We start from the raw sequence: 72,089 nt of genomic DNA, 5'->3' as shown, positions 1-72,089 counted from the left end.
TGTCTGAATATCGATGGCTTACTTCTAAAACCTCGTGTCTCCCAATGCACTTCCAATCCATTTTTTCTTCCTTAAGAACGGTCACGCCTCCCAGCCACATATGAATGTACAGTCCATCAGAACAAGTATCGTTGTGTTCATTTTCCTATGCTGTCGTGTAAAGAAAAATGAACCTTAAATACATTAAACTGCAGGAGTCCTTAAATTCGCCATGAAAACAACATCCCTACTGTACCGGGAGGTACACCCCTATCCCACGCATTCTAATTCTGCGCCTAATAGTACTCTCCTACTAATAAAAATGTGCAACTGATAATGTAAACAGTGGTGCGAAGTGAAAGAACTTTTCTGAAGAAGTTTTGTATCTCTAGGTTGTTGGTAACTAAGTGATGTTCATTTATTTCTGGGTTGGCAATATTTCCCTCCTTGTCACCAGTTTTGAATTTAGCCAATCCCGAATTTTTGTTATTAATTTCTAACCTATCCTGTGTTTCTTCTCCATTTTTGTATCAGCCAATAAAATTTATGTGGGTGTGTCTTAATGATTCATGAAAGATCTCGAATCTTCCCTGAGGGTTTAAATACCGTGGCTTTTCACGCCTCTTGGCCACTTCATCGTCATATTTCTGAGAGTGCGGGTGTAAAGCAGGAGGCGGGTAGGCGCCTCTTTCATCAGGCAGCAGTTCTCCGTCAAGGTAATGGCCACATAACATCTTTCTTTATTGCTTTCTTCGCCAGTTTAGCCCGAGGGGAAGGTCCGAATCTTTAAACATGTAACTTTAGTTTCTAAATGTAACCTTCTTCTGTCTAATGTAAAAACTTCAAAAGTCTTTAACTGTAAATCGGGGATAGAGAGTGCTCTACCCTCTCGAGTTCCCCTTCACTTTTTGATTGGAGGTGACTACGTTTTCATAACCGATTTTCTATTCTTAATGTATTAAAATTTTCTTATACGAGTCACCTCCCTAGTGTGGGAATAGCCCCTGTTTAATCGGCCTAGTGCCTCTTAGGTTTTAACAAGTGTTCATGTAGGAGTGCAAGTACTCGCCTCCAGACATCTTATTATTTTGGGCCATTTTATTAACCTGTTCCTTTTTATAAAGGCCCTTGTAGGTTTGGTACGAGATACCCCTGTTTCAAATTGTAAAATTGGGTCATAGAAGGCCATAGTGTTGTAAATTTTTTATGTTGAGAATTTGAGAGCCTGAGAGCTCTTTCCTTAAAATTTTGTACTTACAAGGTGTGCCTCTTGGAGGCTAGGTATGTTGTTGGTGGGAGCAAGTGCTCCGTGAACTTCGGGTTTTCTGCCCCTGAACCTTTGTACCTTCTTGTAACTGGGAGCCGTGAGCTCAAGAAATGCTAAGCGAGGGGCTGGAAGCCCGGATTACTAAATTTTGGATGTACTGACCTTGTAAAAACTTTGTCATGGTACCTGATATGTTATTGCAATCGCACCTAGTGAAAGATTGTTAATGTTTTGGTATTGTTAATTGTTAAATCTTGCTATGTTCGAAAATATAACATTTATTGAAATTTTAATTCATCTTTCGAACTTGTAGTTAGACCCATTCCAGCCCGCACCTTCTTTCACCTCTGCTGGTCCACGGGTAACCCCGTAAACCTACAATACGGTATGGTAAGGTCCATTTTCCTTTACAGGCTAGCACAGGAAAATGAACACTACGAAAAATGTTCTGATGGTTTACATATAAATATGTGGCTGGGAGGCGTGACCAGTCTTAAGGAATATAATGGGTAGGCAGAACATTGCAACATACGAGGTTTTAGAAGTAAGCCGACGATATGAAGAGGAAAGTGTTGGGACAAACACAAACACCCAGTCCTTGGGCTATAAGAATTAATCAAAGGCGGGAATTGAACCCGGGACCCTCTGCACCGAAAACCTCAACGCTGACCATTCAGCCAATGAGTCGAACATTAACTATCTAGCTAACATTATCAGCTAACCCTTAGGGTTTGGCGTCCCTCTAACTACTGTAATGGTTTTCTGAAACGCTATTTTGTATCTCTCAGTCATATTGTAAGCCAGGAATTACCATGAATGCATTAAGTTAATATTTCATCTCATCCAGCGTAACTGTACAGACAATCAATTTTGTGATTATGATGAATTATTCAGCCATGAATTAATTAATCATTGCTTGACAACAGAAGTAGCAAAGATAGAAAATGGAAACGAGGCCCTCCAGTTTTGAATTACCTACTCTAACCATCTCAGCCGGCCAAAGCACTTCCGTATAGCTCAGAACACAGGGATCGTAGGCGCATCTTACGGTGTAAGCAGTAAGAATAATTTAACAAATATTTCATAATCTTTAAGAAGAGAAAGCGGTGGTTTAGCTCAGTTGATTAGAGTAACGAAACTGAAGAACTGGGATCTATTCTAGTTTTTTTTTTTTTTTTTTTTGCTTTACGTCGCACCGACACAGACAGGTCTTATGGCGACGATGGGATAGGAAAGGCCTAGGAGTGGGAAGGAAGCGGCCGTGGCCTTAATTAAGGTACAGCCCCAGCATTTGTCTGGTGTGAAAATGGGAAACCACGGAAAACCATCTTCAGGCTGCCGACAGTGGGGCTCGAACCCACTATCTCCCGATTACTGGATACTGGCCGCACTTAAGCGACTGCAGCTATCGAGCTCGGTTTATTCTAGTTCAATTTATCAGATATTATTTTACTATTTTCATCATCATTCGATTACTAATGAATGACCCAGCATCATTCCTCATGAAAGTTATGAAACAAACTTTCAAGTAGTCTTGATCTTATCCCACTTATCGATATTGACTTTAAAAACACCCATCGCTGTCCATATATATAACAGATTCTTTCACTATCGACTGTTCGGTACCTCCATGGTTGTAGATCGGATGTCCCTGTTCAATCATTCCATACTCCGAAGAAAAATCTGGTGTAACACAACGCGTGGCATCTGTCACAAGAGGACTGACAGCAGTGAACTCAAACAGCATCACCGGTCACTGAAGAGGCACGGACAAATAGCCGCTAGAAAAATAATGAGAAGATATCAAAGAACGTAAGAAAACACGGAAGAAGAGCTGGCATATAAATAAACATTCCATTACGAATCGCGAATTCCCGTATCTTGAATCATTCCGCGTGTGACGTGCCGGCGGGCCACAAACAGAAAACCCAAGCCTTCCCCGCACGTGTTAGCTCTCACGCCGCGTGCTGAAATCTACTCTCCTAAACCATTCTACACGCTTATAATCAAATGATAAATGGGATATTACACAGACACTATCCAGTAGACTGTGCGGTTACCACAGAACAGGAAGAGACAGCAGGAAACGACGTCACCTCGTACGCTAAGCATGCGCTGGTGTTGTCAGGTCCAAAAATAACATTTTACAAGGTAGGACTCGAAAGGAATTACAGAAGATGTTTATAAATATGTCATAGTGCTGAAGAACGTACTGCAAATTAAATAGTCATACATTTAACATTGAGAGATATATCTTCATAACTTTCACTTATTAATACCGGCGTGTTCCTCCTCCTCCCCTCCCTTGCAGATGTTGTTCATCTATATATATAAAGTAGCTTGTCCTGACTGACTGACTGACTGACTGACTGATTCATCATCGCCGAGCCAAAACTACTGGACATAAAGAAATGAAATTTTGGGGATATATTCATATTATAACGTAGGTGCTCGCTAAGAGAGGATTTTTTGATATTCCGTCCCTAAGGGGGTGAAAAGGGGGGTGAAATTTTAAAATGAGTGTGTCTATATCTCAAAACTTTAAAAGTTTACAGATGTGAAAATTGGTATTTAGAATCTTCTTTAAAAATAAGGAAACACGTATTTTTTTGTTTTCAGACAATCCCAATAAGAGGGGTGAAAAAGGGTGAAAAAGGGGTTGAATGGCTTTAATCAGGATACCGCTACTTATATCTCAGAAACTGAAGATATCACAGACCTCAATTTTGGTACTTTCGATCGCTGTCAAAAATAAAGAAACACATATTTTTTTGTTTTTGGAAAATCCAATTAATGCGAGGGTGAAAGGGGGGTGAATTTTTAAAATGAGTGCATCTATATCTCAAAAGTTTTAAAGTTTAGAGATGTAAAAATTTGTATTTAGAATCTTCATTAAAAATAAAGGAACACGTATTTTTTTGTTTTCGGAAAATCCCAATAGGAGGGTTAAAAAGGGGTGAAAAAAGGGTTGAATGCCTTTAAAGAGATTACTTATATCTCAGAAACTGAAGATATTACAGACCTCAAAATTGGTACTTTTGATCGCTTTCAAAAATAAAGTAACACATATTTTTTTGTTTTTTGAAAATCCAATTAATGCAAGGGTGAAAAGGGGGGTGAATTTTTAGAATGAGTGCATCTATATCTCAAAAGTTTTAATGTTTAGAGATGTAAAAATTGGTATTTAGAATCTTCATTATAAATCAAGGAACACGTAGTTTTTTGTTTTCGGAAAATCCCAATAGGAGTGGTGAAAAGGGGGTGAAAATTGGGTTGAATGCCTTTAAAGAGAATACATATATCTTAGAAACTGAATATATCACAGACCTGAAAATTGGTATTTGGGATCTACTTTAAATATAAAGAAACAGGTATTTTTTCGTTTTGGGAAAATCCAAATAATGGGGGGTGAAAAGGGGGATGAAATTTTTGAAATGAGTGTATCTATATCTCAAAACTTTTAAAGTTTATAGAGGTAAAATTTGGTATTTAGAATCTCCTTTAAAAATAAAGAAACACGTATCTTTTGTTTTCGGAAAATCCCAATAGGAAGGGTGGAAAAGGGTGAAAAAGAGGTTGAATGCCTTTAATGAGGCTACTTATATTTCAGAACCGGAAGATATTACAGACCTGAAAATTGGTATTTAGGATCTACTTTAAAAATAAAGAAGCAGGTATTTTTTCGTTTTCGGAAAATCCAAATAAAGGGGGGTGAAAAGGGGGGTGAATTTTTGAAATGAGTGTGTCTACATCTTAAAACTTTAAACGTTTACGGATGTAAAAATTGGTGTTTAGAATCTCCCTTAAAAATAAAGGAACACGTATATCTTTGTTTTCTCTAAATCCCAATAGGAGGGGTGTAAAAGGGTGAATAATGGGTTGAATGCCTTTAATGAGGATACATATATCTCAAAAACTGAAGATATTACAGAACTGAAAATTTGTAAATGGGATCTCCTTTAAAAATAAAGAAACACGTATATTTTTGCTTTTGGAAAATTCAATTAATGGCGGTTAAACAGGAGTGGCAAATTGGGGTGAATTTTTTGAAAGACTATATCTACAGAATATCTGAGAAGCGTAAAATGTTACAGACGTAAAAAGTGGGTATTTGGAATCTCCTCTAAGTGTAAAGAAACATAGGTGATTTGTCTTTGGAAACTCCACTTAAGGGGAACTAAAAAGGGGTGAAATTTTAAAATGAGAATTTATACAGTATATCTCAAAATATTAACATGTTACAGAAGTGAAAAATGGTAATTTTTTAATTCTATTAAAAATAAAGAAACGTGTATTTTTAGTTTTCGGAAATACCACTTGGGAAGTAGGGGGGGGGGTAAAAGTGACTGAAAATGGTGTTGAATTCTTTTAATTAGGCTACTGATATCTCAAAAATGAAGATGTTACACACGTGAAATTTGATTTTTGGAATCTGCTTTAAACGTAAACAAACACGTATTCTCGGAAAATCCAATGAAGGGGGTTTGGGGGGTTAAAGGATTGAAAAAATTAATTGACTTAATTGTATGAGAATACATTCATCTAATAAAAATTAAAGTTGTTACAGACGTGAAAATTAGTATTTTGATCTCTTTTAAAAACAAAGCAAAGCGCGTTTTGGGGGGGAAACAATCTTGGGGGGGGGGGGACCGGGAGTGAAAAGGAGCTGAATTCCTTTCATGAGAACACATAAATAAAAAACTAAAGAGGTTAGAGTGGTGATAATTGGTGTTTAGAAGATCCTTTACTATTAAAGGAACAAGTATTTTTTGCCTTAATATCACTTTGTGAGGGGGGGGGGGGAGTGTGAAAGGAAGTTAAAAAAAGTGAATTATTTTTAAGGGGATACTTATATCTCAAAACTGAAGGTAATAAACGTGAACATTGGTATTTGGAATCTCCTTTAAACATAAAGAAACACACCTTCTTTTAATTTTTGGGGGACTGGGGTAAATAAACTTAACGGCGGTGGGGTGTAAAAGGCGGTGAGACCAATTGATTTTACTGTTCATAATGTACTTATAAGGAGCCTCCGTTGCTCAGGCGGCAGAGTGCCGGCCTCTCACAGCTGGGTTCCGTGTTTCAAATCCCGGTCACTCCATGTGACATTCGTGCTGGACAAAATGGCGGCGGGACAGGTTTTTCTCCGGATACTCCGGCTTTCCCTGTCATCATTAATTCCAGCAACACTGTCCAATATTTCATTTCATTTGTCACTCATCGATCATTGCACCAGAGGGGAGCTTTGGCAGCCGGCACAATTCATATTGTCGCCGCTAGATGGGGCTTTATTCATTCCATCCCTGATCCTGTCGAATGATAGGAAACAGGCTGTTGACTTTCGATGTACTTATTGTGATCATAAACCGATCATTTTTAATCTTTCCTGGGTTCTTTTTCAACAGCCATCTTTTCCTTCGGAGAACGTTCTTAGATTAGAGTAGATTCTCCTGGCATATAAATTAAAATTTAAACACATTTGAAATAAACGATAGGAATGATATTGACCGTCAAATTGTTCACCTCTATAATAAGGTCACTAATACACGGATGTATGTCATTCGTATCGCCAGAAATCCCGCACACTTGCCTACGCGCGACAATGGTGCTGGCCACATTGTCAACAATGACAATGGCAGCAGATGTAATTTACCGCCAAGTAGCGGTCTTGCATATTGCTGTGGGGTTCAGAACATATAATAATAATAATAATAATAATAATAATAATAATAATAATAATAATAATAATAATAATAATAATAATAATAATAATAATAATAATAATGTTCTGGACCGTCGTCACATGTGCGGACCACGCTGGAAACGGGTCCTGGACGGCTAATGACTAAGAATACAGTCCGGCCGCTGGTTCAGTAGGCTACCGCCAAGGCACCCAAGACGACACCACGACAGATCCCCTGAAGGATTTGATTCATATTAAAAATGCTTATAGGAAAAGATGGCAAAGATTTAGGGATCCAACTAACTGGGTGGGAATACCTGGACCTAGCCCGGGAAGTACGAAATCGTTTGCTGGAAAGAAAGATTGAAAAATGGGAGGAAACTTGCCGTAATCTATTAGAAAACGAGTCAGATCGCGAATTTTGGCGGATTCTCGCAGAAAACTGGTCAGATCGCGAATTTCGGCGGATTATATATCTAAAACAATAAGCATTCAATTATAAATTTCAGTATAATACCGTAGCGAAGCACGGGTATCTTGCTAGTATTATAATAATTTGTAATGCTCCCATGTATTTTATTTTCTTATTTTCGCGTAATTTCATGCAATTTGTGTTATATAATTCTTCATTCCATGCAATTTTTGTTATGTACTTGCTATGCTATATAATAAGTTATGCTTTGTGTTAGCAGGAGGGTATCGCATTATGTTATATTTAAAAGACGTTGTTCTACTGCTATAAGCAGACTTTGCCCCCGAGATATTTTCCAATTGCAATGTATTTGTTAATAATAATAATCATCATCATCATCATCATCATAATCATAATCATAATTTGACATCGCTGAACTGAGTGGCTCACATGGTACTGCAATGGCTCCCCGAGTCCAAGTTGACGGGTTTGATCCCACGAAGCCGGGCTGAGTGGCTCAGACGATTAAGGCGCTGGCCTTCTAACCCCAACTTGGCAGGTTCGATCCTGGCTCAGTCCGGTGGTATTTGAAGGTGCTCAAATACGACAGCCCCGTGTCGGTAGATTTACTGGCACGTAAAAGAACTCCTTCGGGACTAAATTCCGGCACCTCGGCGTCTCCGAAGAACTTAAAAAGTAGTTAGTGGGACGTAAAGCAAATAACATTATTATTATTGATCCCACTAAGATCTGTGGTAGATGAAGGTGTTCGCATACGTCAACCTCGGCTCGTAAAATATTTCCGGTGGGATATTTCCGGCACCTCAGCGACTCAGAAATCCGTAAAATTAGTTAGAGGAATGTAAATCCAATATTATCATTATAATTTGGCATTTAGGAGTGCCTAGGTAGCGAGAGACCTGTGCCACTGTGTCCCTCTAAGAGGCGATATATCTGCAACCCAACTTCTCTTAAAACTGCGAGCAGGTGAAGGAAACACGGATGATGTTTCCGCCAAGCCAATGCATCTACGAAGACAGGAGGGAAAAATTTAGGAAGATTTCCACCCAGTTTCATGTTTTTTGTGGTATGTTTTTAAAAATCGTAAGGGCTTCTGAAATTTCGGGGCACTTCGCAACACAAACAATGACTTTCGGCAAGAGCTTGGTTTTCTTCTGATCTTTCCACTATCATCCCTGGAGAAGGCAGGGAGAATATCTCACTTGAATTCCTGAGGCACTTCTTCCATTTCTGAAACATTCCAGCTGTACACTATTCAACAGACAATGATTGAACAGGTTATAAATTCCCCACTATCGGCAGTGGTACCGACAGGTAAGCACCAAACTACCTATGCTAAAGATCGCAGACTCATTGTCAGCTGAAGTCAGTAGAATTTTGTTAACAAAAATCTACAGCTCTCCCTTTGGAAATACTGGACAGTTAAAGTACATCTATAGTTATCTATTCAGTACTATAGACATTGACATTCGTAATATGTAAGGCAGTTACGGGAGAAAAGTCCGACTCGTTGGTTGAATGGTCAGCGTACTGGCCTTCATTTCAGAGGGTCCCGGGTTCGGTTCCAGGCCGGGTCGGGGATTTTAACCTTAATTGGTTAATTCCAATGGCTCGGGGGCTGGGTTTGTGTGACGTATTCAACATTAGAAATCATCCTAGGTCGGGCCCTCATCTTCACAGACATGCAGGTCGCCTAATAGACTGTCTACTAGAAAAAACCTGCACCAGGCCTCTCCGGAGGCCATACGCCATTTATTTATTTTACGGGTGAAAAATCAAGAGATGTGAATTTAGCAGCTACGTCCGTACGATAGAGGCAGTGGAGTTGCTAGTGTCTTTTAACATCACAATAACACTGATAGATTATTATCGGTACGCTGGGATAGGAAAAATATAAGACTAGGAAGACGATTCCTTCCAACTCCTAGGCCTTTCCTATCCCACCGTCGCCATAAGACCTATCTGTGTCGGTGCGACGTAAAGCCCCTAGGAAAAAATTGAGGTACAGTAGCAGTATTTGCCTGGCGTGAAAATAGCAAGAAGCAGAAAACGACCTCCAGGGTGTCAAAGGTGGAGTTCGAGCCCACATTCTCTCGAATGCAAGCTTACAGTTGTATGGACTTCTTCACCTTCAGCCGCTTTTCCCACACCTTGGTATTTGTTCTGACCTCAAACATTTCTGCAACTTACACATCACTAACCTGAACCACACTAACGCGCAGTTAACTATACTATGCACGATTTACGCCGTCCACCCACGCCAGAGGATCTGCATTTGAAGGGCTGCACCAGGCTAACAGTACAAATATAATTTAAACATGGTGTTACAATCATGCTGGTCGTTGGCCTACAAAGCAGCCGCTGCTGAGCCCGAATCCTTGCAGATAATGAGGTGACGCACAGACAGTGCGACAAAACCTTTCAGCCGTTATTCTTGACTATCTAGACCGCGGCCGCTATCTAGTAATGTTCTTGCTTTTACGCCACACTAACTACCTTCTTGACAATTTTCGTAGACGCCGAGGTGCCGGAAATTTGTCGCGCAGAAGTTCTTTTACGTGCCAGTAAATCTATCGACACGAGGCTGACGTATTTTGGCACCTTCAAATACCACAGGACTAAGCCAGGATCGAACCTGCCAAGTTGGATTCAGAAGGCCAGCGCCTCAACCGTCTGAGCCGCGCAGCCCGGCTGGCCGCTATCTGGCCGCTAGACAGCGCTTCACTCGTTCTCGTGTAGGCTGAGTAGGCCTCGAACCAAGCCCTCATATCAAGGTAAAACTCCCTGACGCGGCAAGGAATCGAACCCGGGGACATTGGGTAATAGGGTTAGGGCATAAGCCATGGCATCTATTTTTCCCCTCACATTTTCACGGTGCTACCACACAATGGTCATATGTTCTAGAAAGCATGACATCCTTAGTTTATGGATACAGCACGAGATGGTGGTGCATTGGACAGGTACCACGAACAGGGCGATGGGACTGCAGTAATGAGTCAGGCTCCGTGCAGAATGGATGTGACGAGGCAAGAACAGCACGCGTACATCAAACTGGCCGTTCACTGGCGTAAAAAAAGAAAAGAATGTCAAAGTTTTTATGGAAGCTGCGCGGAATATTACCCTTCCTTGCGGAAACGTTGCGAGATGGACAGCAGTATTTCAGCGCGGACGTGAAACAAGCAGCGACGTGCAACGGTCCGGAAGACCAGTTAGTATACGGACTGACGTGTTACGTGCAGTAATTACGCAGTGCATGGACGTGGACAGCAGGTGGATGATGGATGCGTTACAAGCAAAAACAATGTCATCCTTCTCCGTGACAACGCCAGACCACATACAGCAGAGGTTGTACGGAGGCAACTCAGCGCTGGGGGTGGGAAGTTCTGGAACACTTGTCGTACTTACCGAACCTGTCTCCGTGAGATTTTGACCTCATTCTCGAAGTCAAAGGACAATTGCGTGAGATGTGGTTTGGCACAAAAGAAGACATTGCCAACGCTGGGAAACAAGACTGCAAAATTGAAGAGCCCGGCGCAACAACCAGACAGCTCCACATTCTGGTCAATATAGCTTTTTTTGCTATAAGCTATCATTTAAAAAAACTCAATCTGCCGCTGCAAGAACTGTGCTGCTCCACTGATTTGGCGCATAGTGAGAGTGTAAAAGGAGCTGCCGGGGTTGTTTTAACTGTTCCTGCCGGCGCTAGAACCCAGACTTCTTGCAGCGGCTACAGTTCAATGTTCGACCACTGCAACCGGACCTTTGAAGTAATCGAGAAGGAAAAATGAAAAACGAAAGCTAGAGAGAATATATCTGCCACAAAATTATCGTGCCCTGGTACAGAATTCGAGTCGCAAGTTCATTGTTTATGATGTAACACGAATAATGTTTTTGGACTACGTAGCTCACTTCAAAACCTTCTTCAAAAAAAGTCAGTCCTCGTAAAGTTGGCAGTATCAAAGTATAGACACGTTGAATATAACAGCAATGGACTGTCGTGCAGTGTCAATGCGAGTACCATACGCATCAAGTGTTCTGCATCGTCCACCTGACTTTGTGGTTCTACAATCAGATAGTTTCAACTGGGAGTGACGATGCACCCGATGATGATGTTGGTGCTGGATAATGAACCTCATTTTCTTGGTGAAAATAAATCTTGTTGCATTGTAACAGTATTTACTCTCACAGTAAGTCTGCTGTATAATAAAGTATCTTACATTGATTACTCAGGTAAATAGTACTGGTTATTGCATTCTTCATAGTAAACATAGTTCACCGGGACATGAAACAAGACACCTCCAGTGGTATCATTTCTAGTATGTTACTACTGCTTCTAGTTAGTCTACATAGATAACCTTACTTTTCAACATTTTATGAAGTTTGTTGTGCCTCCTGAAAAGTTTTACATTTTGGAGCTGTCTGATCCTTGCGCCGGGCTCTTCAATTTACACACGGTCAGTTTTCTGGTATCCGGCCTCTCCCGCAACGTTGGCAGCGTGTTTTGTACAATCTACGGGACTACTTTGAGGGTTTACTGTATTGTATGAAAAGATGAACATTATGTAGCACAAAGATTTGATGATGATGATGATGATGATGATGCTTGTTTAAAGGGGCCTAACATCTAGGTCATCGGCCCCTAATTGTACGAAATGAAACGAAATATTATGACAATTTAAAAAAATCCATGATCCTCCAAATGCAAATACGTGAGGACTAAGAATGAATAGATGGATATGAAGTTAAAACAATCAGTGGATCCGACCCGCAATGCCCCACATTCCCAGAAACTAGCGTTAAACAATAGTATTACTGACCAAGAGACTGCTTCTAAAGCACAATACTGAATCAATTATGCTCGTAGTCGAAATAGGTCCAAAATCCAGGTCATCTGCCCCTCATAATGGTACTTATCGCTAGGAAAATAGAACCATGCTATTTGTCATGTTGCGGTACTAATCAAAAGTAGCGTAGACTCGCGGTATTCCACACATTATGGTACTACTCACAGGTAAGGAAATTCGCACATGTAACACAGACCTATGGTGTTTCGCACATTGCGGCGCTATTTACAGGCAACGCAAACCTATGGCGTTCCTCACATAAGTGGACTAACCACAGGGACCCACACAATCCCGTGGTGTTCCTCACATCGTGGGTACTAAGCATAGGCAAGGCAAAACCATGGTGTCGCTCATATAGGGGTACGAATCACAGGTACTGTAAAATGCATCCTGAGCCACACACTGTCGCTACTAATCACAAACCTATTTTGTACCTAACATAGTGGTACTACGCGCAAGTAAAAGCGACCCATGGTGTTCCCCGCGTGGTGGTACTAATCACAAGTAGTCTCATGGTTCTAATTTGATCATCCCTTGGTCGCCCCTTTTAGTCGCCTCTTACGACAGGCAAGGGGTACCGTCTGCGTCCCCCACCCACAGCGGGTCACAAGGATTTCATGGTTGACAATTTTCTCGCCTTATATCCCACACCTGGTAAACATATTCTGCATTATTCACAGGGCCTTTCGCCCTCACTCCCATTTGCCCGGGGAGCCCGCATTCCTACGAAGAAAGAAAAGACTAGTTGCTATGACGTATGCCCCGACCCTAGAATCGCACGAAATTATCATCAACATTATCATCCAGTGCAGTGCATTGAACGTCGTTTCGAATATTAACTGGCCTTGAAAGAGACCAGAATGCCGTGATTTTATCGAAAAATCTACTGACATGGTGTCCCTCACTTTTAATCACTCATAAGTGATAATTAACTGCACCAGGAACCAATACCCCAAACTTGAGTATGAACACCGAACATCCAATAGCCTATGCTACTTAGCCTGTAGTTTTAGTAGTAGCACTCCTGCTACTCTTACTGATACACGATAGAGATATTAGAAGCACCTCTTTCACTTTTGACCTTAGACCTTAATCCGCCATTCTTCTGATTACCTATGCATTGTTCCTCTTGGTAGAACTCTTGCTCTTTGGAACCCTATTTATAAATAAAATACAAATGTATCTATCCCCCAAAATGTTCCAACAATGATAACGTCTCTCAACATCTACTGTATATATGGGCTACTACATCCTCTCATTGAATGTCTGTCGGATCATAAATTTGGATGGTTATAATACGCGGCATATTCCTCATGTTACATAGCGATTAAATCATGTTAGTGACTGTAAGGACAGAGAATTTAGTTTATGTCTGCAGGCTGTTTAATAGCACTTAACGGGCGCTATCTTCATCATCGCTCGCTTTATGTGATAGAGCACAAAATTATAGACCAAGCTAATGCGACCCAATTGTCCGTTCAAGAGTTGAAGGCAGTAAGAGCAGCAATTGCTATCGAACTCTCAATATATGTAATCACAGTGCGATGAAATATGTTTTTTACATCGAAATAGTCCATGATGGACTACTATTCCTATTCCCATTTCCCGTTTTTTCTTAAAAATATAATGAGAAATGAAGAAACAATTTTATCCACCCACCTCGATAATGCATGGATAATATTTTCGTGATTCTGTCTTAGATTCTTGACTGAACAGGAGCTGTAAAAGTATTCGTTTCCTTCCACCAAACACTATACACCTTATCATCTCATTTAGATAAATATGTTTATAGGAAATCAACAATGAAAATCTGTTTTGTAGGTGAAATAGTGTCATAAGCGCCTCCTAACTAGGTTTTTTTTAAGTTGTGAACTTCTCTGGCCAGATCAATATCACAGTGAATTAGGTATAAATGTTACAAAAGCGTCTTCATTTTCTCACATCAGGGTAAGGTTTCGGACCTCCCGATGATAATCGTCACCAGTGTTGCCAACTTATATTTTCAAGATCCGCTAAATACTACTAAAAATCCGCTAAAATTCCGCCAAGAAATCCGATCTCAAATAATGGGCAATAATAATAATAATAATAATAATAATAATAATAATAATAATAATAATAATAATAATAATAATAATAATGTGAGGACAATTCCCGGCCCCCGGAAAACAGATGATGGATATGGACTGAGGTCACGCAAAGTGACAGAAGAGCATTCCAACATTGCAGCAGACATCCGCAAAAGACGTCTGAAATTTTATGGGCGCGTCCGCAGACTGCCGGCAAGTAGACTGACACATACGATTTTCACCTACATAGAACATCTAAAAAATATTCCATGGGTACTGGAAGTGAAGAAGGATCTGGAAAAAGCCCAGATGAACTCAAATGACACCGCGGACAGAAACCTCCATAGGAAAAAGTTAATGGATGGAAAGTGCAACCAGAGAACGAAGTGAAAAAGAAGACTGGAGCAAAGTGGACAGAAAAACGAAAAAGGATCCACGGAGAAAGGATGAGAGTCGTTTGGCAACTCAGAAAACAGAATCGTTAGAGCTTTGCGTGATCCATTGGGTCCATACGCACATAATAATAATAATAATAATAATAATAATAATAATAATAATAATAATAATAATAATAATAATAATAATAATAATAATAATAATAATAATAATAATAATAATAATAATAAATGTCTGTACTCACCTGATCTGTGAGTTCCACTGGGATTAACCCCTAACTGCGAGCCGGCGAGCTAAAATTTGTAGGCGTTTTACTGCCGGGTGCAAACTAGGTGAAGCCCTTACCTCAACGGCCACACACACAACAGGCCAGTTCATTAAACGGTCGTCCTTCATAGCATAAATATAAATGCTACTCTCTCACAGTTTCATTATCTGTCGTCATTCGTCAACTAAGAGATAAGTAACCTTTCACCACGCATTACAATTTTATGATACCACGATCACATAACATCAAATCCAAATAACATGTTTTCCTCATGTGACTGCTAGCTCCTGACAAGAAATACGGAATAGCTCAGAGACAGACTGGAGTATAATTTTATTAAAGTAAAATGGATAAAACGTTAAATTCCGCTATAATAAATCTAGAATTCCGCCAAAAAATCCGCTGTCCGCTAAATGGTATATTTCTCCGCCAACAGTCTTCTAATTCCGCCAAATTTAGCGGAAAATCCGCTAAGTTGGCAACACTGATCGTCACTAAACATTCTAGGGTAAATCAAAGTAACTGGTGTGAAGAGCTGCATTTTGCAATAAGCCCCTAAAACAAAGCTTATGAAAGTAGGGCTAGTGATTGCAATGTATGCAGTCATAACGTGCCAAATACACTGTACTTGAGGGCCACGTTGTCATTACTGCATACAGTATACCTGGCAGGTATCCTTCGATGTGTATTTTACTGACTTGGTTCAGCAGTCTGATTCTGGACATGGGTCTGTTCCTACCCCAACGAATATTGTGTGTGGAATATGTGTATACCATTGTGTGTTTAAGGAAATGATTCGTAACCTTCATGCTTTGGCACGGTTAGAAGAATACTAGGCATGACGATGAGAATGCCGTCAACCTGCACGAGAAGATCTTCATTTTCAAGTTTCATTATTTTATCATAGAATCAGCTGAGTGTACCACAGTACGTTACGGCACGGTGAGTTATGGTTGATAGCTGTGTACTCGGGAGACAGGCCGGTTCGAATTGCCCGTCGAGCAGTCACTCCACCGAAATGTCGCACCTCCTACGCTTCCATAAAAACACCGGAGGAATAAGATAAAATTTCGTCGTAGCGACAAATTGCAAATTAGAGAACTATCACCAGCCAGTTGAAACAGGCTACTTACCTGCCCCTTGTCATGAGACATAGGACTAACTGAGGTCGGCGGTCCCACTTTTCTTCACTGCGGGGCACAGTGGGTAATTTCTAGCATCCAGCCGGCCAAAAATAATATTTTCAACCCTTGTCTTTGGTGCGCATTTTCTGTGAATCGTGTTCATAAGACTCTTGGGTACAGTAATTAAGTATTGAAAAGTCGCGCTGTCTGATTATCTTATCTCACCGAAGGCCTAAAGTGGCTCTCCTCCGTTAGGGCATCCTATTCTGGCGAGGCGAGCGCGCAGTTATTATTATGTGAGGGCTCAGTAAAGACGTCAGAACTAAATATTTCTTTAGCTTGCAATGTGGTTATATTAGATGAAGGTATGTATTTTTATACAGTATGTAGCATTTACTGAAAATTACTGTATTGTTGTCCGAAATATGCACTTAAATTTAAGGTACACGGTGTCCAATCGCTATCTAATTTTACAAATTTGAGCTGACTTTCAAAATGGATTGCCTTTGATATCCGCAATGAAAGTCTTTTGGATGAGTTATCTATACTTAGTGAATAGAAATCTGTGACTTTTTGCTGCGACCAGGCGCGACCATGAGAGTAATTAATTTCTTTCAGAAGCCATGTACTTTGTAACCCGGAGGTCGGTTTTCGAGCTGTTGAGGAACAGCAGGGAATATAAGCGAAACGATGATATTGCGAATATTTTAATTGAACATTTAGACTTTGAGAATTGTTCCGAGGATATATCCAAGTCAATAAGGAAATCTGTCAGTATTTTGTGTGCTAAAATTCGATCACGCTAGACAAAATATAGTTGAAAAAGGGACAAATTGCTGAAGTACAATGAAAGTTGGTTCGAGCGGAGAATGAGCCTTGCAGAAGGACGCGAATCACAACAATGTCAGAATGAGCCTGCCATTAGCCTACTATAGCTCATTCCATGTTACGAAAACAGTACTGCTCTTATGACAACAGGGTTGCCATATCGAACGGCTCCACTCAACGCCATAACGGGAAAACGGCGGCACATAAATTTGTGAAATTCAGTATGTAAGTTCAAGACAAAAGGCTGAAGAAACTAAGCTAAATATTACTTTTATGAACTGAAGGGGACGTGGGGTTTACAGGGGCCACTTTTGGTTTGTACAGAATCAGAGGTAAACTACGGCACATAAGAAACCTCAGCACTGAAATATAAGGCAAATTGCGAGAGAAAATAGACAAATAATTTTATGGACTTGAGGGGCGGGTGATGTATTTAATTGCATTTAATAAGTTTATCCAGACAATGAAAGCTAGAAAACAGACGCAGTAAATAAATACTGTAAATGACTACAAAAGATCACAGTATTAATGTTAAAGAAGTAAATCACACACGTAGGCTTATCGCATAACTCTCATTCAACACAATACATTTACGCACTGATTTAAAGCCTAGAATGCACACGCAATAAATAAATATTCTAGATGACTTCACTACAGAAGTTCAGGGAGGAAACGCGTCTATTGGTTGATATCCGAAGCAAAGTGCTGGCAATGCCAATGATGGAAACCGCTAGAAGATTCTTCAGAGAGGCTTCCACTTCTGCGGATATTACTGGGGTAGACATAAATTTAATAAACCATCTACGTGCCATAGTAGAAACTCTTTCGTATGGGTATGTCATTGCTGAAGTTACATTTGGCATGTGCGCAAAGGAAACTATACAATTGTACTTACAAAAATACAAATCGTACTACATGCCTGTAACTTTGCACAAACTCTTGGGTCACGGCACTGCATTATACCTATTGGACACCTCTCCGAGGAAGACAAGGAGACCAGGAATAAGGATAATAGGAAACCTTCCAGAAAGACACAAATACTGACCTTTTCCATAGGCTGCTTTTATCATCAGATCCTTATATTACCAGTTTAGGGAAATCAAGGAGGAGGAAGTTGATTCCGCATTCACGAGAAGTGCTCAGCTTACTGTCTGAGCCTCCTGTATCTGGTTCTGCCGAAGGAGATAATGAAAGTGACGATAGCGATTCTGATGTAACTGCATCTAATGAATAAACTGTTTGGCAAGTACATGTATTCCTGTATCTGTTTTTAAACATTCTAAACAGCATGTCCCACTTTTAACATCTATTTAATTTCTTAAAGCTATAACGAAAAATGATTAAAATTACAATGATTACTAATTCTATTTCTGGCGTAGTAATTTGTTCTTTGTACTTGATTGACCACACACTTAATTATCTCCAATAATAGCAGTTACATACTAAGTTTTATGTAAATCGGTCCATTAGTTTCCGAGATACGATTTTTGGCCGGCTAGATTCCTGAAATTACACACTGTGCGGGGGTCGCAAACGAGCTTGGACCATCCTCGATATGGTTTTCCGTGGTTTTCCACTTCAACTCCAGACAAATGCAGGGATAGCACCTTTCTCAAGGTCCACGCCGCTTCTTTCCCATTCTTAGCCCATTAGCCAGTACAATTGCACCTGCACCCAGAGACAACACCCGCACACAGCGGTACACGTAGGTCATCATCATAAGGTGTTCCGGAAATGCAGCTACATAAATGGCGAACCGAAAATATCCTCGGACACTCCCAGCACTGAAAGCCATGCGCAAAAAACCAATAACACAGTACTAGCCTAGGAGGCATCTGAATACATGTCAGTGCACACGCCACTTCCGTTCCGTAATGTGTTGGACATCAATTTTTCTGTTCTTGACACATGCAGCACTCCTGACTCCGCTGACATTATTTGCTCGTGGTGTGAGATGCGATTTTGTTTGCAGAACTGCCTTCTAAAATCGAATTACCACTATGTAGAATGAGGTGTTTATATGATACTAGCAGTTACCCGCGGCTTCGCTCGCCTGGATTTCGTAATTTGATAAAAGTAGTCGTTCCTCGGTACTGTACTGACATTATCTGAAAATCCCTACTAAAGTATAAAAGCTCACCAAAAAGCTGGGTATCATTTACCCCAGAAACTCTTTGTAAACCACGTTTGTGGTTTTGCCTTTTGGGCCTAAGATGAAATGCAATATAGAAATGTACATGTGAGAAACAGTCTTGTCTCAAGTCGAAAAAATAATACATGTTTCTTTATTTTTAAAGGAGATTTCAAATACCTATTTCCAAGTCTGTAACATCTTCAGATTTTGAGATATAAATACCTCCATACCAAAATGCAACACCTTTATCAGTCCTTTCCCCACCCCACCCCCACCCCCATCACAGTGGATGTTCCGAAAACAAAAAATGCACGTTTCTTTACTTTTAAGGAAGATTCCAAATACCAATGTTAACGTCTGCAAAATTTTCATTTTTTGAGATATAAGTATCTTCATAGAGCCTCCGTGGCTCAGGCGGCAGCGCACCGGCCTCTCACCGCTAGATTCCGTGGTTCAAATCCCGGTCACTCCATGTGAGATTTGTGCTGGATAAAGCGGAGGCGGAACCGGTTCTTCTCCGGGCCCTCCGATTTTCTCCGTCATATTTCATTCCAGCAACACATTCCAGTATCATTTCATTCCATCTCTAATTCATTAATCATTGCCCAGAGGAGTGCAACAGGCTTCGGCAGCCGGATCAATTCCCATCCTCGCCGCTAGACGGGGGCTTCATTCATTCCATTCCTGACCAGGTCGAATGACTGGAAACAGGCTATGCATTTTAAAGTATCTTCATTAAAAATAATTCAACTCATTTTTCACTTCCTTTCACCCCCGTCAAGTGCATTTTTCAAAAACAAAAATGTACATGTTCCTGTATTTTTAAAAGACTTTCCATATGCCGAGTTTCTTGTCTGTAACATGTTCAGTCGCTGACATGTACTATAGATATACTGGTACTTAGTTTAATAATTCACTCGCTTTATCTTAAGTGAATTCTCCGAAAACAAAAAATATGTGATACATTATTTTTAACGGAGATTTCAACTACTAGTTTTCATGTCTGTACGTCTGTAACCCCTTCAGTTTTGAGATATACAGTAAGTATTCTCATAAAAATAATTCAACTTCTCCTTCGCTTCTTTCCACCCATCTCCCCACTTAAATCGATTTTCCGAAAACAAAAAGTACGTGTTTCTTTATTTCTAAAAGAGATTCCAAATACCAATTTTCACGTCTGTAACATCGTTAGATTTTGAGATATAAATATCCTCATAGAAAGAAATGAACTAATTTTTCAATTCATTCACGCCCCCCCCCCCCCCAATAAAGTGAATTTTCCGAAAACGAAAAGTACGTGTTTCTTTACTAAATAATAATAATAATAATAATAATAATAATAATAATAATAATAATAATAATAATAATAATAATAATCTTATGGCCTCAGCTACCGTGGGCAGACATTTCAATTAGACGCCATCTGGCTGTCTGCTCGTCAATTTCGACGTTCCGTTTTACTCTAGGCCCCCACTAGATGGCAGACCGAGTACACCAAAACTCTCTTGGGCGTCTATGGCTGAGATTTAATGAATTTTGTCGGGTAAACACCAAATGAGTCACCAGAGATCTTTTACATGCCGACATCGTACGACATGGAGTATCGAATGGACTTTTTTTCCGCATTCAAAAATCCGACCACCTCTGCCGGGTTTGAACCCGCTATCTTGGGATCCGGAGGCCGACACTCTACCGCTGATGCACTTATAAAAGAGCTTCCAAATACCAATTATCACCACTGTAACATCTTCAATTTTGAGATAACTGTATCTTCATAAAAGGAATTCAACTCCTTCCCCCCTCCCCACCAAGTTGCTTTTCCCCCAATAGTGCGTGTTTATTTTTAAAAGATATTTCAGATAGCAGTTTTCACGTCTGAAAAATCTTAAGATTTTTATATATAAGTACCCTCAAACAAATAATTCAATTAATTTTTCAATTCATTCAACCCCTTAAGTGGATTTTTCGAAAAAACAAGGATACGTGTTTATTTTGAAAGGAGATTCCAAATACCTATTCTCACGTCTGAAACACCTTTAGTTTTTGAGATATAAGCAACCCCATACGAAGAATTCAACTAATTTTTACATTATTACACCCCCACCCTCCCCTTAATAAGATTTTCGGAAAACAAAGAAATACGTATTTATTTAGTTTTAAAGGAGACTCCAAACACCAATTTCCACGTCTGTAACATCATTAGGTTTGAGATATCACTATTCTAACAAAAATAACTCAACCTCATTTTCAGTCCTTTTCACCACCCATTACGTGGTTTCTTCCGAAAATAATACATACATGTTTTTTTATGTTCAAAAGAGCTTGAAAATACCAATTTCCACATCTGTAACATGTTCAGTTTTTGAAATGTTCAAGTGCTGATTTTAAAAATTCACACCCCCCGCCGCTTTTTTTAACTTTCTCTTAAATGAATTTTCCTAAAACAAATTATCTGTGTTTCTTTACTTTTAGAGGAAATTCCAAATACCAGTTTCGAATTCTGTAACATGTTACGTGTGTGATATTTACTGTAGGCCTACATACATTCTTTTTAAGAATTCGCCCCGTTTGTCACTCCCGTTCACCCCCTATTCAATGGATTCTCCAAATTAAAAATGATACGCGTCTCTTTGTTTTTAAAGGAGATTCCAAATACCAATCTTCATGTCTGTAACATCTTCAGTTTTTGAAGATGTAAGTGTCCTCGTATAAGGTATTCAACCACTTTGTCCCTGTTTCTGACCACCCCCAATGGGATTTTCCGAAAACAATAAAATATGTGCTTCTTTATTTTTAAAGGAGAGTCCAAGTACCAATTTTTACATCTGTAAACTTTTAAGTTTTTGAGATAAATATATCCTCATTTAAACATTTCACCACCCTTTTCACCCCCTTAGCGACGGAATACCCGAACACCCTACCTTAGTGATCATGTACACCCTAATATAAATGTATTCCCAAAATTTAATTTCTTTATCTCCAGTAGTTTTGGGTCGGCGGTGATGAATCAGAGATAGAGAGATTTGAACATTCGAGTTATTGTACGTAATCTCAGCATTTACATGTCTCATATTGCACAGGGATAATGTGTTTGGCACCTTACGATTACAGAAGATCGTAAAAGTAGGACTATTAGGCAGTTACCACATGGCTGATAAGACAGGCATGAGGGAGTTTATAAAATGTAATTATGACCGGTGGAAAGCGGTAAATAAAAATGTAAACAGATTTTGCGATGGGTTGAAAAAAATTATTGAGAAATGTGAAAACAGTACGTACCTTTTAAAGGTGGCAAGGAACGGTTAAGACACGCCATATTGTAACAGAAGAAAAATGAAATGGCGTATGGCTCTTAGTGCCGGGAGTGTCCGAAGACAAGTTCAGCTCGCCAGATGCAGGTCTTTTGATTTGACAACTGTAGGCGAAATGCGCGTCGTGAGGAGAATGAAATGATGATGAAGACGACACATACATCCAGCCCCAGTGTCAGCGGAATTAACTAATTATGGTTAAAATTTCCGACCCTGCCGGGAATCGAACCCAGGACCCCTGTGACCAAAGGCCAGCACGCTAACCATTTAGCCACGGAGCCGGACAACCGAGAAGTAAAGGCACTAAGAAGGAGATGTGGGTTGGAAAGAAATAAGTGCCAGGGATGGTTGTGGAAATAATGAGAGAGCGCAGGAACTTACTAGGAAATTGAATCAAGTGAAGAAGTCAGCTAAGAACAACATGACGGCAAGCATAATTGGCAGTCGTACAAATTTTATTGGAAAATGGAAGAGTATGAATAGGTACTTTAAGGCAGAAACAGGTTCCAAGAAGGATATTCCAGGAAAGATTAAGAACACGGGGAGTATGTATGTAAGGATATGCAGAAGGCCGAATTATTCATTTATCAGTATATAAAGATTGTTGTTTCCAAGGTTAATGTCCAGATAAAGGAGGTGACTAATACAAACGAATTATTCAAATTTTCCTAAGATAACAATGGCATTTACAACAAGATACAAAATTTGAAAAATAGAAAAGCGGCTTGAATTGCTAACTGAGGATATACTAAAGGTAATGGGCTGGGATGTATTACCATATCGGAAGTACTTATTTGATTACTCTTTGCAGAAAGAATCTATACCAAATAAATGGAGAGTTGCTATAGTAGCTCCTGGGAACTTCCAGTAGCCGCACCTGGGATACAGTCGTTTACCACACCTTGAGAACATTCGTTGGAAATTTTCAATGCAGCTGTGTTAGACAGAGAAACTTGAGACGTAAATAAAGGAAAGAGGATAGCGGAAATCGTTCTAAATAGACGAGCAGACCCCGTAGAAAAATTGGGCGACCAATCAAATTCCTCCATTCTTAAGCGCCGAAATTCCCGCTGGGAATATTTTAGTCTATCTCGTGAGTTTAAAGTTAAAAGCTTCATAATTGATCCGTATTGAACTGAGAATCACAATGTTAAAAAGAGAGAGGTTCCACCTATTCAATATAATGATAAACTGATGCACAAAATTTATCTCACTACATGTTTCATTTGTTTGGGACCGGTTTCCACACATGTCTATGTCATCACCAGCCGACAGAAGAAATATGGCAAGAAGTATACAATTATCGTCACAAAAAAACACATTAAAGGATAACTAACATGTATAACACTTCCTTGAAGAAGTGATCATTTCGAGTTCATGTACTTTTTACACTCTTGCTATAAGTGTTAAAAGAACCGAAGGATACCAGTGAAAAGTAACACTTTTCCATGAAGATAAATTTTGTAGAGATCATAAGCAGCGTGACGTTCTTGAGCACCCTTGCTGCCAATATGTTAGATCATGAGGTTAAAAAAGTTCTTGAAGGATGCAGCATAATTTACAATATTGTTGCTAGGTAATGAATAACATGATTTTGTTTTCGGTACTTCTAAAGATGGATAGTGATACATATAAAAACTCCTAGAGTATATTGTAGGATATGAACTTATCAGTATTGATATGGATTTATGAGATCTATAGAAAAAGGAAAATAAGTTAGAAATAAAAATAAAAGACAGTGAAAAATGGTAAGATAAGTAATACTATGACGCTCACCTTGTTTAGCTTCCGCTGAAGTATAAGAGGAAGTAAGAACAGAAAATGAGCACATGTAGGGAATAGGAGGGGGTTAGGGAGTAGTGGAGTTGTTTATGGTGGATCGGGGGGGGGGGGTGTTGTGGTAGGGGCAAGTAAGGCGAGAAAGTGTTGTGTATAACATGGAAGATCGACCGCCTCCTTGTCAACTTGAAGCTTTTGAAAACTAAGATAAGGAAGGCAAAAAGGATGTTCGGTTTTTCAGAGAAGTCATTAAGGTTTTGGTTAGGATTAAAAATTGATCAAGGTGTATTAAACAATTTTGAGTGATATCAAGAAGAGGGCCTTTGTTTAGGGTACTGATAATTTCAATATCTTGGTCTAACGTAGTGAAATGATGTTTGTCGTTCTGCACGTGTTGCCCTATTGCTGAGAATTTATTGCATTTTATCGCGTTAACGTGTTCTGAATATCTAATTTTGAAGCTGCGTCCTGTTTGTCGTATGTAAGAAGAATTACAGGTATTCCATTTAAAACGGTATACGCCAGATCTTGAAAATATATTAGTTTTGTTTAACGAATTGGAGTTATAAATCACTTCCATGCTTCTATTGTTAGTTCGAAAGGAAACTTTGGAATTATGTTTTTTGAAGATATTGGCAATGCAGTGGACGTCTTCATTGAAGGTCAAGGTAGAGTAAGCTGCTGGTTTAGAATTGTAATTTAATACCTTTGTATTTGTTCGGTGTTTAAATTTACTGATTATTCGTTCAATAAAAAACCTGCTGTAACCATTAAATTTAGCGATGGAACGGATCATAAGTTCTTTTTTTAAATTATCTTTGGATAAAGGTATTTTGAAAGCGCGGTTAACCATACTGTTTTATGTGGCACACTTATGTGATTGTGGGTGTAAGGAATCTTGTCTTATGGTAGTAGCTGTTTGTGTGGGTTTCCTGTAAATCATGTAAGATAAATAATAAGGTAGTCTGCTAATTGTTATATCTAGAAAATTGATTGGTCAGTTGGTTACAGTTTCAAGGGTGAATTTAATATGAGGATCAATCTTGTTGATATTATTTAGAGTGGAGGATTCATTAATAATCCTATCATCTAGAATTACGAATGTGTCATCCACGTATCTTGTCCAATATAGTATATTCTTAAAATTATCGTTGTTATCGATAAAAGTGCGTTCCGAAAAATCTAAGTATATCTCTGCCAAGATCCCTGATGCCGGTGATCCCATTGCCAAGCCATCTTGTTGGTATATTATATTGTCAAATGTGAAAAAATTGTTATTGACTAAAAATTTTAAGACAGTCATGAAATCGAGAATCTCAAATTTACTCAGCTGACTGTATGTATTCAAGTTTCTTCCAATAATGGGAAATATTTTTTGATATTAATGTTAAGGTACATGTTGACAATATCAAAAGAATGTAAAGAATGTTGTGGTTGAATTCCAAAGTTGTTCAGTTTGTCAATTAACTCTTTAGTGCTTTTAATAGATTTTTTCGATAAAAACTATAATTAATCTCAAGAAAATTCTCAACGAATTGGGCTAATTTGTATAGGGGGCTGGGTCTGTAATTAATGATCGGTCGAATGGGAACATCAGCCTTGTTGATCTTAGGGAAAGCGTTTGCAGTTTGCAGACCCGGATTCATGTTCAATAACTGTTTTCTCATGATCGGTAAATAGGAAAGAAGTGTTCTTTAATGTTTGTTTAGGAAGACGCTGAACCTGCTGAGTTGGGTCTTTCTTAATTATTGAAAATGAATTATTGCAGAAAAAGTTTATGGATAAAATTGATTATATCGAAAAACCAAAAACTTTTTCTGCAATAATTCTTTTCAATAATTAAGAAAGACCCAACTCAACAGATTCAGCGTCTTCCTAAACGAACATTAAAGAACACATATTTCCTATTTACCGATCATGAGAAAACAAAGTTATTGAACATGAATCCGGGTCTGCCAACTGCAAAAGCTCTCCCTAAGATCCACAAGGCTGATGTTCGCATTCACCCGATCATTAATTGCAGATCAAGCACACTATACAAATTAGCCCAATTCATTCAGAAATTTCTACAGAATAATTATAAGTTTTTATCGAAAATATCTATTAAAAGCACTAACGAGCTAATTGAAAAAACTGAACAACTTTGAAATTCAACCACAACATTCTTTACATTCCTTTGATGTTGTCAACATGTACCCTAGCATTATTATCAAATAATTATTGTCCATTATTGAAAGAAACTTGAATACATACCGTCACCTGAGTAAATTTGAGATTCTTGATTTCATGACTATCTTAAAATTTTTAGTCAATAACAATTTTTCACATTTGACAATATAATATACCAGCGATATGGCTTGGCAATAGGATCACCGGCATCGGTGATCTTGGCAGAGATATACTAAGATATTTTGGAACACACTTTTATCGATAACAACGATAATTTCAAGAATATACTATATTGGACAAGATACGTGGATGACACATTCGTAATTCTAGATGATGCGATTATTAATGCATCCTCCACTCTAAATAATATCAACAAGATTGATCCTCATATTAAATTCACCCTTGAAACTGAATCCAACTGATCAATTAATTTTCTAGATATAACAATTAGCAGGCTACCTTATTATTTATCTTACATGATTTACAGGAAACCCACACAAACAGCTACTACCATAAGACGAGATTCCTTACACCCACAATCACATAAGTGTGCCACATAAAACAGTATGGTTAACCGCGCTTTCAAAATACCTTTATCTACAGATACACTGACTGACAGTGACAATGCAACACCAAGGAGGAGTGGTTCGAAAGGGATGAAAGTTGGGGAAAAAACAGAGACGGCACGGATGAATAATTGATGTTTATTTCAAACCGATATGCAGGTTACACAATGCGCACGGCATCGACTCTGTAGGATGTAGGACCACCGCGAGCGGCGATGCACGCAGAAACACGTCGAGGTACAGAGTCAATAAGAGTGCGGATGGTGTCCTGAGGGATGGTTCTCCATTCTCTGTCAACCATTTGCCACAGTTGGTCGTCCGTACGAGGCTGGGGCAGAGTTTGCAAACGGCGTCCAATGAGATCCCACACGTGTTCGATTGGTGAGAGATCCGGAGAGTACGCTGGCCACGGAAGCATCTGTACACCTCGTAGAGCCTGTTGGGAGATGCGAGCAGTGTGTGGGCGGGCATTATCCTGCTGAAACAGAGCACTGGGCAGCCCCTGAAGGTACGGGAGTGCCACCGTTCACAGCACATGCTGCACGTAGCGGTGGGCATTTAACGTGCCTTGAATACGCACTAGAGGTGACGTGGAATCATACGCAATAGCGCCCCAAACCATGATGCCGCGTTGTCTAGCGGTAGGGCGCTCCACAGTTACTGCCGGATTTGACCTTTCTCCACGCCGACGCCACACGCGTCTGCGGTGATTATCACTGACAGAACAGAAGCGTGACTCATCGGAGAACACGACGTTCCGCCATTCCCTCATCCAAGTCGCTCTAGCCCGGCACCATGCCAGGCGTGCACGTCTATGCTGTGGAGTCAATGGTAGTCTTCTGAGCGGACGCCGGGCCGGGAGTGCAGGCCTCCTTCAACCAATCGACGGGAAATTGTTCTGGTCGATATTGGGGGTGTCTTGCACATGCTGAAGAATGGCGGTTGACGTGGCGTGCGGGGCTGCCACCGCTTGGCGGCGGATGCGCCGATCCTCGCGTGCTGACGTCACTCGGGCTGCGCCTGGACCCCTCGCACGTGCCACATGTCCCTGCGCCAACCATCTTCGCCACAGGCGCTGCACCGTGGACACATCCCTATGGGTATCGGCTGCGATTTGACGAAGCGACCTACCTGCCCTTCTCAGCCCGATCACCATACCCCTCGTAAAGTCGTCTGTCTGCTGGAAATGCCTCCGTTGACGGCGGCCTGGCTTTCTTAGCTATACACGTGTCCTGTGGCACACGACAACACGTTCTACAATGACTGTCGGCTGAGAAATCACGGTACGAAGTGGGCCATTCGCCAACGCCGTGTCCCATTTATCGTTCGCTACGTGCGCAGCAGAGCGGCGCATTTCACATCATGAGCATACCTCAGTGACGTCAGTCTACCCTGCAATTGGCATAAAGTTCTGACCACTCCTTCTTGGTGTTGCATTTGCTCTGTCAGTCAGTGCAATTTAAATAAAGAACTTAATATCATCCGTTCCATCGCTAAATTTAATGGTTACAGCAGATTTTTTATTGAACAAATAATCAGTAAATTTAAACGCCGAACAAATAAAAAGGTATTAAATTACAATTCTAAACCAGCAGCTTACTCTACCTTGACCTTCAATGAAGAAGTCTACTGCATTGCCAATATCTTCAAAAAACATAATTCCAAAGTTTCCATTCGAACTAACAATAGAAGCATGGAAGTGATTTATAACTCCAATTCGTTAAACAAAACTAATATATTTTCAAGATCTGGCGTATACTGTTTTAAATGGAATACCTGTAATTCTTCTTACATACGACAAACAGGACGCAGCTTCAAAATTAGATATTCAGAACACGTTAACGCGATAAAATGCAATAAATTCTCAACAATAGGGCAACACGTGCAGAACGACAAACATCATTTCACTACGTTAGACCAAGATATTGAAATTATCAGTACCCTAAACAAAGGCCCTCTTCTTGATATCACTCAAAATTGTTTAATACACCTTGATCAATTTTTAATCCTAACCAAAACCTTAATGACTTCTCTGAAAAACCGAACATCCTTTTTGCCTTCCTTATCTTAGTTTTCAAAAGCTTCAAGTTGACAAGTAGGCGGTCGATCTTCCATGTTATACACAACACTTTCTCGCCTTACTTGCCCCTACCACAACACCCCCCCCCCCCCCGATCCACCATAAACAACTCCACTACTCCCTAACCCCCTCCTATTCCCTACATGTGCTCATTTTCTGTTCTTACTTCCTCTTATACTTCAGCGGAAGCTAAACAAGGTGAGCGTCATAGTATTATTTATCTTACCATTTTTCACAGTTTTTTTTATTTTTATTTCTAACTTATTTTCCTTTTTCTATAGATCTCATAAATCCATATCAATACTGATAAGTTCATATCCTACAATATACTCTAGGAGTTTTTATATATATCACTATCCACCTTTAGAAGTACCAAAAACAAAATCATGTTATTCATTACCTAGCAACAATATTGTAAATTATGCTGCATCCTTCAAGAATCTTTTTAACCTCATGATCTAACATATTGGCAGCAAGGGTGCTCAAGAACGTCACGCTGCTTATGATCTCTACAAAATTTATCTTCATGGAAAAGTGTTACTATACACTGGTATCCTTCGGTTCTTTTAACACTCACAGCAAGAGTGTAAAAACTGTATGAACTCCAAATGATCACTTCTTCAAGAAAGTGTTATACATGTTACAGTTATCCTTTAATGTGCTTTTTGTGTGACGATAATTGTATACTTCTTGCCATATTTCTTCTGTCGGCTGATGATGACATAGACATGTGTGGAAACCGGTCCCAAACAAATGAAACATGTTGTGACATAAATTGTGTGCAACAATTTATCATTGTATTGAATAGGTGGAACCTCTTTATTTTTAACATTGTATCTGGTGATTTTTTTAAAGATTGCGCATCAATTGGTCTTCTAATAACTGTATTAGAATGAAGATAATCTTTAATGGACCCAGTTAAATTAATTACAACGTAGATGCCATAATAATCATTGTGGGCAACTGTTCACGTGTGGATACCATGGGTGCAACCGGAAGTAACAATGGCCGACGTTAGTTAAATTAAACCAGCGCCAACGCTAGGATCGTATTCAGACTTTCAACTCTGTACCGTGATACAATAAAAATAAGGAATCATGGACACCGGTTAATAACTTAATGTAGCCATTGGATTAATTTGTGATGCTTCGTAATAATACTGGAAGTTGATTTAGAATCACGTAGTCCGACCGAAGGCTTATAACAGACGTGAAACGGTCCAGGAGGTCATTACTACTCTGTCATCAGCACTTGTTGTAAGTACACTACAACCATTCACTTCCATCAGTCGAGCAGTTGAGTTCAGTCCATCGGAGAAGTCCATTGTGCAGTACAGTACGTGTGCGTGTTCAACCAAATTCCAGGGAACGCCAAGTGACCGACTATTCAGAAATTGCAACAAGATAATTGAATAATGTAAGTGAATATTCATAAACTGTATTCACTCGCCATGGAAATATTAGGCTCTAAGTAGAGGACATTCTTAACGTAATAACTTGCTATTGCCTAGGACAGTGTTGATATCATGAGTCAATGGGAGAAGTACAAATAGTCAGTGTGTTTTAAAACAGTGAAGGGTACAGAATAACATTCCGCAGAAGCTAATGGGACATTGAGCAGGTAAGAAGGGAGTAGTTTGGTAAATCCCTTGTGTGGTCACTTGTATTTCAATTGCTGGAGCATTTCCTTAAGCTCATTACGGACATTCCTTTGACAAGACCAGCAGAGGATAATGAACGTTAACAGGAAAGGTGAGAATAATTCCTAGCCAGCCGTCAAAAGAGGGAGCAGATTTGAACGAGATTTTAAGAAGGCCAGTTCACCGCATATTAGACCAGCTGGTAGGAAGTTTGGTAAACATAGCACAGTGTCGCAAATTACGATCATAGGGTGAGGTCTTCTCCGGGAGTGTGTTAGAATAAATGATAATATTAGAGCTTAGAGTCAAGTTAAAGAAGAGTGTTTCGTGCGTATAACTTAGGTGTTTTTCATAAGAGTAAAATGTGCCAAGTTGGATGTACACCAGTCTTCACCATGACAACGTTAATATTTAACATGGCTTAGACACCAGGAAGGTGCCATGGGTCGCATGGGGAGCCTGATGACGCAGCTTTGAGAGTGTAAGTACCAGATTATTGAAATGTTGTTTTAATTAATATGTAAATAATGAACTAAGCCGTGACCCTTTCGTATCCTTCAGTTCTATTCCCAATTCTCGCATTGAAATCGCCCATTAGCACTATTCTATCGTTGCTGTTGACCCTGACCACGATGTCATTCAATGCTTCATAAAACTTGTCAACTTCATCCTCATCTGCACCCTCACATGGTGAATACACGGACACAATTCTAGTCCTAATTCCTCCAACTGACAAATCTATCCACATCATTCGCTCATTTACGTGCCTAACAGAAACTGTGTTGCGTGCAATGGTATTCCTGATAAAGAGCCCTACCCCTAACTCAGCCCTTCCCTTTCTAACACCCGTCAAGTACACTTTATAATCTCCTATCTCTTCCTCGTTATCTCCCCTTACCCGAATATCACTTACTCCTATTAATTTCAATTTAAATTAATCGGTGATAAAGAATTCTTGTTTATGGCGTAACTGAGCTATTGATGGCTTTTTCACAGTCCGAGTACATTTTATTATTTTGTTTACCTACTAAATATTTTTGAATTTTAATTAATTTCGATTTGAATAAATTAATAATAAAATGTTAACCTGGTCCATTGTCACTTAGAAGTGATAGTACCCGTAGTACTCAGAAGAAGAGTAATACCGAACCAATTGCGCCCCAAGCAGATGAGGCTCTCATAGCAGTAAGTACTGTATATTTTATTACAAAGCGCCGTGGCAGAAGAATGATAGAGGGGATCACCGCTGATTCGACATTCCCAAGGGTACAATGAGCAACTGCAAAAAGATCTCTACAATGTTGTGAGATGGACAGCAGGCAATGTTATGATGATATACGGGGTTAAAATTCAGGTTGCGTGTCTCACTGATAGGAAAAGCCCTCTCATTTTAAATGACTGCATTGGTGGGGTGAAAGTTCCTTACGGAGGTCACTGTAAGCACATAGGTGTTAATATAATGAAAGTTCTTCATTGGGGTAATCATATAAAATGGACTGTAAATAAAGGGTACAGATCTCTGCACATGATTACGAGGATATTTAGGGGTTGTAGTAAGGATGTGAAGGAGAGGGCACATAAGTCTCTGCTAAGACCCCAACCAGAATATGGTTCCAGGGTATGGGACACGCACCCGGATTTCTTGATTCGAGAACTGGAAAAAAAATCAAAGAAAAGCAGCTCTATTTGTTCTGAGTGATTTCCGACAAAAGAGGCCTCTGAGGGCTGGTTAGAAGTCAACTCAGTCTACGTTATCACAATTGAGAAACCATCTGACGGTGTGATGGCGGCCCCGGTCCAGAAAGCTAAGAATAACGGCCGACCTCACGGCACCTCGCAATCTGCAGGCCAGCGGTCTGAGCAGCGGTCGCTGCGTAAGCTATGGCCCTTCGGGGCTGTTCTGCCATGGTGTCTGGTTTGGTTTGGCTACAGCCAGGTAGAAACAAATACATTCCCTCTCCACTTTCTGCTGACATTCCACCTCTTACCATCGAACACTGTGTTCTAATCCAAGCTCCGCTGTCATATGCTGTCTTGGACGAAGTCAGGACATCTGAGTTTTGGTTGTCCTCGGCTTCGCTTCCATTTGATTTCCATCGTCTGCTTCGGTATCCTTTCATCACTCATACATATCCAAATGAACAAAGCTTGCTTTTCTCCATTTTATCACTTAACTTTTCCACTTTAATTTCATTCCGTATTTCCTCTTTGCTTACCTTGTCTCTTCTCATTTTCTATATCGTACTTCGCAATAATTTTATTTCTGTCGCCTGTATTCGGCTCCCATCTCTTGTTTTCGTTGCCCAGGTTTCTACACCTGATACATAGTTTTTCTACTTCCATTGGCACTTCTTTATCCTATAGTAAGTGTTGTAAGCTGTGAAAGAAACATCCTCCAGCTTAAATCCTTTTGCTAATCTCAGCATCCACTCTTGCATTCTGCATTCGTTCATTTTCCAAACACCGGGCGAGTTGGCCGTGCGGTTAGGGGCGCGCAGCTGTGTGCTCACATCCGGGAGATAGTGGGTTCGAACCCCACTGTCGGCAGCCCTGAAAATGGTTTTCCGTAATTTCCCATTTTCACACCAGGCAAATGCTGGAGCTGTACCTTAATTAAGGCCACGGCCGCTTCCTTCCCATTCCTAGACCTTTCCTGTCCCATCGTCGCCATAAGACCTATCTGTGTCGGTGCGACGCAAAGCAAATAGCATTTTTCAAGCACTTGAAATTCACCACCAATTCTAGATCTTTGCGCCCAAGTTTAAAATGACCTCTCCCTTCTTACTACCCCATTATCGCCAGTGTCTTGTTCTTTGCCACACTGACCTTCATTCTACATTCTTCAGGATATCAATTCGCTCTATCTATTTGTTCTTGAACCTCTTCGTCGTAGCTTCCTAAAATCACAATATCAGCAGCAAATAACATCATGTTCATTTGTCTTCCTCATTATACTGCTTTGTCTGCTCTCATTATGTCATCCATCGTTATTATGAACAGAGGATATGACAGAACACTTCCTTGGCTTAGTCAAATTTCAATCTTAAACCATCCTGTTTTGTCCATTCGTGTTTCCACACAGCTGTAGCATGCATTGCACAGTGACTTGATTTTTCCAATTCTTTGACGATGATGATGATAACGACTATGATTATGATGATGCTTGTTGTTTAACATCCAGGTCATCGGTCCTCCCGATTCCTTCTGCGTCCGATTTTACCATACGTTTACCTTGGGGACATTATCGTAGGGCTTCGTAAGTCAATAAATGTCATCACCATGCTCTTCCCATATTCCCAAGTTTTGAATGTTCTGTTCAATGATGAAAATAGACTATCTTTGAACTTCCCCTTCTGAATACGAACTGATGACCTTGAAGTTGATCTTAAATTTTCTCCCTTATTTGCCTTTCTAATAGCCTTTCCATAATCAAGGTCGCCTGTGACGTCAAAATAATTCCCCTGTAGTTATGATCTCATTTCATCTTTCTTGAAAATTGGTATAATTATTCTTCTTTGCCAATCTTCACGAACCTGTTTCTCTTTCCATACACTTCTGAGCACCTGATATGTTCTTTGCTCCAGATGCCTTAAACATCTGCACTGCAACTTCATCCATTCCAACAGCTTTCCCCATTTGCATCGTCTTTCATTATGATTTCCTTCCCCAATTCTTCTCCAATTTGCTTTCTTCTTTCCTTTGTAGTTTTATTCTTGTCAGTTCTTACGTTCACTAGCTTCTAAAAATATCTTTCCCATCTGTTCCTTATAACTTTAAGTTTCTTAATTATTATTACTTCATCTTCATTCTTCTTCTCAAATCTGGTATTCATATTCTCTCCCTTTTTGCTTCCTACGATTCCGTACAGTAGTTTCTTTCCACATTGTACACCATCCATTAGTTTCTGTCTGGAAAGTGTCCAGTTCTTCTTCCATGAATTTCTTGGTTATTTTCTTTGCTTCTGTATATTTCCGCCTACTTTCTTCCACACCTTATTTTCCATTTTTGTTTACTCTGTTATTCCACCGAGGGGTCCCTTCCTCTCCCCTTTCTTGATGTTCTTCAACACATCCTTTCTACACATGTTTTCTTATATTTTTTCATTCCTCATCTGCACTCCCTGTCTCTGTTCCGGGTATTATAGGTGTTATCTCACTTATATGGAACACTCAACTCGATCAAAACTGGGATTTCATTCGGGTTGCGCAGGTATCTGGTTCAAAAACAAACGGAAGGAAAACGTTGGCGAGTGAATGTGCCGAATGTTCCTACGGTAGGTTTAAATGTACGTGGAAGTACATCTGGTACAAATCCGAGTCTGTTAACTAAAATCCATCAGCGTTTGAAAACCCTCCGAACTTTTGTTTTAAATCCAGCTATGTTGGTGCAATCTGTGCACTCTACGAGAGAGAATCGAAGGAAAAATGTTTCTGGTGTGAAAACAGTCTTCTGCATTGATCAATAATATTCATATTTGTGACGACGACCAAGAATAGGTGGAAAAAAGAAGTACAACGTGTTATGGATTAATCGTTGTCTTGAAATTAAGTTCATGTCTGTAACAAATACCTTTTTTTCTAGTGGCTTTACGTCGCATCGACACAGATAGGTCTTATGGCGACGATGGGATGGGAAAGGCCTAGGAGTTGGAAGGAAGCGGCCGTGGCCTTAATTAAGGTACAGCCCCAGCATTTGCCTGGTGTGAAAATGGGAAACCACGGAAAACCATCTTCAGGGCTACCGATAGTGGGATTCGAACCTATTATCTCCCGGATGCAAGCTCACAGCCGCGCGCCTCTACGCGCACGGCCAACTCGCCTGGTGTAACAAATACCACTTCCTGGCGCAAGAAAAAAGAAACGATTTATGAACATCACATAAGATACATGTCTTAGCATCCGGTCATAAAAGCTCGCCACGAGAGATTCATCTCACCTCATACCCGACCCCGTAGAGAGATGGGACAAGGGCTGAACAAACAAAACGTGAAATACATGCCTTACTTTTGTTACATTGTCACATAATCTACTTCTTTATATTTTATTTTTGCACGTGGTTTAACACATCAAAGGTTTTCGGCAATGCAATGATAGGAAAGGGCTTGGATTGGGAAGATATTATCCGTGCCCTTAATTAAGGAACAGCCTCGTTAATTTATTCGTTATTGTTTTTGCTTCTGCATATTTCAGCCTACCTTCTTCTGCGCCTTATTTTCCGTGAGATTTTAACTGCGTTATTCCATTATTATATGTGAAATTGGGAACTCACGGATAATTATTTTCAGGGCTACCAACGGTGGGATTCGAACCCACCACCTCCCGAATGCAAGTTCACAGCTACGCCATCATAACCGCACGGCCAACTCGCTCGTTCAATTTGCATTTAGGTACTGTATAGACATTCAGTAATATCTATGTACTGGTACCCTACATATAGCCAAAATCGCTACCACATTTTTCCTACGTTGTTAAAAGGACGGTCGTTAAGACGTTAATCACACCACCTGTAACGGTACTAAAATTACCAAAGGAGGGAGTAGAGTTCGAACTTGCGTCCTTTTACGTAAAAGACACGAGTTCTAGACATCTGAGATATGGAGACACATTGAACAAAGACGAATATATTCCTCATTTATAGGCCCGGCCAGCCTAATATTAACTCAGAGGCGTTGGGTAGCATGTATTGCATATTCCCTATGTACTTAACAGTGTTTATACCAAACCTGACCGCAGCGTTAGTGAGGATTCCCCCCCCAAAGAATTCCACGTGACTGCTATAACGGATCGTGTGATATCCACTGTGGGATTTCTACGTTTGCGACTATAAGAAATGGACCATTACTTATATCTATGTAGTTCTATAACTTCCTGACATATAAAGTGTCTGGTTGAAAATTTTTAAAACCCTGAGTAGAAGCACAACTAAAATGAAGGGGAATATTATCTCACTCACTAATGATTTAACGTCTCACTAACTCAGCTAGATTTGGGTTCGATGCAGAAGCGGACCATCGTCAATTCGGATACTATAATATGTTTAGCCTACTGGATGAATAATACCATGTCCATAAACAAAGATACGAAAATAATGAATTCTCTCAATTTCTATAGAATTAACAATTTGTCATAATTTCGAAACGTGGCTAAGGGAATTGTATGTTAATTATGTTTATGACGTCACGCATCACATGGTTGACATACCTACATCTGTCTACATGAAAGAAAGGCGTCCATATTGTTCCATGACGTGGCATATAAATAACAAAATGTCAGAGTATCTACTGAGTGCAAAACAGTGCAAAAGCGCCTTAACCTTAGCCAAGCGTTACACGTGTTTATCCGAAACCCGTCTACTCCCGCGCGAGCGATAGACGTGTTTATCCGGAATTTTGAGTTACGCGCTTTTGCGACCGTATATTTGCTCTTAGGGTTGAAATATTAGCCGATAAATGCCAGAAGCGTGTAGAAAGGGCCTTTATTCAGGCTAAACACAGGGTTTTGGGATTTTAAAAACGAAGGTGTTTGTTCCGAAGCGCAGTTTCCATGCTGGTGTACTTCATATAAGTTTGTTACATTGTGAAAGTTCGTGTTTTGCATTTTATAGACGTTATGTCGTGGAAATGCATTCAAAGCGAGAGTTAAAATGGAGTCACAAGTATTAAATAGTGATGATGAATACCCGGAAATTAGTGACAATAAGTGGGTAAGCGAGAAAAGTGAAATGGTAGGAAGTGAGTGCGAAAATAACCTAAGTGACAGAGCAGACACAGACGATGAAAAAAGGGTTCTGTGGCCTGTGTTGTCTGTAAGGCCCAAAAAGTAAGAAAAGAGACTATTATTGTAAAAGTTGCACAGCAAATCCATTCTTACGCCCTGATACATGCTTTGAAATGTATCACACAAGGGAAAGTTTCTAAACTGCCAGGGAAGACTCAATATCATGTGTATAAAATTGTATCATAAATACTAGTTAGACTGTTACTGTACATGATTATTAATTTGCCAGTGCAATATTTATAGGAGTAATCATAGTGAATTATGAAGTAGGGTATAAAGTGAATTATAGCTGAGTTGTTTAGTAATCTTAATGGAGACTACTTTGTGTTGTGCCTTGTGCCATTTTTGCACTAAAACCAGCAGTTAAGGCTGTATTTTTTCAAGATTATGTGAATACCTACAAGCTGACCTCCTGAAATAAGGTATTAATGACTTAATAAACCTTAAAGTACTTACATGTCTGCATTTTCATGTGTGTTAAGAATAAAAATATTTTTACAAAATATAATTACGCTCACAAGCAAAAACTTATCCGCTTGGCAAGGGTTAAAGAAATTAAATCTCACATGTAACCCTCTAAAAAGTCCAACTGTTAACACTTTATAACTTCGAACATTCCTACTTACGATTTTCGTACATAACACTGTCAGAAACAACTCGAGATAAAGAATAGCACTTCGAAATCACTTGGTAAAAGGAATTAAATTGTAAAAGAATACTCACAATATACTGGAAGTTCGGATTCTTGTATATTTACTGCTAAAATATAATTGCCCAATTTTCACCCCCAGTGGAAAATTACACTAGTACAACTTTCTTTTCTTTTCATATGCACTCTAAATGAATTACACCTCACGAAGTTACGTATTTATACGACACTTCCACAATATTTCAGTTCTAACATCGCATATCGACTAACCTCGTGCTCGAACTGTCAAAGCTTCAAAATTTGAAAAAGTAACAAACGGACTTGTGTAGAACAGTATCAGCAGTAGTGGCAACATTATACAACATCACACCACCTATTTAGCCTATTTCAGCATTTTTAAAAGAGTACATACTGACGACGCTGTTCATGACGCAAATACATATAAATTGACAACTGGTGAGTTTAAAAACATGTGTAAAATACTTGTGACGTCATACTTCACGAAAGATCTGTTGGTCCTACTAAGTAAACTCGTGTCCTCATCCCGAGGTGGTGCAGCTCTTTTCAGGCACACCCCCATTGGAGGTGAGCTGCATGTACCATTTCAATCCCATACCAGCCCTCCTGCCATTCTTAAATTTCTGGCAGTACCGGGAATCGAACCCGGGCCCCCGAGGACGGCAGCTAATAACACTAAACGTTACGCTACAGAGGCGGACGTTGGTCCTACTGAACTGCTGATTAATAAAATTCATATGCGCAATAGCCGAATTTCGAACTTAGTTTTTTTTAAATTAATTCCCTGTTTCCCTCTAACACCTTATGACATAAGGTGTAACGTTATCGCTCCTCAATCACCCTGTAAACATGGTTGGCATGTGCCCTCATAGTAATTTCAATGTTTTATATTTTAAGCAATATTACAAGAACGCAGTATGTTCGCACCTTATCTTATTCCTCGCACGTTAATGAATAACTATATCGAATAACTTTTAAGAGCGCCTGAAAGTCAATAGGCAATGATCCGCCTCTTTAACCTAACGGCTAGATTTTCGGTGACGATGCTATAGGAAGGGGCTAGGATTGGGAAGGAATTGGTCATGGCCTTAATTAAGGTAAAGAGCCTGATGTGAAATGAAATGAAATGAAATGGCGTATGAGTTTTAGTGCCGGGAGTGTCAGAGGACATTTTCGGCTCGCCAGGTGCAGGTCTTTTGATTTGACCCCCGTAGGCGACCTGTGCGTCGTGATGAGGATGAAATGATGATGAAGACGACACATACACCCAGCCCCCATGCCAGCGAAATTAACCAATTATGGTAAAAATCTGCCGGGAATCGAACCCGGAATCCCTGTGACCAAAGGCCAGCACGCTAACCATTTAGCCATGGAGCCGGACGCCTGATGTGAAAAGGGTAAAAGACGGAAAACCATTTTCATGGCTGCCGCATGCAAGTCGGTGTCAGACAGCCAACTTGCGTTGAATGTTTAGCATACAGCTTGTTGGATCTACAATAGCTCTATCATCGGCTGTCACAGGTAGTCTAGGCTTCTTGGAGTGGGCACAGAAGGGAAACAAGGGGTGAAGGAGCTTCGCGTTGCTTTCTTCATTGAGCCAGAATGTGCAAATGCGTATTAGTTCGGCAAGCCCACCGAAATGCGCACACTAACTGACTCGTTGAGCTTGGCCTTCCAGGTGACCACTGCTCGGCCCGGAGACCTGCATATTACGAGGTGACGCATGTTCAGCTCGCCGAATTCTCTCGGCCAATATTCTTGGTATTCTGGACCGGAGCCGCTTCGCAATTGTCCTCACGAAGGACTTCGAACCAGCTCCTAGTGGTTTAAAGTCGCACTAACATATCGACGGTTTTCGGAGACGGAAAGATTGGTAAACGCTAAAATTAGAAAGGTAGCGGCTGTGACCTTCATTAAGGTACATCCCCAGCTTTTGCCTTTTGTAGAAATGGGAGAAAACGGAAAATCATTTTCAGGGCTGCCTACAATGAGAGTCGAATCCACACTATTCCGAATCCAAGTTCATAGCTACGCGACTCTAACCGTGCGGTCAACTCGCTCGGTCGAACCAGGTGTAAATCCCTACTTGGTCGGGAATCGAACCCATGGCCTCCGAGTAGGAGGCAGGCACGTTTAAAACAATAACATTTATTACAAGTTTCCCTAAACACTGCTTATCACTTTCCTAACACAATACAGCCATTGAAGTTTATAGCAAAGTATGCTTATCAAGGAGTAAGAGAAGTATGTTATTGCCAGCACGAGACGAGGTGTACAAAAGTTGACTAATCCTTCCATACAAGAGTCCGCACGCGGTTTATATATATGGGACTGTAGATCATAAAGTTCAAAGGCCCTAAATCAATATAACAAGAAAATAGAAATTTGTTTCAAGTTCCTGACAATAAACAAGTTAAGATACAAGAACCACCCAAACTTTACGGTACATATTGCTCAGGAATAAGGAGGTGTCCCATTATCCAGCACATGATTCCAACAAGAAACTAAGTACAGAAATCTCCTAATATGCAATTCAAGTTTGCTTCTTCTTTTTCAAATTGTTCAACGTCGCACTAACACACTGAAGATTTCGGCGACGGAGGGATGCGGAAAGGCTAGGACTGTGGAGGTAGCGGCCGTGGCCTTAATTAACGTACAGCCCAAGCACTTGCGTGGTGTAAAAATGGGAAACCACAGTCATTTTCAGGGCTGCCGACGGTGGGATTCGAACCCACTATCTCCTGAATGGAAGCTAACAGCTGCGCGACCCTAACCGCACGGCCAACACGCTCAGTGCAATTTTAGCATAAAAGGATGCGGGACCAAGACCTAGCCGTGAAGACAAGAAACAAAAGGCAAAAGAGAATTCAAACATGAATTTGGCTTTCTGTTCCTATAATTCGTCTATAAACTTAAAACAACAAAAGCGAAGGTCGTTGCCTAGAATAACAAAACCACCTACCTTACAAGCAGATAATTGAACAATTTAATACGGCAGTAACTACCGTAAATTAAGCAAGTAATGCGAAGAAAAGTAGTCTATACAGTGATACCCCAGTGTAATGTTCAATCAATCCTTCTACTAATGTCATGAAATTTTGCGTATTTCAAGTAAATGTCACTTAAATAGAACTCAATTATATTGAACACATCCAGTTTTATTAATGTAATCCTTGATCAGTTGACTGAAAGGAGTTGAACATGTTCATTTAATTAATCTCCATTATTTTACGTAATTTAATAACATTAATTGAAGACAATAATCAAATGTGGAAACGTAGTCATGAATTATTTGCAGAAAATTTCCACATTTGAATTCCTGTCCCATTTACTTTAATTCATCGAAGTAGTGTTATTTTATTAGAATTATTTGTAAATTTTTGTTACATCGCATTTCATTTTAGTCACAATATTAGTTCACCAGGCTGTTTCATGCCATAACTAGCTTGTAGAGTACTGAACCTTATGTTGCCCGAATATTACGAAGAGATGGAAGGTCCGCACCGCGGAAGTAGAATCACATATTATCGGCACACTTTTTAGCGATAGATTTACACCCTGGTGCTGAATCGGTAGACCTCGGCAATGTTCGAGATTCATATTGGCAACTTTTGAAACACAAACTATGAATCGCTTATACATCGCTGTGCGACATCTGGAGTACACTTTACGTACTATGTAGTACTGTTGTTGTTTACACAGCAAAGCCAAACTATAGAATTCATTCCAGGAACAATATTCGCATCAAGAAATGTTATATGCATAATCTATATATATTACTGGATGTTGGTATGTTTGAAGCTAATAGACTCAAAAACTACTGGACCGATTTCGCTGAAATTTTCACAGTTTGTTCTTATTACATCTGAGAGGGATTATGAAGTGGTTTGAATGAAATCTGATTGGTAGTTCGGCACTAAGGCGTAAAAAATGAAATAGGGGAAGATAAGCAAACCGCAAGACAAGTCCGATCAGCGGGTTGCCTACCCAACAGTATGTGAAGATTATGATGTGCTCCTTAAAACTTATTTCTGCTTTTATCAAATAGTGTGGGGGCAGGACACCCCTCCCAGCCCAAGGGGAGAGGATGAAATGTAACAGTAATCGAAAACGACCGATATTAGTGTCGTATCCATAATTTTCGGGATCACTGAGATGAACTATGACACCCAAAATGCTGTTTAAGTCAAGTTCATCCCGAATAGCACCCCTAGGGGTGGGGTTGAAAGGGGGGTGAAATATTAATGTAGAATCCATAGTTTTCGGGGTCGCTGAGATGAATAACCTGAGCGCAAAAATGGCTCCCAAATCAGTTATGAAACTCCATTCTAGGAGTAATCACCTAGGTAGGGCCCGTGTCCCTAGAGGCCATGACGAGTGCACATCTTGCTCTCCTTGAAGAACGTTTTGTTGTGTACGGGTCGATGTGTGTGAGCAATTGAATGTAGTATTAGCACCGTAAGTAGAATCAAGTGTTTGATAAGTTTAACTGCAGGTTATAATTGTAGCATAACTATTCCAATTAGACAATATCTTGCTTGCTTTTTCTGTCTGCAAGTAGTTACAATAAAAATCTGTGTACTAAATGGAGGGTAATTGGGAATTAAAACGAGACTATGGAATGAGTATGTGGGAAAGTGGGTGTGCGATTTGTTGATACTAGGGCCGATCGCATAAACCCTTTGATCTTAGAAATGAAGTTCATCGGGACAACGTCTGTCGGGTTTTTGCTAGTGTTATATAATGTGTGTGTGACACAGTTGTTGGCTTAAGATAAGGGTTTAGAAAATTAATATCGATCGATCATATTATCGATTCAATTCAGATTTCATTTCCATTCAAGTTGGCAGTATTACCGGAACAGGGAGAGCTCCCTCCTTACTCCTCACCCCCGTGCAGAAATCTATCGCTAAAAAGTGTGCCGATAATAAATATACCAGAGCAGCGCCGAATGCAGAACTCCAAGATCAGAAGAAACCAAGCTCCAGCCCACTTCACAAGGGTGCAGTACAGACAGATTAGTATTACTATTACTTGCAAACAGAAAAAGTCAGCAAGATTCCGATACCGTCTAATAAGAATAGTTACGCTACAGTTATGAACTGCGGTTAAGCCTATTCTAATTACAAGATATTTCTAGTTACAGCTAAATTTCTAGAGAGATTTTCCCCTAGTAAACAAATATTTCGCAATTATAAAATGAGCACGCTAATTTCTAACAAAATAACTACACTCCAATAATTCCAAACTGCATTTAGACGTATCCTAATTACAACAGTTAATTATTACGCGCAAAAAGAAATGAAAATTATCGTTAAATATTGAAATTCGGAAGAACTAAACAAGGATTACACAACCGAACTAGATACGTAGACAGGTTACTGCAATTATTATTACTATATTATCCTAATATGCTCTAGTATAAGTGAAAACTGCAGTTTAGTTAAATGCTGAATTATCGAAAGGCCTGCACAGGTAGAACACACGAATATATACTGTAGCATGCAAGATACTATCTAATTAAATAACTACACCAATTCTCAACTGCACTTAGACGTATCTTAATTATGACAGCTAACTGAAACAATAGAGAAATTATGCAAGATCGAGGGTGCAAGGTATAAATTACGCCGGGACTTAAATTACCAACTCAGAACTACAAATAATTCATCGGAATACAGGAATCAGCTGATTATTAATTTTGTTTCCTTGACTACACTATACCAGTTGTCCTCGACCGTAGTTAACAATGCAATATTTGAATACGAAGAGCGGCAATAATCGACTACTATGAACCTATTGCTAACATTTTCTGGAACATGGCGTTATGTTAATCATTAGATACAGGTTTAATAATAATAATAATAATAATAATAATAATAATAATAATAATAATAATAATAATAATAATAATGTAATAGGTCATACGCTAAATACATTTACGGTTTCCGAAGATGAAGAGGTGCAGTATTTTTTTCTCATAGGAATAAAATGTACGTGTCCACCAACACGAAGAAGCAAACGTACAGTTTTACGAGACTGTCGATATCGTGATCATAGCCACAAACCTCTAGTTTTATGTGGAATCCGAACCATAAGACATAAAATCATACATATGTTGGCCGGTTTCGAACCACGCCTGTCTTGGTGAGGAGCCGGTAACTATGCCACTATGCCACGCCTTCCCTCAAACCAGGCTGTAGTAGTAGTAGTAGTAGTAGTAGTAGTAGTAGTAGTAGTAGTAGTAGTAGTAGTCTGGCTCCCTGGCGGAATGGTCAGCGTACAGGTTTTCTTCGGTTTAGAGAGCCTCGGGTTCGATTCCCGGACATGTGGGGAATTTTAATTCCGTATGATTAATTCCCCTAGCTCAGGGGATGGGTGTTTGTGACTGTCTTATTACACATCTACACCTACACACAACTTACCACACTACTAACCACCACAAAAACACGCAATAGTGAATACAGCTCTCCACATGGCTTGTTGACAGTAAGGATATCAGAGCCGTAAACCAGGACCAAATTCCCATGTGCAACACAGTTCGAACCCGGGAAAGAAGCTGCAAGAAAAGAATAATGCTATCCTTTTATACGTTTATGGTTTTCAGAGACGCCGATGTCTTGGAATCGACGATGGGATAGGAAAGGCCTACGAGTGCAAAGGAAGCGGCCGTGGCCTTATTTGCCTAGTGCGAAAATGGGAAGCAATGGAAAACCATCTTCAGAGCTGCCGACAGTGGGGTTTGAACCCACTATCTCCCGAATGCGAGCTCACAGCTTCAGCTGTGCACCCCCAACTGTACGGCCAACTCGCCATGTACCTCAGAATTTTATCCTGCAGGAGTTATTTTAAGTAACGGCAAATCTACCGACACGAGGCTGACGTATTTGAGTTCTTTCAAATACGACCGGACTGAACCGGGATCGAACCCGTCATCTTCAGAAGGCAAGAATTCTACCATCTGAGCAACTCTGTCCGATGATATTATTATTATTATTATTATTATTATTATTATTATTATTATTATTATTATTATTATTTACAATATAGTAGGAGTAAAAACGAGTACGACATCCTATATCCACTAAAATATACGTTTATTAATTGATTAAAAATGTGACCGTTCGCCCATGCGATCTGTTATGTTTGTTTTTAGTCCACTACAATATACACCTAAATGTATCTCATAATCCCGGAAAATTGCACATCACAGAGTATATCTACAGTATATACTGAACCCTGGAACTTGGCGTTCCATCGTTGGTCGTCTGCCTTGGCTGCTTCATTGAAGCAATATCGTACTCTTGGATCTTGGGGTCGTTGCGGGTTTTTTTCTGTCACTTCCTCGACCACACGATAAGGTTCAGAGGAGAGCATAACTATTTCAAATGAGGAACCAAAAATGTGCTTACTAAAATATTTATTCAATGTGCATCACGATAATTTACTTATTAATAGGGAAGAAAGATCACTTAAAATTTTCACAACATGTTTTAACGCAGTAACAATGCATAACGTGAGTGGTAAAGTTTTATTGAAATTGTTTATTATTGTCTTTCAAGGAATGAAAACGTGGTGTAAAATTCGTGGTCAGAAAAAAGCCAGAAAACGAGAATAAAACCTGAAAATTGGGCAACATTGATCCAAACGATAACTGAGAGTTAATCCACACGATAATGGAAAAATCTGACCTTCAAGAAGTAGAATTACAGATTTACATTTAATTAAGTTTATCCACCAGTCGACTATCCAGTCAGATATTGGAACACCCCCCGAATGGATCGTTAATCGAACCAAATCGACTATCATTTGCTTTGGATAGGTTGCGAAATATTACTTGAAAGGATGGTGTTCATTACAAGTTAACAGCAATTGTCACAATCAAAAATAAAATTCCACCATGTATAGTCATCTCGTGACACCCTTAAGTTACAGAGGATTCCCGATGCTGAAACATGCATTACCCCAAACAGATGTTCAGAAGGAACCAACAACACTTTATCCGATGGGAAATTACGTTACAACGTTCTGAAGGAACAAAACTGCGAAATGCTGGAAAACAATTTATTGTGCATTTACAAGAAATGCCAAACACTGAAGTTAAAGAAAAGTGATAAATCACTTGAAAATTTTCTTACTAAACCAACTTTCAGGTTATGAAACCATTACGTCGTTAAATATGTTAAATTACAAGTCCACTATAGAAAACAAACAAAAGAAAATATTTCCAATTTTATATAAGTACGACTACAATTACAAATCTGTCTCCCTACACTTGTCCCATTAAACCAAACTACAATTGATTGGTAGATCAACGCCTCACATAAATAATGTGAATAACGAAAAATGAAAATAAAATATATTAACAGATGTCGAATCGATACCGCATTCGTAGTGTAAATCCTACATAAATCAACTAAGGGTCAACACACGGCACTATCATAATAAACCGGACACCCGAACAATAAATCTTGAAGTAAAGAAAAGTAACTAAACTTGTACATCGAACTTGAACACGCGCGGCTAAGCAGTAAGGATCAGTCTCCATTAGCCAGGTTTCCACGTGGAACAACCCTTACATTCATGCCGCTACTGATGCAACGCTATTATGGGAGCACCTTCTGGCTAGTAAGAATTATGCCGGAACATGACATGAATCATACCTAATATCTTTCACATTCGCATCCACTACTGCAAACACTAACATCGTTCAAGTCGATTCGCAAAAATGACTAACTTATGACTAGACTATGTACAGACGACGCCTTAATCCTGTCGTTGAGCCCACGTTACAGTGTCTACTCATCCTTAAGTTATATAATACACGCGGCATCCTAAATCTATCGTTGGGCCAAGATTATGGTTTCTACACATAATTCATACTGCCGGACGAAATCGAAACTTTTAAGACAAAGTCCGGATACTTCAATCTGATCCTCGTTGAAACTCTAAAACATGAAGTGAAATTAGCTACAAAAATTAACTCGAACATGGAAATATTACTGTGTCCATTTCCTACAATCAAGCGTTAAATCGAAATTAAACAACATGTCCGAATAGTTTGATCTATTCCTTAATGCAATCTCAACACATGCAGCGAAGGTCGCTAAATAAAAATAAACTCAACTTTCGTTTGATATTGCGTAATATCACTGAAAACAATAATCACTACCATCACGATTTTCACGACACACCTCGAGTGTGAGGCTCCAACTGACCTTCCATGTTAACACCCCAAATAGGTATCGTCGTGAACTGTCCATTGAAGTAACTTCCCGTCGATCTACGCAAGCTAAACTCTCATTCTAATAACATTTATTGTTCACACACGCAATGTTTCCACTCAGCGATATTTTCGTTTCATAAAAATACAGAATAGAATTCAATTTACAGTAATCAAGTACTATCTTGACCGTGTATCGTGAGGTGGGCTATCAAAAAATGCACTTCGCTGGTATCAAATAGAACCGTCACTTAGACTTAATTGCCGTTACCTACGGTCTTACATAAAATAGTAATCATGGGAGAACGTCAACTTGTACTTAAATAGTCGTTACAACGCGCTCACTTGGATATGACAACCTTTACATTCATCAATCGTTCTGAATTGCTGTAGGACATCACTCCTCTCATACAGCATGTATCAACATCTCAACCTATACACCATGTCACAGAAAAACCTCTCCGTCGAAATACATGGCCTCTTATCCTCGGCATCCTGGTTATTCTACATCACTCATCAATTACAGGCTTACTCTGACTTTAACATCTTCCTAACTATTCTCATAATATTTCATTTCCATAATAATCCATTTCCTTCTTGCTTGAAACTTTCTTTTTAAATACGAAGCTATCCCATGACCAAACGAAAATATAATGATCTCACAATTTTTCCTGACCTCAGGAGAAAAATAGCATACCGTGATTTTCTGTATCACAAATACACATGGTCATAAAATTTAAGTTTCCCAAAATGCCTACTTATGATTTTCTTCAATGGATTTCGATATAAACCGCAAATCTCGCTTGACATTACTGCTGAACACACAATTTATCATCTCACTTTTATCCTGACGTGACTATTATTATTATGATCATTATTATATCCGTACTACTACTATTATTATGGGATAATTTGATACTTGACTTTATCGTTATCGTTATTGTAACTTTTACCGGCCCGAACATTATTTCATTGATTTTCATTGCAATATTTAACTTTACTTTTAATTTTTTTAAAGAAATTTAGACACATTTTAAAGTCTCACGCTCTGATATAAATAATAGACAATTCACCTCCGCACTAGAATAATGACAAGACACATCATCGTCGTCACAACACTTGAATTTACACACACCACATATACAACGCGATGTTATGCTGTATTAAGTAGTTAATTTAAAGGGGCAAGCATTTACATTTATAACTACAAAACATGATATTTAAATTAGACAGACCTGCAATTTCGTCGTTGGCATGGTGTTATCTTGGCTTCATTTTATGTCAGCCACCTCGGACTTAGCCTCTCATAATGGCACGACACATTTTCGCTTAAACACTATCTTATAAACACACAGATTCTACACTTGGCTTGAAGCAACACATATTAAAATATATTTTTATATGTAACACTTGGCAATAAACTTTATTATATACACTTATACAACAGTTAAACGGCCCCGCTTCATGTCGAGAACTCTACTAATACAGTTTGCGGAGACCTCCCAACTCTTTCCTATCTAGATGTTTCACAGGTGTGACTAACCGTGAGACACAAGCTTATCTCCGCCAGACTACAATCCTCCCTTACCAATTACCAAAATACCATCGTCCGCAGTAATTCACAAGAGATATCTATGAATCTGCCGTCTCCCTATACAGAAGTTCAAGAACCCTACAATTATTTAATTTATGATTTTCTTCCCCGACCGGGATGGATATCGAGGATACAATGTTATCAATATCTAATTTGTCTCTGTTCACTATTTACCACATGGTAACTGGCTTTAGAGATTCTACAAGTCAATTTCGCCCACTTTAAGCCCTATTATAAATGTCGCCTGACGCAGATTCACACCCCCAGACCATGGAATGATGACTGACGCTCCTGGTTGAGGAGGGAGTATTTATGCATGTTGAAGGGACGCTCTGCTTGGCGTTATCTACTGCTGTGCAATCGTTCCAACTGATGACCTCTGGACAGATTTCTTCGAGACTCACTCCAGGGATTCCGCCTATTTTTTCAGTTATGATGGTGTTGTTCGCTAAATTTTTCTGTTTCTTTCACGGGCGTAATTAATTAATTAATTTCGTGCACGTGGGTTCCCGCGCATTTTGACAGTATGTACTTGACACGTCTACCCCCACTCTGCCAGTATGGAAGCCAACGTCTCTTCGAGCCTAATTAAATACATTTCCCCCCTGTGGACTTAAGCTTCATCAAATATTTCCCAAAACTCTTAATTAATTATTTCTTTGTTAATGGCAGTATCGAAATCTCTCGCAATGAGGGTTATTATCCAGAAATTTATTATTAATTACCCGAGGACTTCCGAAATGTTCCGACCTCGTTCGATGTTTGGTGGGCCGCTGTGGGTTGTCGCGCGAGATGGGGTTGCAATAAAAATATGGATGCACTTCATCTTGTAGTTGAAATTTCAGCAAGGTAGAATTATGGGCTCAATATATAAAATAAGAGTTTTATTGTATTTGTCTATCGGTCGTGTCCACAGTAACAAGGAAATGCACTGTTTAATTTTCCGTAATTTCTGTCTGTCTGTATTCTATCTGCTGTCTATCAGTATGTACTGTATGTATGTACGCGCATCACGAGAAAACGGCTGGATATAATTTAATGAAAATCGGTATGTAACGTCGGAGAATAAGTCGCTACAATCTAGGCCATAAATAATTTTATTCACGCAGAGCAAAATGGTAGTTTAGGGGAACGCCTAAAATTTAATTCTCAAACATTTATGTTATTATTGACCCTATCGATAAATACTACACGACTAAAGTTATATAGAATTAAATTTCCTATCATTTATGTCTTATACATTCTTACCGTACCGGCTATGGTAAAAGAGTAATTCATGAATGTGGATTTTTGTTGCTAACTCCATGTCTGCGCCGTCACGAGAAAATGGTTAAACAGATTTTAATGAAAATCGGTATGTAAATTCTGGGAATAAGGAACTACAGTCTACGCTACAAATAATCTTATAATATGCCCTAATATCACTGAGTCGGAAGAAAACTAAATGTGAAGGCCTACAATATAGAAACCTCATAAAATTGATTAACAATAACATTACATTGACGGATTGACCCTTGTTTGTTGTGATGTTTTTTCTCACTTCTGCTGCAACTCGTCTCTAATAGATGGGATTACTGCTACGTACAGAGTACAACAGCCTGCCTGAATACTGGCGGGAAGTAGCTGGAGAGTTATATCTATCTCTGCTTTAGCATGCCATTCCTCTGGTTCATACATTTTCTGATACTTCTGTGACGTGCCGGGTCCCCTTAATTTCAATATAAATACTGTAAATAGTCGCTCATTTCCCTCTCCGTAAACGATATCACTTGGGCGCCAGCCTTCAAACTTAATGATAGTCTAGATACTCCCACAGGTGGGGTGACAGAACACTAACCATTAAGTACACACTAACTAGGAAACTAAGGAGCATTAATAAGAATTTAAGAAAGTATCAATTAATATAACGATTTATTGGGATGATAAACGTGACGGCGTATTTACGAAAACTGAACATACGGAAACAAAAGAAAATTGAATGAAATAAAATGTAATAAAATTAACTGTTACGCGGAGACTTGCAGCAATTTATGCCATTAGCTCACCATTTGTAGATTCTGGTATCTGGACACGTTCGATGATGTAGGAGCTATTGTTTGATGTTCCTCTCGTACTGTCGTTGTCATCTCTCGTAGTAAGTACCAGTCTTATTTCCGATTTGTGCATTGCCTACTAATTGGACAACGACTTTCCTGACCTTAACACTTCCTATAATGCTCATTACATAATGTGGTAATGAGCCCTAATTTCAATATCAAAACCACCTTGGGTTGCGTTCTTGAAGAGAATGCACTTGTATTCTTCTGTATTATAGAAATGTAGCGTAACTAAATGCATGATAAAAGTATCTCCTGTTCTACACAAGTCAAAAATCGGTCTCTCGGTAACTTTATCTCTCGTCATTGAGATAGCCAGTTCTCAATTAGAGTAACTTTGAGTAGTGCCCTACTCAGATGCGAAGTAACGTTGTAAACTAAACGGAGAAACTCCTCTAGTTATCTGCCCTGTCTTCTCTCGTATAATAAGAACGATGAGAAAGACATTTTCCTCCATCATCATGACTATGAGACGCTAAGACGTTCAGACGCAGAGATGTTAAGATATACGTTAAGATATAAAGACCTTCCGACGTTAAGCTATTCAGCTATTAAGACCTCCGCGAGCTCGTGTCGTTGATGTATGTCTGTCTGTCTGTCAGGTCATCGGCCCAGAGGCTGGTTGGGTCCTCAAATAGCACCACCAAAGGTTATGCGGTTATAAGGAAACCCCAAAAACCAATGGCAGCACCAAAATGAGGCGTACTAGGCAAGATGAGGAGTGAGGTAGTTTGCCATTGCTTCCCTCACTGGGTCAGAAAATACTATTGTAGCACGACTGACCCTATGAGAAGCACCTTTCATAACACTCAGATGCACTACTCATGCTCTGAATGTCATTACTCAGCACTACCCATACACCAGCAACTTCCATATTGTCACAGTCAAGGATGTTGACTGGGACTTCGGTGGAAGCTACACTTTACTCTGGCCTGTGCCAAGAGATGGATGCAAAAGTACTGTACCCATCAAGAAATGACAGCAGGCAGCGTTGATGTATATAGGCTGAAAAATCTCCCTCCATCTACCATATCACATGGTCCAGGAAGATTTGATGTTCTATCCCTTCTTCTTTTCATCGCTGTATTTTCATCGTCTTGTTTCGTAACGTTCATTCACATAGGTTGAAAGTTCGCGCGCTTAGTAAACGTCGTGTAACAAAGTTCAAAAAGTAGGAGTTAACAAGTTCTGTCTCTTCAGAACATGGAGACGGTGTAATTCCTGTAATCTCGATGGTGTCCTTTTCCTGGTAAAGGGCTAAAATTAGTATGGCGTGTCCGGTCGCCTGACTTCGGGCTATTGGAAATTTACTGCAAGCTATTAATACGTGTGATGTTTTAATACCTTGCTCAAGACTTAACTCGTTCATGTTTCGTTATTGCCGTGATACAAACAAATGAGATGATAATGTGAAATAGATGACCAAAACCCTTATATATAAGCATAATAATTTAGAATGGCCTACAATAAATTAATCATATACATCTTACAAATTAAATGTACAGTTTGATAATTTTATATACATTCTGTGATGTTAGAAACATCACACTAGTGGTAAGTAACACACTGGTTCATCATGGCATTCCAGCTATTTAATCCCTACTCTGAGCCACTGATTAGAATGACCAGTATGCACGAATAATGGCAGAGTAGTGTTCACGGCTGTCTGCGGCCTGGTCATTCCAGCTCTGGAAATCTGGACTGTTAGATCGGCAGCGTAGTCGGGGATTTTAACCTTTATTGTTTAATTCCAGTGGTCCGGGGGCTGGGTATTTGTGCTGTCCCCAACATCCCTGCAACTCACACACCGCACATAACACTATCCTCCACCACAATAACACGCAGTTACCTACACATGGCAGTTGCCGCCCACCCTCATCGGAGGGTCTACCTTACAAGGGCTGCACTCGGCTAGAAATAGCTACATGAAATTAATTAATTAATTAAAAGTATATACATCACACCCCTGCACTCTATGTATTATTATTATTATTATTATTATTATTATTATTATTATTATTATTATTATTATTATTATTATACGTCAGTTTACGTCGCACCGACACAGATAGGTCTTATGGCGACAAAGGGATAGGAAAGGGATAGGAGTAGGAAAGAAGTGGCCGTGGCCTTAATTGAGGTACAGCCTGGTGTGAAATTGGGAAACAACGGAAAACCATCTTCAGGGCTGCCGACAGCGGAGCTTGAACCCACTATCTCCCGAATGCAATTATTATTATTATTATTATTATTATTATTATTATTATTATTATTATTATTATTATTATTATTATTATTATTATTATTATTTGTGTGTGAATTTTAGTTATATTAGAAGGTGGAATGTGTCCGTATTGGATCCTGGTAATTTATTTTGCACAGTGGTGGAAAGTACAGAGCTATTTGCAGAGCTGGTAATAACCAAGGAAATTTTCCGAGTCACGTATGCATCAAGAACGCAGCGAGAATAATGACAACAACAGGGCATCTAAGGACCCAAAACTTATAGTTTAAGGTGTGTCAAGTAGAACGGCAAAGTTGGAGACTGAGTGCGGCAAAACTCTTGCTCCTGTTTGGACAAGCACAAGTCAAGCGGGATACTCCATGATGACTGGAGTGGAGAGGTAAAGGTGTGACGGACTGGAGTACAATGAATTCTTTTTCGATTTTCTGTTCTTATTCTGGTGCTATTGCAATAGCTGGTCCTTGCGCTATGACTGAGTCACTAGTCAGTATTTTATCATCGTTGTTACATGGTTATGGTAGCCTTGTGCTTCTGGATTTCGTCGCAAGTCTTATTAGACACTACGTGCTTTATTTCAGACTTAGCAATTTAGACAACCTGTTACCTATGAATAGCCAAGGGTCAAGGGTATGTATGTACAGTATGTACATGTATGACCAATCGTGGTCCCATTCTCTACGTGGTCGGGTATGAAGTGAGATGACTCTTCGCAGTGATATTTTACGACCTGACATGAATGACGTGATATAATACGAAGGGAGATGGTGATAACCGGTGCCGGCACATAGCCTACTCCTGTCGAGTAGCACCAAAGTGTCTGCTCAGTCCTAACGTCCCTATCCGACGGACGAACTGCTCCCAAGGTCTAGATAAACAGCGTTTATTTTCTCAAGTCTAAATATAACTAAAATAAGTGATAGAATCAGTGAATATCAGAGGATACAGTATTAAATGGTATGAATCAATCTCAGAATACCACGTTTCGATGGCGAGATTCTGAAACTTTTATTTATAGGCCAACACAAAACCTGTGAGGGCACTATACCGCATATCTGTTTTTTTTTGCTAGGGGCTTTACGTCGCACCGACACAGATAGGTCTTATGGCGACGATGGGATAGGAAAGGCCTAGGAGTTGGCAGGAAGCGGCCGTGGCCTTAATTAAGGTACAGCCCCAGCATTTGCCTGGTGTGAAAATGGGAAACCACGGAAAACCATCTTCAGGGCTGCCGATAGTGGGATTCGAACCTACTATCTCCCGGATGCAAGCTCACAGCCGCGCGCCTCTACGCGCACGGCCAACTCGCCCGGTACCGCATATCTGTTTCATAATTTTTGATCATAGGGATCGCTACAAATGGTAGTTCTGTTCTCGCTGTATTTTAAAAATGCTTTTGTTATAGGATCTTTCTGTTTCGTAGAAAGAGAATCTTCCAGCATTTATTTATGTTTCTACGTGTGTACATTGTATGTTTATTGTATGTTGTTTATGTGCTCATGCACTGATGATGAATATGTCAGAATATAGTTAGTGATTTTAAGTTACTGGAAAAGTTATTGGAGTACCTAGGTGCAGTTTCTACATGCTTAATCGTTGCCAGAGCGTTATGCAAGGCCCGTAGCGGATGTATACATACGCAGCTTCATTTACAGACCCTGGGAGGGAAGAGAAAATTATCATGTTCTATCAAGTGCGAGTGATCAATTTTGATGAGCTCTTACGCCCAAATTACAGTCATTTTTGTTCATTATTTTATTATCAGAGAATAAATATAAACAAGCATCCCGGGACAACAAGAAAACTTCGCACGCCACCTACTTAAAGTTGTTGATGAGGACAAAGGGAATCCAAGCTCTTCCTACCAGAAGTTTCTATGCTTTATGAGATAAGGCCCTCATCATTACTGAATAGGAAATATCTTCGCTTGTAAATCAAGTACATTTTCCTCCACCTGCCAATGACTGCATCTGCGTAGGTTGAAGAGTCGGGCGAGCCAGTTCAAACGAGAGTTTTCTTCGTTTTTCTCATTCGACGATGCATAGTCCTAGTTTAAATTCTTGTGCCTTACCAATATACTTTCAAATGCGTTTGCAATGATTCCGGTTTTTATCGGCAATAATTTTACAATGTTTCCGTAGTTCTTTCAAAACATTCAAGTTTATTTTCAAAGCGTGAAGTGCTCTTTTTACAAAAAATAATTTTCTTCCAATAATTTTTCGTAATGAGTACAGTGAACACAGCCCTCATTCACTTCTTGAGTGGAGCTATCCTTAGAAGTTTCTTCTATTTATGTACGTGATTTCCTTGGGCTTACATTTTCCAGTCTCTCTAAGGCAGCGAAACGAGTTTTTACTTAAGTCGCAAAGCCGAATTTGACTTACTTGTATCCTATTGCTCCACATGACTTGGTAGTTTCATAGATGGAATAGCACTTGACTTCAGTATTTTCCTTAGAAAAATCCTAACAAACAATTTTTCAAGTAATGTTCATAATCAGAGGAGGAAAATGTTCGCTGCATACATGTTCACTTTTACAACTAAACGAGTCCAGTTGGTTACATTTACGTCAAACCAAATTTTTCAAGTCACAGGATCCTTTGGGAACCTGTGATAAACCGTGTCTATTCACAGATTTTTGTCCTTCGAGAATAATTTTTACACGTTGCTGTCGCACAACAACTCATTCTACCTCTCGAAACAAATTTATGACAGCAGCAGTTGTACGCGAAACTCACTCACAGTTAATATTTTATAAATATCTACAAGCACGAGTAGTCGGCAGTTGTAGAGTAGGTTTCAGGCTACAAGTGGCCACGTCTGGACCATGGTCCGACAGCTCTGCACTTACCAACCGAGCAGAGGAGCCCTGGCCACGGCTCTATCATGGCTTTGCGCCTATGTATTCGGGAGACAAGAGGGGCTCTGCACTTACCAACCGAGCAGAGGAGCGCTGGCCACGGCTCTGTCATGGCTTTGCGCCTATGTATTCGGGAGACAAGAGGGGCTGGTCCCCACCCTCGGCTGTCCTGAGAATGGTTTTCCGTGGTTTTCCGTTCCCCTGCACGAAGGCGAGTGCCGGGACAGTTCCTGGTATAGACCACGGCTGCCAACCTCCCCGCCTTCTCCATACGTCACCTTCACCGCTCCAAATCACCCTAGCCTCAGAGAGGGCGTTACCCTCTAAGAGACCCACCGTATCCCTTCGGGGCATGGAATGAAAACTTTTTAGTTATTAAATAAATAAATTAATTAAATAAATAAATAAATAAATAAATAAATAAATAAATAAATAAATAAATAAATAAATAAAACGAATACAACGAATACAACGTTGTGTGCTGAGTACTGGTAACTGTCGAAGGTGTCGACCCGTTCTCGCCTTTACAAATCCACAAGCTTAGCTGCGATTAACGGTATAATTGCTGTTGGGCCTGGAATAACGCCCTTCTGTTTGCTTTGCTTAACGAATTTACTACCATATCCTCGGTGTTGACCTACATCTAATCCGTACCCACATGTTAGCTCGGCTATTATTGCCTGAAAACTGACAATACGTCAAGTCCTCGGTTGCTATCAATCGGACTGTCCTTGCTCATTGACGTCAGTTCCGATTTTATCCCTTAAATCCCTTCGTACTGTGGCTCTAATCCCTCCAGGAATTATGACAGACGCGTCTTGTCCTTGAAGGGGATATGCCTTAAATAAAATTGTGGAAACACTACTTCTAAGTAGACATCGGATTTATGGAAAACGTACTTTTTTATTGGTGACTATCAGAAATTCAAATAATTGTCTTATTTTTAAAATTTTTCTCTTATTTTAGTTTAGCACTTGAGAAAAATATGAATCATCTGTTCCCAAGCTGTTGCCTCTCAACAATGCGTTTTCACAGTCGGTATCTTATGACTATTGTAGTAGGTCTTTGACTCGAGTTCTTCATCGAGTCGATTATAAAGAATATATTGTTGTGAATTTCATTTTGGAGGCCGATGACCTGTGATGTTAGGCCCCTCAAAACAACAATAATCATCATCATCAGGTTCATTTTGTAAAGGCTAACAATGCTATTAACGTGTTTATTCTGCCTAAAATAAGAAGACCTTCAAGTTAAAGTTGGATAAGTAGGTTGCTATTACATCGTCACAGAGAATGCTCACTTACAACATACAGCAATCGGAATTTCCGATGGCATCTTTTGATGAACTCGACAAAAGAAAGTCCCTCCTTTTCCAATGTCCACCTTATTAATACAAAAATATTGAGGAAAACGTTTCACTTCTGCTGTGGCCAGTTAGATCACCAGATTTGTTCAGTATTAAAACTGATCTTTCCACTCGGGTGAATTATGCATTGATGGCTATTCTTTGAGACACCATGAAAACGTTATTTGATTCGACGTCCAGGAAACTCCGGCAGGCTGTACAATTCAAAGTTGACATACCTTTTATTACTTTATATTTCACTTCTTAGAGAGCCTCCGTGGCTCAGACGGCAGCGCGTCGGCCTCTCACCGCTGGATACCGTGGTTCAAATCTCGGTCACTCCATGTGAGATTTGTGCTGGACAAAGCGGAGGTGGGACAGGTTTTTCTCCGGGTACTCCGGTTTTCCCTGTCATCTTTCATTCCAGCAACACTCTCCATTCTCATTTCATAGCATCTATCAGTCATTAATAAATCACTTTGGGAGTGGCGACCCCATCGCACTAATAGCCTATATCTGCTTCATTCATTCCATCCCTGACCCGGTCAAAGACTGGAAAACAGGTTGTAGGTTTTCATTTTCATTTCACTTCTTGTATACGTGGACTTAATTTAGGGTGCTTAAAATAGCGTGAACAGCAAGAGTAATTAATGAAGAAGTCCTGAAACATTCAAATATAAATAGTTTTAAAAAAATAAGGAAGGTCATCATACCTGGGACATATCTTGCCGAATACCATAAATTACTTTCTACACTTGATCGTGAAGGGAAGTTCGAAGATAAAAAATGAAAAATGCGAAAAATAATATCATGGCTACACAATATTAAGCAACGGATAGGGCTACTTACTGTCAACAATCTGCTACAAACAGCAACCAATCGGACAGAAATGCAACATGTAGTCGCCTGCATCCATTACTGGATATGCATAAGAAGACGTGCACATCGCAGTGAAATATTCCTCATTACCTCAGCACTGTGTAATAAATTCTTCGACTATCAGACAAATATTACAAGTGCGTTTTGGTGTTTCATTACTTATTATCAGCAGTGTACGTATAATGCTGTTCATACGGAAAGATCATTATGAGAAGTCACTTAGTGATGAAGTGGAAGTGTCGTTGCGTGGCACACATTTACTGACAAGAGTTCAAGAGTTCACTGGGGGAGTGATAGCCGAGCGGCATCGCCATGAGGTTCCAACCAAGGTGTCGGTGTTTCGAATCCAGCTCATGTTTGTGAAGAATCACCTCTTTGATTCGAATTCCACATAAAACTGGAGGTCCCACGTCAATGATTACGGTATGAATAGTCGCGTAAAACTATAAAATATTCTTGCTTTTCTTTCGCTACTGACCGGTGAAGTGAGAGCTGTGCGGCTGCCTCCAAAATTGGATGTGTTCTGGAGTAACTAAAAGCGTTATTACTCTCTGTGCAGGTACAGCATGAGCGAGATACGAACCCCCTACATTCATGAGGGAAGCGAGTCCGTAGTGCTAATATTTCGATCAAAAGACCTGAAATCCATGTATTGTTTACCCCTAAGGCGGTAGATACAGCTTAAGACTTTCAAGGTTTTTAAAAATTATTTATTGTTTTATGCTCAAATTATTCAGTAATATTTTTCAAAGAAAAATTGTTTGATACCTGCAATAGCTTAGGAATTATGTCTTAAAAGGGAAGATGTTGGAACACATATTTAACCTGTCAGTGTGTAATAACTTCCGTATGTTAACAAATGTTTACTGCTTATTTCCTCAGACGGTTAAAAAGCTGGCTTTCTAAACCCAAGTTGGCAGGTTCAATCCTGGCTCAGTCCGGTGGTGTTTGAAAGTGCTCAAATGCGTCAGCCCCGTGTCGGTAGATTTACAGGCACGTAAAAGAACTCCAGCGGAACAAAATTCCGACACTTCAGCGTCTCCGAAAACTGTAAAAGAACTTGTTGGGAAGTAAAACCAACGGCATTATTATTGCTTATTTCCAGTAAATTACATTTTCAAGAACCGTTTCCCTTTTCAATAACTCGCAAACTACGGCACGCTACCCCCTACACCGCGGGGCGGGCAAAACCTATCTTAAGGTTTCTTAAAAATAAATGCATTGTTTTAACACTAAATTTAAAATATTATTTATTAATAAATGTACTTGAAAGAGCATTATATTGTAACCACAAGATCTATCAACAAATTTAAAATGATTGCACGAAAAAGTTAGCAAATAGCTGAGTTATGCAGTAAGCTGTGCATCTGTGCACCGTGAAGAAACGCCATCTTTAATTTCAAGAAGGCCCCTTTGAACATTACAATACTATTTTTCTAATATACAAGAAAGTCTGTGTTGATCATGTACTAATTTTCATTAATGTGAATATTAAACTAACAGAGGAAAACTATCAAATATAATCAAAATGTTAGTACTGCAAGCTGTGCCTATCCCTCTTAAGTTCACAATGGTACAATAAAGGTGCAAAAGAAAATATTTCACAGAGGATAAAGTATAGTCGATTACTGAAGGTTTTGTTTTTTTTTGCTAGGGGCTTTACGTCGCACCGACACAGATAGGTCATATGGCGACGATGAAGTTCTTCAAGATCCATCTTTAAAATATGAACAAACTCATCGATTCCTGAAAGTAAGTAATTAAAGTAAGTAAGTATGTTATTTGTTTTAATGTCTTTTCAACTGCTGTGGTATTTAGAGACACAACAGTGTCGAAACTCTGCCCCACAGGAGATTTTTAACGTGTCAGAAGCCATGTCATAAACACACTCAAAAACCACTGATCTCAGTCAGGATCGAACCTGATATCTTGGGAACAAAAGAACTACGGTTACAGTGCAGCTGAGATCTGCCGATTCATGGACATATTTCCAGGACTATTACGTCAGTCTTCAGTGAACAATTGAAGACGTCCACAGAATAAGGAAGTAACCAACAAATCGTTGTTTCACGAGAGAGAGGCCTTCTTCATGCTATACACTACTTGAGCCGACCGCCTCCATGGCTAAATGGTTAGCGTGCTGGCCTTTGGTCACAGGGGTCCCGGGTTCGATTCCCGGCAGGGTCGGGAATTTTAACCATCATTGGTTAATTTCGCTGGCTCGGAGGCTGGGTTTATGTGTTGTATTTCATCCTCATCTCGACGCGCAGGTCGCCTACGAAAGTCAAATCGAAAGACCTGCACCTGGCGAGATGAACTTGTCCTCGGACACTCCCGGCACTAAAAGCCATACGCCATTTCATTACCAACAAATCGATGTTCCACGAGAGAGGAAAATAATTTCATGGGCCTTCTTTAACATATACACTATATGAATCAGTCACAACAAGTTTACAAATGTGGTCAGCTATTGCAAACAATATTGTATTGCTATAACATAAGGTTGCAAAATTAACATGAAATAACTTATATTGGAAAAAAAAAGGATGTATCACCGTTTTTGCACAAAATATTATAAAAGGCAAATTGCTGGTCTGAAGTATTACTTACATTTTTAAATAGAAGATAAATACTGTTCAGGCATTTGGAACGCAAATTATATCGTTTAATAATAACAATAATTGATTTTGGCTTCTTTATAACTTTGAAAAATTTACAATGCTTTTCCTTGTTGTATACTCTTTCCACTCTGCATTAGACACTTTCTTTTCACATCCTTCCCCTCAACTACTTTTAGTTTGCGCCTACGGCCTTATGAAATGATTCATTACACAAGGATGATGAAACAACCTAAGCACTGTCCGCCTTCCTGATTGATGTTACATATATATTCCACGCTGTACACCGGCTTGAAATTCCAATATATCATGCAACATGGCGCCACAACATAGAGGAGAAGAGATAAATTTAATTCCACTAACACTCCACTTTACAAAAAAAAAAAAATGATGTTACATCCTTATTCCGGGGAGGTGCTCAAAATTCATAATACTACATGTCGAGTATCTTAGAACTAAATAATTAAGCATACCAAAGCAACCTCTGCACAGGCCATGAAGGTAGCTGGAGGAGTGGAAGGTAAAAGCTTCCATTACCCGTAACGTCGGCAAAATCTAGCTTCCTCTGTCCCCAGCAATTAACCTGGTACTCATTTTCTCCGTAGGCTGAATGAACCGCAGGTCCCCGTGCCTCTCCAGAAGTGTAAATCTACTTTATAAATTTTCGACTTCCTGACAGAGAATCGAACCCTCCTCGTTCCCAGTAAACCAAGCACGCCTATAATGCCTTGGCTAGGCACCCCCCTATAGATAAAGTAAATTTAAAAAATACACGCTAGGCTATGTGAGCTAGGTTTTAGGCACGTTGTTTTGACTGGATATTTTTTTTTTTGTTAGTGGCTTTACGTCGCACCGACACCGATAGGTTTTATGGCGACGATGGGATAGGAAAGGCATAAGAGTTGGAAGGAAGCGGCCGTGGCCTTAATTAAGGTACAGCCCCAGCATTTGCCTGGTGTGAAAACGGGAAACCACGGCTAACCACCTTCAGGGCTGCCGACAGTGGGATTCGAACCCACTATCTCCCAGATGCGAGCTCACAGCCACGCGCCCTTAACCACACGGCCAACTCGCCCGTTATTATTATTATCATTATTATTATTATTATTATTATTATTATTATTATTATTATTATTATTATTATTATTATACCACTCATCCGACACCATGGTGTGGTCGAGGGTGGGAATTGTGTAGCACATGCTAATTTGGCCCTGTTTTACGTCCGGATGCCCTACCTGACACCAACCCTATACGGTGAGGTGTATTCGTTACTACGTGTTTATGTAGTGATGGGTAGCGTGGCGTGTTGTACGAATATCAAGGGCAGTGTGTTGGGGAACATCACAAACATCCAGCTCTCCATTCAGAGTAATTAACCAAACGAGAGTTTGAGTGGCCTAGTAAATGGTCCTGAGAGACGGGATACCAGCTGCTCTGCAATAAGAGTGATTCAGAGTCATGGCCCTCCTTGCGCTTAGGCGGCTAGAAGTATACAATCCACCGGTGATCCCTAACCCATTAGATGACAGATTCTCACTGCGACTAGACTATGTGTAAGAAGGGTAGCATCCTGCTGCACAGAAATTTTACAGAGTACGCTCAAAACATTTTAAGCAAGCCGCGGACCTAAGAGAGTAACGGAGTCTCACTTCCGATCCGCAGGCGAGGGACTCCTTGGAAACAATCACGACAATGAAATGGAATTCAATGGGGAGCTATCAATATTAATGGGGCTTATGGAAGAAAGAATGTAGTACATGTTTAGTCAGCAAAGAGGTGCGTCTGGATGTGTTTGAAGTTAATTATATTCGGGTAAGAGAAGTGAACGAGGAAGAGAGAGGATACTATACAGGGTCCTTAAAAGGTGTTGACAATTAAAGGGTGGAATGTATCAATCAATCAATCAATCAATCAATCAATCAATCAATCAATCAATCAATCAATCAATCAATCAATCAATCAATCAATCAATCAAGTCAATACTGATCTGCATTTAGGGCAGTCGCCCAGGTGGCAGATTCCCTATCTGTTATTTTCCCAGCCTTTTCCTGAATGATTGGAAATTTATTGAACATCCCCTTCTTATAAATGAATATTTGCCCCGATTTGTCCTCTCCATGACAGAGCGTAGTACTCTTCATAAGGAAGCACGCAAAATACTGTAGTTTCTGTTAGGCACGTAAATGAGCGAATAATGTGGGTAGATTTAGGAGTTAGAGAAATTAGGATAAGAATTGTCTCAGTCTATCTACTATTTGAGGGTGCAGATGAGGATAATGTTGGCAAATTTTATGAAGCACTGAATGACATCGTAGTCAGGGTCGACAGCAAGGATAGGATAGTTCTACTGGGCGATTTCAATGCGAGAGAGGAAATGGAATTGAAAGATGTGGGGAGGTGATGGGTAAATGTGGGGAAGATATGGAAGCTAATAGGAATGGGAAATGTTTACTATACTTATGTGCTAGATTGAGGTTAGTGGTTACAAATACATTCTTCAAGCATAAGGCTATTCACTGCTACACATGGGAGGGTTGATGCCCCAGATCCATAATGGACTATATCATAACCAACTTTGAATTCAGGAAATTTGTTACCAATGTGCGGGTATTCCGGGTTAACCTTTATGATACACACCACTATCTTATCTGGAGTGAACTAAGTATCTCTAGGACTAGGATTGAGAAAGCAAAATCTACCTGCAGACGAATAAGGGTTAGAAATATCCAACCGAGTGAGTTGGCCGTGCGGTTACGGTCTTGCAGTTGTGAGCTTGCACTCGGAAGATAGCGAGTTCGAACCCCACTCTTAGCAGCCCTGAAGATGGTTTTCCGTGTTTTTCCATGGTTTCCCATGTTCACACCAGGCAAATGCTGGGGCTATGCTTTAATTAGTCCACAGCCGCTTCCTTCCCATTCCTAGCCCTTTCCTCTCCCACCGTCCCCATAACACATTGCTGAGTCGGTATGACGTAAAGCAAATTGGAAAAAAAAGAAAGAAAATCTCCACGATGAGGAAATAACAGAGAAATACACGGGTATGATTAGTGAAACGTTCCTAACAGCAGGTTCAGGATATAGGCCAGAAAGAGAATGGGTGGAATACCGGGATGCAGTAGTAGAAACAGCAAGGAAATTCCCATGAACAACTGTGTTTCAAGATGGGAAGAAGTGAACATCGTGATAGAATGATGAAGTGAGGGCAGCTTGTAAACTTGAAGGCGTATCGGAAATGACTCCTAACAAGGAAATGTGTAGAAATGAAAGAAACAGAGCGAAATCGATAATTGTTGAATCAAAGAAGAAGTCGTGGAAAGATAATATAAATAACTTGGAAAGGTTTGTTCAAGCAGCAGGGAAACCTTTATGGACAGTAATAAATAAAATCTTAGAAAAGGAAGGAAAAGAAAATTAATAGTGCTTTGGGTAAATCAGGTGAACTCATAGTAAAGGCCTATCCACGGGAATCACTGGACATACGGAACTAATATATCCAAAATCTTCTCAACGTAAAATAAAATATTTATGTTGACGTCGCGACCAACAGAGCTAATGGGAATGACAATGATGTTAGCGAAATGGCGCTTTAGGAAATAAACTCCATTGTCATAAAGAAGCAGCAAGGATGGATGCTATTAGACCTGAAATGGTGAAATTTACTGGGAAGGCAGGGATGAAATGGCCTTACAGAGTAATTGGATCAGCGTAGAAAAGTTAGTAAGGTGTCTTCTGATTGGACGGAAGCAGTAATTGCAGCTGTCTATAAGCAAGGGAACAGGAAGCATTGCAACAACTATCGAGGTATTTCATTGATCAGTATGCCAGGCAATGTGTTCACTGGCATTTTGGAAGGGAGGATGCAATCAGTGGTAGAGAGTAAACTTGGTGAACACCAGTGTGATTTCAGACCACGGAGGGCCTGTCAGGATCAGATTTTAAGTAGGTCTATACGCCAGATAATTGTAAAATGCTACAAAACTAATAGTCAGTTAGGTTCATGTTTCATAGATCTAGAGAAGGCATATGACAGAGTAGCGAGAGAAAATATGTTATAGGATGATGGGATTAAGGGTAGATTATTAAAGGCTGTAGTGTGAATCAATGGTAGAACGAATTCTTCATTCGAGGTACTTACAGGGGTTCGACAAGGCTGTAATTTTTCATCTTTGTTGTTCATAGTTTACATGGATAATTTACTAAAAGGTATTAAGTGACAGGGAGGGATTTAGTTAGGTTGAAATAAAGTAAGCAGTTCGGTATATACCGACGTCTTGGTCTCAATGTCAGACTGTGCTGAAAGCCTGTAATCTACCATCTTTGAACTTGAAAATAGGTGTAATGAGTATGATATGAAAATTAGCCTTTACGAAACTGAAGTGAGGTCGATAGGGAAGAAACCTTAGAGAACAGTGTCAGGTTGGGAATACAGAACTGTAACAGGCAGATAATTTCAATTATTTAGGATATGTGTTCTCCCAAGATGGTATTATAGTACCTAAGTGAGATTGAATAAAGGTGCAGCAAAGCTAATGCAGTGAGCGCGCAGTATTGTTGTAAGAAGGAAATGAGCTCCCGGACGAAACTATCTTTACAACGGTCTGTTTTTGGGTTACCTGGAAGAATAATGGACTTGGATATGGAGGGCGAGAGAAGTGGAGGGAGACCGAGGCGACGATGGTTAGACTCAGTTTCTAATGATCCAAGATCAGAGGTATGGAACTAAGCGAGGCCGCAGAGTTATGTAGAAATGAAAAGGTTAGCACAGGATAGGGTGGCATGCACAGCTGTATCAAACCAGTCTATGGACTGATGACTCAAAGAAAAGATAACATACATCTTCATTATAGACTGTTATGTATTTCAGCATTTTGTCTGCAGGCCTCAGTGAAATTGTTATACGCCTTAAAAATCTTCAATCTGTAATTAGATTTTGGATATATTAGTTCCGTATGTCCAGTGATTCCCGGGGATAGGCCTTTACTATGAGTTCACCTGATTTACCCAAAGCACTATTAATTTTGTTTTCCTTCCTTTTCTAAGATTTTATTTGGAAAGGAAAGAGTCCATTATCGTAGCGAATTCCTGGCTAGCCACTACACGGCGGTTTATCTACACTTTGCTAGTAAAAGAGTGCACATCGACGCTTTCTAATGGAATCTACATGATAACATTCCCTACATATTGCCCTAAATGCTGCTTGTCTTAATGGAAATACGGAAACTTATTGGCAAAAGTGTGTATTGGACAAATATATACTAAACAACAAGAAAAGTAGCATTTCAGTTGTGTTAGGAAGTGTGCATATGACTTGTGAGACCTATCGCACATTTTCACGGAAATGACAAACGAATTCGTATGGAGTAATAGAATTAATAATATCTTACAGAAATTTTGTCCTGGCAATGCTTTTCTCAATACAAATCTAACATACATGAATTGCACCCGGAATGTTATGGTGAAAGGCCGTCGTTGTCTTAGCATCTGAACCATGGAGCCACAAGTACGGAGAGAAAGGATGTTACTAACAAAAATAGGAACAAATTAGTTGTGTAGGCCTATACCTTTTGGTAACAATTGGCTACTTCTTATTCTTCTGCTCCTTCTTGGTCTTTTTCCTAGTTAATTGAGAACGGCACTACACTTGGCTTCGGTTTAGTTTTATGGTCTTGGCCGTGCGCGTAGAGGCGTGCGGCTGTGAGCTTGCATCCGGGAGATAGTAGGTTCGAATCCCACTATCGGCAGCCCTGAAGATGGTTTTCTGTGGTTTCCCATTTTCACACCAGGCAAATGCTGGGGCTGTACCTTAATTAAGGCCACGGCCGATTCCTTCCACCTCCTAGGCCTTTCCTATCCCATCGTCGCCATAAGACCTATCTGTGTCGGTGCTACGTAAAGCCCCTAGCAAAAAAAATATTTATGGTCAGATGCCCTTCCTGACGCTAAAACTACGTGGAGGGATATATTCAACTATTAAGTGTTTCTTTGGTGGTTTGTAGTGTGATGTGTTGTGTGTAAAGGAAGTGGAGTGTATCAAAACGAACACAAATACAGTCCTCAAGCCAAAGGAATTAGGCGTGACTAATAACCCTGACCCGACCAGAAATCGCCAGGACCCTCTGAACCGGAGGCTGCTACGTTGACCATTCAGCTAAGGAGTTAGACCATTTATTTGTATACCATATACAAATATTAGAGTTACAGATAATGAATTTTGAAAAAAAATGAACGAGAGGGACCATATTTGCACGTAGCACCACCAGAAGGCAGTGGTGTAAGATAACGAAGAGCGTAGCGCTATTAAAGTTCCGGGCCAATTATCTGTCGAACACCTTAGGCACCTGCAAAGGGAGAAACGTGCCAATTTCAGTGACATGGTGTGCTGCGAAGTTGTGGTCAGCGCCTCATTATGCTAGGGCACCATTGAGCAATTGATAGAGGGTTAGTGAAGCTGAGTAGTGGTCCCCGTAAGGCCAGCTGGTCATATCGGTGAATTTAAAGAAATGGCATTGGTCTTACGTTCCTCTAATTAATTTTATGGTTTTCAGAGACGTCAAGGTGACGGAATTTTGTCCCGCAGGAGTTCTTTTACGTGCCAGTAAATCTACTGACAGGAGGATGACGTATATGAGCACCTTCAAATACCACTGGACTGAGCTGGGATCGTATACGCCAACTTGAACTCAAAAGGACAGTGCTCTACCCTCTGGGCCACTCAGCCAGGCATACTGGCTACACGTGGGACCAGATATGTCAGCAAACTATCGATGTTGGTACAGATAGTCAGAGGAAGGTGCACATGAACATACAACTGATTCCGGACAACATCAACGAACAGATGCACGCCAAAATCATCATAATGGAACACATAGTGACCTTAGAATAAGGGAGTTTACGACAAGATGTCTGCTGGGTCCATCCACGACCGTTTGTTTGAAGCTGGGCTGTAATCGTGGATGTTCTTAGATAGATTCCTACTCGTGCCTCACCACCGCGCAACATCGAAGAAGGAACATTTGGAGGGGCGAATGGCGAAAGTTTACGTTCAGTAATGAGAGCAGATACTGTCTCGGCACTAATAAAGCTCGTGTGTGTGCAATGACGACCAGAGCTATAATTTCTGTAGTGCGTATGGCATTGGTATACAGGACCAACATCCAGAGCCATAGCCCACGATGACCGTTCAAAGTCTGGTATTAGTTCATGCTCAAGGAAAGGTGAACTATGCATGACGTCGTCCAAGCCGCTCCATCGTCATTCGCGTAACAACGAATATATTTGCTATTCCTATACAGTCACGTAGCTATCATCTTGCATTCAGGAGTTAGTGGGTTCGAACCCCACTTTCGGCCCCTCTAAAGTTATTTTCCATGGTTTCCCATTTTCACACCTGGCTGTACCTTAATTAAGGTCACGGCCACTTCCTTCCCACTTCCAGCCCGTTCCTACCCCATCGTCACCGTAAGAACTATCTGTGTCGGTGCGACGTAAAGTAAATACAAAAAAGTATTCCTATTCGACAATATCCACATACATGCTGCTTGTGCAACCCATCAGTCTCTTTAATGTATTCGTCAGAACTCCTTGTACCGAGCTCGATAGCTGCAGTCGCTTAAGTGCGGCCAGTATCCAGTATTCGGGAGATAGTAGGTTCGAACCCCACTGTCGGCAGCCCTGAAAATGATTTTCCGTGGTTTCCCATTTTCACACCAGGCAAATGCTGGGGCTGTACCTTAATTAAGGCCACGGCCGCTTCCTTCCCACTCCTAGCCCTTTCCTGTCCCATCGTCCCCGTAAGACCTATCTGTGTCGGTGCGACGTAAAACAACTAGCAAAAAGAAAAAAAAGAACTCCTTGTCAGCACAGTCAGTATGCAACGGACTGCATTAGTTGTTCTCTGGTACTGTCTTCGAAATCAGTGACAACCTCTAGCCCAGGTGCGCTACTAGCGGAATGTGTATGGAATACCACTCCAGAGAATGATATATTCGTCACCTCTACGATCGTTTCCATACGAGACTGTCGATTAGTATTTGCTGCTAGAGAAGGGTACACAAATATTGAACTGGTTTTTGACATGCTTTGCAGATGCTATACACACGAATATGGCCTTGTGCAGTTGACTGTGCGTGATATATTGCCCACTCAATGCGTGAAAAAAAATTCTATTTCCTTGGACAAGAACTTGAAGGTACCAGTTTTATTTTCTGTTAGAGTAATTAACGAGCTACGAGGAACGACTTTGCCCGATGTGCGCGGTCCATCAGTTAGAATTAATCTTTCAAAAACGTACGTCGATTAGAAACATCTAGCATTTGGGAGTTGTAAACACAGCAATGTTTCTTTTATTTACATTTCATCTATTTCAGAAATCCCTGAAATAAGCAGAATAGAATACCGTGGCACGTTTCTGCGGTAAGTACCAGAGTTTTCCAGTGACATACCAAACGTAATGGGATAGGGTCCTAGTATCTAGATCTACCAGCCCGGTGAAGTCCAGCAACTCGTCGTGGTATCGATTAAACGAACTGTGCAGAAGTGTTGCTCCATGCTGTGTGTAGACGGAGGCTCTTGAGTGAGAATGGACCTCTCCGTCACGTTGCATGAATGATAGGAGTGATTTATATCGGGCGAACGAGCTGGTCACAGCGGTCATTGAAATGCTCCAAAATGCTCCTCGAACCCACTCTGTACAACCTGAGCTCGGTGACACGATAATTATACTGCTAGAATGTACCATCGTCGTGGGGTTACGTGAAGGCCATGAAGGGTCACCAAGCAGGTTCAATGTAGCGGTCACCGGACTACAATCTGTTCGGGTGACCAATGGACCACAATCATGCCAAGTGAACACACCCCACATCACTACGGAGCTACCACTAGGCTGTATGGCGCCTTGTTGACAACTAGGGTCAATGGCTTCATACGGCCTGCGCCGCACCCGAACCCTACCATCAGTTTGAAACAGCTGGGACCGTGTTTCATCAGACCACGCCACATATGACCAGGCTTCCAGGCCCCTATTAGCAACGTAACGTGCCCAGGTTAAACGCCGCGCCCAGTGTCATGGTGTTAAAAACAGCACTCTGGTGGGTGTTCTGTTCCTATATCCTATGGACACTTAAAGAACGCTCCTCCTGCATTATATGTGGGTATGATATGAGCCAATATGGCTTATCCATTACCATGGACAATTCTAGTCAAACATCGCTAACAGTGACCATTAACCATCCATGATCGTCCACTGTGCTACCCACTAGGGGGTAGCACTGTCTTACATGAGGTATTCCCCGATATACACGTGACACCGTCGATCGAGGAATATTAAATGTCTGCACAACTTCGTCAATAAAATGTCCCGTCCGTCTGGCCCTAGCTATCATGCTCCGTTCGAAAGTCTTTTCCACGATCAATATAAAAGTAAACTGTGTTTTATAAACATAATATGTCTATTTTTAGCATGCTAGTGGCTACTCATAAACATTTAAGTTATACCAAAACATCAGTTTCTTGGCAGATCACAACATCGTGAGCATTTATGCATAGATTTAACGGTAAAACCCATGGACCTTCTAAATAATCCTATATAGCCGGTAAGCCCTTTTCCTTAGCTTCGCTGATGACCGAAAAATTTCCGAGAGGCTGGATGGACGGTATGCTCCTTATGGTATTGTGAAACATCCTTTTTCTAAAATGTTGAGGTCCTTACACACCTCCATTTCATTGAATGATCGCCTTGTTTTGATCAGTGGTAAGTCAGCTCTCAAAATCTTCATCCATGGCAGGATGCTGATTTAGAAAGGCGTAGTGATTTTTAAATGCGTCGCTTTCCTTAGCGAAGTCAAAAAAATCCTCCTTCATCATTAAATGGTTAAAATGGTTAAAATGGTTAAAAAATGCCTAGCATTTCAGACCACCTGTACGAATTCCTCTAGAACCATCTGAATCCAGTTCCATACACAATGGTAAACGAGAGTGCATCTTGTGTTTTGAAAATCATGACGTCTGGTATCACTACGAACAGGAGTTTGACTATGTGGTGTGACAACTGTGCCGGACGAAACAAGAACCATATGGTTTTCGTGTTGTTACTGCATCTTACTGGGAAAAACTTACTATTTTGATACCATCGAATGGAAATATTTAGTATCTGGACATTACTATATCCCGTAGGTCGCAGCTTCGGCGTAATCGAAAAGAGGAAGACAGTTTGTTCAACAACAGAAGAGAGCAGTAACAACAAAATGACAGTATCACTGCTTGAAAGCAGACAACGACGTTAACAAACCTGGATGCAGTAACTTTCCCCACAGAGCGCGAGGCGTGAGTGACTTACATCATTGCCCAGACCAAGTATCGCGGACTCAATGCAAGTGCCATCTTCCGTCGCCCGTAGTACCTAATCCATTCCGCCGATTGACTTAGTGTTCATTAATTGCTACCGGCCTGAATACTTGCTGTTCTTTCCATGAAAAGACGGTAATTTTATATTTTTGACTTACTGTCTTCTCCATGACAGCGCCTCTTGTGGATGAGATTGGCATGTTGTGGGAAACAATGCCCGGTTTCTGGAATGGTGAGATATCTATCCGATAGCTATTGCTTTGTTACAGCTGTCGACTCGATAAATCTTCGCTGCGTGGCACAGCGTAATAGCTGCTAACTTATCGAACTGTCAACTATTGGCCCATTGATCGAGTTTCATTAATACACACTAGATGCCACCCCTCGTACTGCTTTGCTTTTATGCATTAGATTTGTTCCCTAGATTGCCAGGCGCATGCGCACAAGTAATGCATCGCATTTGAGCTTTCTATGCACTTCCCATTATCTCCACTGTGCCATGTAGCGAGAAATTTGTATTCGACTAGTTCTTCCAGACGTGGGTGACAGTTTCGTAGTGTTAGGACTGTCAGAAGAATTTGACATTGTTTGAGGATTTCTGATGAAATATGCACAACAGTAGCACGTGTCACGGGCGATCCTGTTTACACTGAGCCTTATAAGTATACCGTACCGGTGCCTCTTTCCTGTTATTCCAAAATATGGACATTGTTCGACTACAGTATAACTATATATATCGGGTAATTAACAAAATTATATTACCTGTTAGTTCCTTGTAATGTAATACGGTATCGTTAATTAAAAACAATCCCACGATAAAAGTATATGCTCACTGTCAATGCCAGTAGGCCTGCTACGATAAATGTGTAATTATCTG

Source organism: Anabrus simplex, chromosome 2 (genome assembly GCF_040414725.1).
Source record: "Anabrus simplex isolate iqAnaSimp1 chromosome 2, ASM4041472v1, whole genome shotgun sequence".
In the NCBI taxonomy this organism is placed as follows: domain Eukaryota; kingdom Metazoa; phylum Arthropoda; class Insecta; order Orthoptera; family Tettigoniidae; genus Anabrus; species Anabrus simplex.
Note: the sequence above shows the minus strand (reverse complement) of the source record.